A 72089-nucleotide genomic window follows, 5' to 3' on the forward strand; every position below is an offset into this window, starting at 1 on the left:
TTGGCGCTGGTCCAGCAAGCGATGCTGATAAGGCTGTTTCTGGTGGTGATGGTGACCACAACTCTTCCTCTTCATGCTCATCTATGGCCTGATCCAGCACTCTTGGCAGGGCACACTCCAGGAAGAAAACAAATGGTACTCGTTAACGGCTTTTTCTTGTTGGAGCAGGCAGTCGAACATTAGGAGTGTTGAATTCTAACGTGTCTGGCTGTCGCAAATCAAGCGCCTCACTAGCAGGTTGTTTCGCCGCTGGATATCTGACAAGTGCGCCATGGCCGTGTAGGAACGCCTGAAATGGCCACACACCTTCCTGGCCTGCTTCAGGACGTCCTGTAAGCCTGGGTACTTATGCACAAAGCGTTGTACAATCAGATTACACACATGTGCCATGCCACCAAATTACTTCCGTTGTCAGAAACCACTTTGCCAATCTCCAGTTGGTGCGGAGTCAGCCACTGATCCACCTGTGCGTTCAGGGTGGACAGGAGTGCTGCTGCGGTGTGACTCTCTGCTTTCAGGCAAGTCAACCCCAAGACGGCATGACACTGCCGTATCCGGGATGTGGAATAGTACCTGGGGAGCTGGGGGGGGGTGCCGTTGATGTGGAGCAAGACGCAGCAGCAGAAGAGGACTCAGCCAAGGAGGTTATGGTAGAGGATGGAGTAGGAGGAGTAGAGGAGGTGGCAGCAGGCCTGCCTGCAAGTAGTGGCGGTGTCACCAACTCCTCTGCAGAGCCAGGCATTCCATGCTTGGCAGCCGTCAGCAGGTTTACCCAATGCGCAGTGTAGGTGATATACCTGCCCTGACCATGCTTTGCAGACCAGCTATCAGTGGTCAGATGGACCCTTGCCCCAACACTGTGTGCCAGACATGCCATTACTTCCTTTCGCACAATCGTGTACAGGTTGGGGATTGCCTTTTGTGCAAAGAAATTTCGGCCGGGTACCTTCCACTGCGGTGTCCCAATAGCTACAAATTTTTTGAACGCCTCAGACTCCACCAGCTTGTATGGTAAAAGCTGGTGGGCTAAGAGTTCAGACAAGCCAGCTGTCAGACGGCAGGCAAGGGGGTGACTTGGTGACATTGGCTTCTTACGCTCAAACATGTCCTTGACAGACAACTGACTGTGGGCAGATGAGCAGGAACTGCTCCGGAAGAGAGACGGATTGGCGGATGGTTGAGAGGGGGCAAGGAGCACAGCAGTGGTTGACGTGGCTGAAGATGCTGGACCAGGAGGAGGATGGCAGCTTTGAGTTTGTGTGCTGCTTGTTCTCATGTGTTCATCCCATAGGCGTTTGAGATGTGAGATCATGTGCCTTCGCAAAGCAGTTGTACCTAGGTGGGTGTTGGACTTCCCACGACTCAGTTTCTTTTGGCACAGGTTGCAAATGGCATTGCAGTTGTCAGAGGCAGACACATAAAAAAAATGCCACACTGCTGAGCTCTGCGATGGCATTTTGGTGGTTGCAACAGCATGCGTTGATTGGCGTGCTGTCTGGCTGACCCCGGGTGCCGATGCATGCTGTCTGACTGTGCCACTAGCTCCATGCGACGACCTCCCCCTGCTTCCAACTCGTCACCTCCTCCTCTCTATCTCCCCATCTGAACTTTCCCGCTTTTCTTCTTCTCTTCCACCGAGCGCCCACGTGACATCCACGGACGCATCGTCATCATCAACCCCTTCACTTGTATCTGACAACTCAACAACGGAAGCTACGGCGGGTACAACATCATCATCATCACACCGTGCGTCGTCCATGTCTGTAATGCTGCCTGACTGAGACATATCACAGTTATCTACATCCTCTGTCAATGATGGTTGCGCATCACTCATTTCTTCACACTGAGGTGTACATAACTCCTCTGACAGATCAAGTGAGGCGGCTGTGGTGCTAGTGTCGGTGGTGGCGGCAGGCGGGCGAGTGGTAAGTTGAGAGGTGCCCGAAGCTAAGCTAGAGGAGGAGGATGGTGCGTCAAGGTTATGAGCGGAAGCTGTAGAAGATTGGGTGTCCTGTGTTATAAAGTCAACTATTTCATCAGAACTTTTCATGTTCATGGTACGTGGCCTAACACTGGGCATTATTCTATGGTCAAAGGGAATCACAGCACTATGACCACGATGGCCCCTGCGGGTTGGCCTGCCTCTGCCTGTCATTTTTTTTTCAATTAGTGCTACTATGCGTGCAAGCTACTGTGAGTGGGCACAGTATATGATGTGAGCCTGACACAAAAAAGCAGACTGATGTTTCAAAGTCAAAATAGTTTTTTTATTTTTAAAATGTACACTTACACTACTATTAAACAAGATAATATGAGTGGTGGTGGCACTGGACAAGTGGGCACAGTATACGCTGTGAGCCTGACATAAAAAAGCAGACTGATGTATCACAGTCAAAATTGTTTTTTTATTTTTAAATGTACACTTACACTACTATTAAACAAGATATGAGTGGTGGCACTGGGCAAGTGGGCAAAGTATACGCTGTGAGCCTGACACACACATTGGCAGTGGCAGGCTGGCCTGGCAACTGCAATTAGATTACACTAGCAGACTGATGTAAAAGTTTTTTTTAAAAAATTTACACTAATATTACACCAGATATGAGTGGTGGCACTGAGCAAGTAGGCTGTAATAATCCAAGTAGATTGTTTTCTGAAAAAAGGAGATGCAGACAACTCAGCTGCTGAACAAACTCAGGCTGAAGTAAAAAAGGTGAGTAACAGCAGCTTTTAACCATTAACCACAACTTAGGTCATAGTATTTAAGCACTGTGTTTATTTTAATAAAGGATTTGCTAAACAAATGAGTAAAAGTCTTAATTCTCAATGCAATTGTTTAAACCCTTTATATAACATAACAAAACTGAGTACCCTGATATAGTAAAAATAAATATGCATAATAGAAAAAATAAGAACTCTAATGTGATGCAAAATAATCCTTAATAGAATAAACAAAGTTATGCACAAAAACTACCTTTGAGTAGAATATCACTGAGATTACAGGTCCGTTATCACAGCAAGTAGAATTTAAGAAAAAATGAGAGAGCAGGGATTACTCTCAAAGTTTGCAAGGCAGGAGTGAGCAGGAAGTGTGTTCACAGAGCTGAGGGAGAGAAGCCACACTCGGCTGCAGCTGATGATGTCAGAAGTGTCTCAGTAGAAGGCCTGTCAGATTTCACAGCACATCAGAGCAATGGAAGACTGAGGAATTCAAAATAACAAGCAATGACAGGAAGACACAGGTCAGTATTTATAGGGTGTCAGAATGAGCAGCCATAAGGGGTGGTAATATGACATACCCCCCCCTCAAGGAACAACCTCCGGTTGAGAAGAAGAAGGTCGATCCGGGTGACGGCGGTGAAAAAGAGACACCAACCGAGGAGCATGCAAGTTCGTGGCAGGCTCCCAAGAGTCATCAGCAGGGGTAAACCCCTTCCATCTTATGAGATATTGCAAAACCCCACCTACTCTTCTAGAGTCCAAAACAGTTTGAATCTCATACTCAACCTCAGGTTGTACAATGGTCGAAGTCGATGCAGGAGAAGACGTGTCCAAATGTAATGTGGCAGGTTTCACCAATGACACGTGAAAGGTGGGATGAATTTTAAAATGTGCAGGCAAGTCCAAAGTAACTGTATTCGGGTTCTTTAATGCTGTAATAGCGTATGGACCTATAAACAGTGGACTTAGTTTTCTCGAAGGAGCGGATAAGCGTAAGTGTTTGGTGGACAACCAGACCTTTTGTCCAACCTTATACACAGGTGAAGGCCTTTTTCTTAAATCATAATAACGTTTATGAGAATTTTGAGCTACTTCAATATTATCCTTGATAATAGCAAACTTCTCCGAAATAGAATTGAGAGTATCATTCACCGCTGGACAGGTGCTAGTCATATCAGAGAATACATGAAATGAAGGATGAATGCCATAGTTAATAAAGAATGGTGTTTGTTGGGTGGAGGTATTCATAGTGTTATTGTATGAAAATTCTGCAAGAGGTAAATAAGTTGACCAATCTTGCTGTTGGGAAGAACAGAAACACCGGAGGTGTTCGAGCCACTGGTTAGTGCGCTTCGTCTGTCCATTTGTTTGTGGGTGGTAAGAAGTACTGAGCCTCTGTTGAATATGAAGAGTAGAACATAATTCCCTCCAAAATCTGGAAGTAAATTGTGATCCCCTGTCTGAAACAATAGATGTTGGTAAATCATGCAACTTGATCACTTCTTTTATCAAAAGATCACTAGTTTGTTTTGCTGTGGGTAAAGAGATGCAAGGAATGAAATGAGCCATCTTGGAAAATTGATCCACTACTACTAAAATGGTAGTGTAATTGGAAGATTTGGGTAAATCCACAATATAGTCCATTGAAATGTTTGACCATGATTTACTGGGCACAGGGAGAGATAACAGCAATCCATAAGGTTTGCCTCTTGAGTATTTTGATGTTGCACAGGTGGTACAAGTAGAGACGTAAGTTTTAACATCCTTATTACAAGTAGGCCACCAAAAAGATCTCTTTAGTAGAGATACTGTCTTAGTCACTCCTAAATGACCTGCTAAAGTGGTATCATGTACCATCTGGAGAACAGTGGGTCTACAAGATTTTGGAATATATATCTGGTTGTTATATAGAAGAATACCATTAGAATCTTGATGCAACAGATGCATTGGTTTCTCTGTGTCACTACGTTGTAACTGTTTTAAAGAAGTAGGTGTAAGTTGTAGAATACCTAAGAAACAATCTTCTGGAATAATATGTTGATGTGGTTGTGCATAGCTGGGTTTATCAGGCAACCTGGATAGGGCATCTGCTTTACCATTATTTCTTCCCGGTCTATAGCAAATAACAAAGTTAAACCGTGAGAAGAAAATTATCCACCTCACCTGACGGGCAGACAGTGTTTTACAAGTTTGCAAATATTGCAAATTTCTATGATCAGAATAGATTAAAACTGGTTCAGTAGTACCCTCTAGTAAATGCCTCCATTGTTCAAAGGAGGCTTTTATAGATAGTTCTTTTTCACCTACTGAATAATTCATCTCCGCAGCTGAAAGAACTCTAGAAAAAAATGCCACAGGATGAAGTACTTGGGTAGTGGAATTTTTTTGTGACAATACAGCTCCTAATGCATATTCTGATGCATCTACCTCCAAAGTAAATTGCAACAATGGGTCTGGGTATTGCAAAATAGGGCCAGAAGTGAAGCTAGATTTTAGGAATTCAAAAGCGCTTTGAGCTTCTGAATGCCATTTGAAAGTGTTTTGTACTTTAGTGAGATTAGTCAAAGGTTTTGCAATGTCAGCAAATGTATTAATAAACTTGCGGTAGTAATTAGCAAAACCTAGGAAACATTGTAATTGTTTCCTAGTCCGAGGTTGTGGCCAATCTTGAATAATTTTCACCTTATTCTGATCCATCTTAATACCAGATGGTGAAATTTGATAGCGTAGGAAAGTAATCTCTGATGAGTTAAAAATACATTTTTCTAATTTGGCAAACAAATGATGAGCTCTTAAATGGGATAAAACTGAACGAACATGTTTTATGTGTTCATCCAAGTTCTTAGAAAAGATCAGAATATCATCCAAATATATGATGATGTAAGTGTCTAATATATCTCTAAAAATATCATTTATGAAATTTTGAAATGTGGCTGGGGCGTTACATAGCCCGAATGGCATGACTTGATATTCAAAGAGACCGTAACGGGTCCTAAAAGCTGTCAGCCATTCATCTCCCTCTTTCATTCTGATCAGGTTATATGCACCACATAAATCAAGCTTTGTATATATGGTGGCGCCTTGCAATCGTTCTATAATCTCTGGAATGAGAGGTAATGGGTAACGATTCTTTTTGGTACATTTATTCAGTTGACGATAATCAATTATTGGACGTAATTAATTATCCTTATTACGTACAAAAAACATTCCAGCACCTGCTGGTGAGGTAGATGGCCTAATAAAACCTTTTTTTAAGTTATAATCGATATACTCTTTAAGATGGTTTAATTCAGATTTAGATAAAGGATAAATTCTCCCTATAGGTACTGTGCTACCAGGTAATAACTCAATTGGACAGTCATACTGTCTATGCGGAGGTAATACCTGACTTTCTTTTACATCAAAAACATCACTAAAATCCGAATAGTGAGATGGTAATGAGAGTGAGGATGTATGTAGTATGTGATGATTTTGTAAACAGGTATTTTTACAATAACCAGAATCAAGTTTTAAAGATAATGTTTGCCAATCAAAGATAGGGTTATGTTTTACTAACCAGTTCATACCTATGACAACTGGAAACAGAGGTGAGGGTATTATGTTAAAAGACATGTATTCAATATGTGTCTGATTGCAAGTCACCAGTAGAGGTATAGTCTCATGTGTAACTGGACCAGTACTAATTGTGTTACCATCTATGACACGTATAGAAACAAGTTTTTCTTTTGCTATATGTAGTATTTTATTTTTTTCAATTAAACTTATGTCTATATAACAACCAGTTGCCCCAGTATCCACGATGGCCTCAATATTCAGTCGTCTTTGATCCCACTGCAGAGATAGAGGTAGTTTTATAAACATCTGATCTGAAAGAGAAGAACAGACAGTAGAGTTAGTAGTGATGGTTTTACCTGACTTCTGTTTTAGAAGATTAGGGCAGTCTCTCAGAATATGTTCTTTAGAACCACAATACATGCAGAGATGATTCAATCTCCTATTCTTCTCCTCTTGAGTTAGGGGTCCACGTAATACTCCTAAATCCATAGGTGTTTCAGTAGATGTGGCTGGAGCAGGCTTAGGAATACTGTTGTATCTTTTGCTAGATGACTCATAAGAAAGTTTCTCAACCCTTCTTTCCCTATATCTCCTATCTAATTTTATTGCTAAATCATATAGGGCATCTAAGGATACAGGTAAGTCTAATCTAGCAAGTTCATCTTTTAGGGATTCATTTAAGCCCAAACGAAATTGATTTCTTTAAGAAACTTTGTTCCATTCGGAATCCCTGGCATACTGTTTGAACTCAGTAATAAAGTCCTCCACAGGTCTTTTAGCTTGTTTTAAATTTCTTAGGGCTTTTTCAGCTATTGCCTGTCTATAAGGATCCTCATACAATGCTGACAATGCATAAAAAAAGACCTGAAAATTATTTAGTATTGGATCTTGTGATTCAAAATAACTATCAGCCCACGCACGGGGTTCTCCCCTTAAATAAGTTATGATAGTTAAAACCTTCTGTTTGTCAGTACTATATGTTTTTGGTTTTAGGGAAAAAAGGAGTAGACAGGCGTTTTTAAACTCCCTATACTTTGATCTATCACCAGTGAAAATTTCAGGGTGTAACACCTGTGGTTCAGGTGTAGTAGCTGACATTTTAACTGCAATTTCCTGAGAAATAAAGTCTCTTAGATTTTGTATATCTAATTGAGTCTCTCTGAGACCTTGGCTTATATTATCAACTCTTTGGGATAATGTATAAACTGCTTGAGCGAGTTCAGCTGGGTCCACTTGCATTTTTTAGGCTTGTTATTATGTAATAATCCAAGTAGATTATTTTCTGAAAAAAGGAGATGCAGACAACTCAGCTGCTGAACAAACTCAGGCTGAAGTAAAAAAGGTGTGTAACAGCAGCTTTTAACCATTAACCACAATTTAGGTCATAGTATTTAAGCACTGTGTTTATTTTAATAAAGGATTTGCTAAACAAATGAGTAAAAGTCTTAATTCTCAATGCAATTGTTTAAACCCTTTATATAACATAACAAAACTGAGTACCCTGATATAGTAAAAATAAATATGCATAATATAAAAAAATAAGAACTCTAATGTGATGCAAAATAATCCTTAATAGAATAAACAAAGTTATGCACAAAAAATACCTTTGAGTAGAATATCACTGAGATTACAGGTCTGTTATCACAGCAAGTAGAATTTAAGAAAAAATGAGAGAGCAGGGATTACTCTTAAAGTTTGCAAGGCAGGAGTGAGCAGGAAGTGTGTTCACAGAGCTGAGGGAGAGAAGCCACACTCGGCTGCAGCTGATGATGTCAGAAGTGTCTCAATAGAAGGCCTGTCAGATTTCACAGCACATCAGAGCAATAGAAGACTGGGGAATTCAAAATAACAAGCAATGACAGGAAGACACAGGTCAGTATTTATAGGGTGTCAGAATGAGCAGCCATAAGTGGTGGTAATATGACATAGGCACAGTATATGCTGTGAGCCTGACACACAGGCTGGCAGTGGCAGGCAGGTAACTGCTATTAGATTACACTAGCAGACTGATGTAAAAGTTTTTTTTAAAAAATTTTACACTACTGTTACACTAGATATGAGTGGTGGCACGGAGCAAGTAGGCACAGTATATGCTGTGAGACTGACACACAGGCTGGCAGTGGCAGGCAGGCAACTGCTATTAGATTACACTAGCAGACTGATGTAAAAGTTTTTTTAAATTTTTTTTACACTACTGTTACACTAGATATGAGTGGTGGCACGGAGCAAGTAGGCACAGTATATGCTGTGAGCCTGACACACAGGCTGGCAGTGGCAGGCTGGCCTGGCAACTGAAATTAGATTACACTAGCAGACTGATGTAAACGTTTTTTTTTTAATTTACACTAATGTTACACCAGATATGAGTGGTGGCACTGAGCAAGAAGGCACAGTATATGCTGTGAGCCAGACACACAGGCTGGCAGTGGCAGGCAGGCAACTGCTATTAGATTACACTAGCAGACTGATGTAAAAGTTTTTTTTTTTTAAATTTACACTACTGTTACACCAGATATGACTGGTGGTGGCACTGAGCAAGTAGGCACAGTATATGCTGTGAGCCTGACACACAGGCTGGCAGTGGCAGGCTGTCCTGGCAACTGAAATTAGATTACACTAGCAGACTGATGTAAAAGTTTTTTAAAAAATGTTTTACACTACTGTTACACCAGATATGACTGGTGGTGGCACTGAGCAAGTAGGCACAGTATATGCTGTGAGCCAGACACACAGGCTGGCAGTGGCAGGCAGGCAACTGCTATTAGATTACACTAGCAGACTGATGTAAAAGTTTTTTTAAAAAAAATTTACACTACTGTTACACCAGATATGACTGGTGGTGGCACTGAGCAAGTAGGCACAGTATATGCTGTGAGCCTGACACACAGGCTGGCAGTGGCAGGCTGGCCTGGCAACTGAAATTAGATTACACTAGCAGACTGATGTAAAAGTTTTTTTTTTTTTAATTTACACTGATGTTACACCAGATATGAGTGGTGGCACTGAGCAAGTAGGCACAGTATATGCTGTGAGCCTGACACACAGGCTGGCAGTGGCAGGCAGGCAACTGCTATTAGATTACACTAGCAGACTGATGTAAAAGGTTTTTTTTAAAAAAAATTACACTACTGTTACACCAGATATGACTGGTGGTGGCACTGAGCAAGTAGGCACAGTATATGCTGTAAGACTGACACACAGGCTGGCCTGGCAACTGAAATTACATTACACTAGCAGACTGATGTAAACGTTTTTTTTTTTTAATTTACACTAATGTTAGACAAGATATGAGTGGTGGCACTGAGCAAGTAGGCACAGTATATGCTGTGAGCCTGACACACAGGCTGGCAGTGGCAGGCAGGCAACTGCTATTAGATTACACTAGCAGACTGATGTAAAAGTTTTTTTTAAAAAAAAAATTACACTACTGTTACACCAGATATGACTGGTGGTGGCACTGAGCAAGTAGGCACTGTGAGACTGTGAGATACAGGGTCAAAGTTTTCTCAATGATGACGAATAGCGGGCGGATCGAACATCGCATATGTTCGCCCTCTGCGGCGAACGCGAACAAGCTATGTTCGCCGGGAACTGTTCTCCGGCGAACTGTTCGCGACATCACTATAAATAAACTGGGAACAAGTCAGGGTTCACAGACTTATGTAATCACTCCTGGCGTAAGCAAAGTTTAGGAGTGGACCAGTACATCCAGACCAGACTGGGTACACATCCCATGACCCACAAACAGGCTCAGCTTTGGTTGCTATCACACTCACATAAAGCTACATCCACTTGCAGAGTCACAGGCAGTTAACCCTGTGCCTGCCTGGGTGCAGGTCCACAGGGTGAATTACAGAAACAAACACTGTCACACACATAAAAAAGTCCAGCACTCGCTCATAAGCACACAGCTAAAAATAAAAGCAAAACTGGAAAATTTAGTTACCGCATTTGGACAAATGGGACAAACTCAGGCACCACGTCAAGGTCTCTTCCTAGTGCCTGAGTCCCTATTGCAGCCACACAACAGCAGCCACACACACAAATACAGGCTAATAAATAAGCTGGGAACAAGTCAGGGTTCACAGACTTATGTAATCACTCCGTGCGTAAGCAAAGTTTAGGAGTGGACCAGCACATCCAGACCGGACCGGGTACACATCCCATGACCCACAAACAGGCTCAGATTTGGTTGCTATCACACTCACATAAAGCTACATCCACTTGCAGAGTCACAGGCAGTTAACCCCGTGCCTGCCTGGGTGCAGGTCCACAGGGTGAATTACAGAAACAAACACTGTCACACACATAAAAAAGTACAGCACTCGCTCACAAGCTCACAGCTAAAAAAATAAAAGCAAAACTGGAAGAGTTAGTTACAGCATTTGGCCAAATGGGACAAGCTCAGGAACCACATCAAAGTCTCTTCCTAGTGCCTGAGTCCCTATTGCAGCCACACACAAAAATGGGCGGAGTGATTACATAAGTCTGTGAACCCTGACATGTTCCCAGTTTATTTATTAGCCTGCATTTGTGTGTGTAGACCAGTGTGCTTTTCACATCCATGGGGTTATCCCACACAAATGCAGAGGTAAGGTGGCCGAGGTCATTCCCTAACAAGACCTCAGCAGGTAGCTGGCTCATGATGCCCACCTCCACAGCACAGGAGCCAGCACCCCAATTCAGGTGCACTTGTGCTGGGGGGACCTTGAGTATGGCATCCCCAGCCACCCAAACAGCAAGGGACCTCCTGGTTTGGTTGGAGGCGGGAGTCAGGTGGGGTTAGATCAGGGTGACTGTGGCTCCAGTGTCCCTTAGTCCCTGGGCCGACTGCCTGTTAACCCAGATGTCCTAGCGGTGATGCCGGCAGTTGTCCCCAGTCACAGGGTCCACCTCATGCAGGACCCCGACTTCTTCATCTGCCCAATTGGCATAATTAGTAGTGCCCGCTGCATACAGGCAGTGGGCAGCAGCTTGATAGCTCCCAACAGGAGCTCTTGCCCACTAAGACGGAGGGAGGTTCCTTGGAGTCTGTGCCAGACAGTCCTTTAGGTAGTGGCCCACCTGCCCACACCTGTAGCAGCTTTGGGGGCCACTGGGCCCGGCAGGGTGGACAGGGGCTGGTCAAGGAGCCGCCGGAAGATGGGAAGAGGCTGGAGCAGAGCGAGGAGTTGGTTGAGGTTCAGGGCAGACCTGCCATCGGGCATCCAAGTATTGGTCAGCCAGGATGGCCGCCTGGTCTGCTGTTGTGGGCCCTTGTCTTTGACCTAGTCCCGTAACTCTGGAGGGGAGTGGTCATATATATGCTCCAACAAGATGAGCTGGGTAGCTCCTTTTAGGGTAGAGATGTGGCAACCGGAGAACCAGGAGTCTAAGGACAGGGTGAGCCGATGGGTCCACTCTTTGTAGGGCTGTCCCTCTTGTCTTTGGAGTTCCTGGAACTTCAGCCTGTAAGCCTCCGGCATGAGGCCAGCAGGCAAGGATGCACTCTTTCACTCAGTCATAATGCTTTTGGTCTTCTGGGGGCATAGTGTTGAAAGCCTCCATAGCCATCCGGATAGCTTTCTGAGCAATATGGTAACTTGGTCGGCAGAGGCGACACCCTTTAATTCGCACTGGGTTTTGAAGATTTGGAGGTAGCTGTCAATGTCCTCCTCCATGTCTTTTCTTCGGCCGGGGAGGTGGGTCCAGGGGATCTGGCATGGCTCCACCCATAGATTTTTGGAGCTCCAGCATGTGCACCTTGGTGGCGTCTGAGATTACCCGAGTGATAACCTCTCTCTCTTTGTAGGTTGGACATTGTGACACCCTAGGTTGAGTCCTCACTTGGCAGCTAACTGGCCCGGCTGCTGCCGGGCTCGCTAGCCTGATCGCCCTCCATCAGTTCCTCATTGATGGCAGCCTTAGAGTTGTGACTGGCAGTTTTCCCTCAGGCTTCCAGCAAGTCCTTCAGTGTTTCCGTTCAGAGCCCAGAATACTGCTCCATCCAAAGAAGTCTTCAGTTGGTGGTTTGGACGTTCCAGGTAGATGGAAGCATCCAACCACTGCCAACCAATGTGATGGACTCCGGCTACCCTGACTGAATAACTCCACCAAAAGATCCTTCCTGTACCTGAACACAGCTGCTATGTAGCGGAGAAAGTGATTTTAGGCAATCCCACCCAAATAACTAGACAGACTAGCATTCAAGTGAAACAAGAAGTACACTTTATTGGTAAAAACACACAACATTTATACAAAATCTCATCTTGATAAGATAAAAAGAAATTCCTGAGGAGGAAAAACCTAAGAGGATGCGCTTGGAACACAGGTTATCAAAGTAGGACCTAACACTTTATGATTGGGTTTGTACCCGTATGCATAAATAAATATAAACAGCACAGTGTTTGGTATGTGTGAAAAATTAATAATAATAACGAAAATAAATTGTGAGTAAAACAAGTGCTCAGGACAATTTGTGTATAATATTAGTGATACATTGAAATCATCAGATATCACAGATAAACAATGATATTTGTGGCGATGAGTAAAATATATAAAAATTACTTATCAATGTCCCAAAAAATGCTGTGATGTAAAAAATAAGTGTCCAATCCTAATATGTGAATGGTGATGTGTTCAGGTGTTTGGTGTGCTCCTCTTGTGTCCCGCGGTGCGATGGGTCAGGGTGTCTAGAATGGAAGATAAACAAGGGGCGCCAACATAGTGTGAATCGTTCAAACAACAAATATAAAAGTGATGTGCAAAAAAACTACTCACAAGGAAAGTGGCACCTTAAATGAATAAGGTGCGATAAAGCAGGCTGACATTCAAATTCCAGCAGTCAGTACGCTGGAGGTCTCACCCAGAGGACCTGTGGAATCCAGATAGGCATCTAGAAAGTAGCACCCACGTTTTTTAGGGCCAATGGCCGGACCAGGTGAGCTGCAAGCTGATAGGTGTACTCCTGCTGCACTCACGTCACCAAGACTTTTCTCCAAAACTGACAGTGTCAGTGTATGAAAGGTTCCGTGGTAAAAGTCAGTGTAAAATGGTGCTCTAGTCAAGTTACTGAAACTTGACTAGAGCACCATTTTACACTGACTTTTACCACGGAACCTTTCATACACTGGCACTGTCAGTTTTGGAGAAAAGTCTCGGTGACGTGAGTGCAGCAGGTGTACACCTATCAGCTTGCAGCTCACCTGGTCCGGCCATTGACCCTAAAAAACGTGGGTGCTACTTTCTAGACGCCTATCTGGATTCCACAGGTCGTCTGGGTGAGACCTCCAGCGTACTGACTGCTGGAATTTGAATGTCAGCCTGCTTTATCGCACCTTATTCATTTAAGGTGCCACTTTCCTTGTGAGTAGTATTTTGCACATCACTTTTATATTTGTTGTTTGAACGATTCACACTATGTTGGCGCCCCTTGTTTATCTTCCATTCATCTTGATAAGAGCCTTATCGGTCCCTCAACTATCCCGCCATTCCCGCCCCTCCAGACAGACTTGCGCCTCCATAGAGTCCCATGTTCCCTAGTGTCCAGCGCTACAAGGATGGTGCATTCGAGGTGATCCCAGGGGAGCGGCAGCACCTCCAGGGTGTCGTTGGAAAGCCCTTGGTCCCCAGCTGCTACAGTATAAAAAGCACCTTGTTCCATGGGTGGGGGCCAGATGTATGGGCGACCAACCATACACCAGGAAGACCACTGGGAGATAGGTGTTGAAGTGGAGGTCTGAAACCCCCCCGGTTCCTATGGGAGCTCACCCTTGGTAATCACCCTACCTCTCGTCCTCCCCAAGAGGTATGAATTCGTAAAAGCGCAGAGCTCTGGGACAAAGGGCCACTGGAGCGACCTGTGGTAAAGGACACCGGGAATCTGAGCTGATGTAGCCGGCAGTTCCATGGGCCCGGCCAGCCGAAGGGGGTTCAGGTGAGTAGGGCTCGGAATCCCCAGGTTCCGAAGGGAGCTAATCTCTGGCAATTGGCCCACATCTTGCCCTCCCCAAGGAGTATCAGTCCCCTGGGGCAAGGAGCCGCTGGACTTCCCCAGAAATGCTGGGTGAGGCAGCCGACCGGTAGTTCCAGGAGCCTGGACGGTTGGAGAGGGATGTGACGGTCAGAGACCAGCTCTTTCAAGATGAGGTTCAAACATAAAAATAAAGGAAACCACAGGTCTGGGAAATTGTGGTTGCTCACAAAAAGGCCAAATCCACTGAGAAACAGGAGGGGTTAAGGTAGTAGGGGGTAAGGTATTAGGGGGTAGAGGTTTAACCCTTTCAGTCTGGTATCCGTGACATATTTTTATATATATATATTGCAAACAGATAGCACTCCAGACCCTCACACAGCAATAACTCAGGGTGCTGAAAAAAGTATTGACAGCAAACAAAGAAGCGCACACCAATGGGGATTAATTTCCAAATTTGTCACTTTAATGTGAACGTTTTCTGGTGAAAAAAATCTTTGAGCTATTATGTTTTTGTGCAATATTTCTGTAGAATATTTTTTTATAAGATAGTGTCATTATGAGTGTAATTGTACTGTATTCTTTGTGTTTTGTGACACTTATGATTTGTGAAAAGTTAACCAGAGCTTTGAGTATGCGACATCTGGATATGCATTCATTTCAATTGTGCTCAAGGGTCGAATTTACCTTCAACTTGTAATACAAGCAATACACACAATGCACACACTCTCCTGCGGTAATTCCCGTTCCGCCACTTGTAATCTGGCCTTATAGGCTTTGTTTAAGAATATTCTATGGCTGTAAACGTATCTTACTGTACAACCCAGAATCAGCACTTGTTAAATAAAAACCCATTATTGAAACTAATTTCTCACTAAAAAAAATTAAAAAAAACTGCACAAAAATCACCAGATTCATAAAGATTTTCAGCCGCCTCTTATCTGAGAGTAGTGAGATCAGCTTTATTGTAATTAATGCAGCTGTTTGTATCTCACAACTGTTTACTCCTCACTGCATAGAACCAATTTTACTGTGGAGGATTTCAGCATCACAAAAAAATCTACTGAAAACTAAAAAACATCTGCAGAGGCAAATATGGTTCTATCCAGCAAAAATACTTTAAAGCTTAGGAGCCTGAAGTTATGTTTAGCAATCAGGTATCAGAGTATTCAATAACATTTATAGCAATGTCATACATAGTTGCAAACACTGCTGCACAGAGTGCTAAAGACATGTGCACGCTCCTAAGCTTATATCAGCCTACCTAGGTTTACTCTTCAACAAAGGATACCAAGAGAACAAAAAATAAATTAGAAAGTTAGGTAAAATTGTTGCTCTAACTGAATTAACTGAACCTTGAGTGTCAGGTTTGCCTTCTGTCTTTAATGATGTATTCCTAAATATTCTGTGATATTGTATTTCTAATTAAACAAAAAAAACACGAAATGCTGGTCTGGATTCCAATATTCTTTTATTTTATTGTAAAAATGTTGTATATCGTTATATAGTCAAAAGGAGCATTACTTAATAAATGCAAACAATGTGTAACATATGCTGTATACAAACTACACTATTCCACCATTAACTTATACAGATCCACCTTCTAAGTGACATCTTCATCTTATTTAAAGGGACAGTCAAGTCCAAAAAAACTTTCATGTTTCAAATAGGGCATGTCATTTTAAACAACTTTCCAATTTACTTTTATCACCAATTTTGCTTTGTTCACTTGGTATTCTTAGTTGAAAGCTAAACCTAAGAGGTTCATATGCTAATTTCTTAGACCTTGAAGGTCGCCTCTAATCTAAATGCATTTTGATCGTTTTTCACCACTAGCGGGCATTAGTTCACGTGTTTCATATAGATAACATTATGCTCATGCACATGAATTTACCATGGAGACAGCTCTGATTGGCTAAAATGCAAGTCTGTCAAAAGTCCTGAAATAAGTGGGCAGTCTGTTGAGGCTTAGATACAAGGTAATTACAGAGGTAAAACGTGTATAATTATAACTGTGTTGGTTATGCAAAACTGGGGAATTGGTAATTAAGGGATTATCTATCTTATAAAACAACAACAATTCTGGTGTTGACTGTCCCTTTAAACCTGCTCTCATTTCATTACATTGCTTGATCAATCAATTTGTGTTACTGATATTGTGTCTCATTAATTAAATCAGTTTCCCCTCAGTAATTCCTCTGGTATATAACATGTACAATGCTAAGTATCTATTGCTATAAGTAAAGGTTTATCCACATGATGTGCACATTAAATATCTCTCAGATGTCAATCATTTGAGACTGATATTCTTGTTTATATAATTCTTTAACATTCTATTCATATAAAGACTCCTTTATTCTGTAAATGTAATTATTTCCTCCCCTATGTAAAACAAACGTACAACTCCTAACACTGGCATATTAATAAACAACACTGGGGGTGCTTTGGGGTGAATGATCACGTATGTACCGGTTACTGATATTGTGTCTCATGAAATAAAATCAGTTTCCCCTCAGTAATTCCTCTTGTATATAACGTGAACAATGCTAAGCATCTATTGCTATAAGAAAAGGTTTATCCACATGATGTGCACATTAAATATATCTCCCAGATGTCAATCATTGTAGTGGCTTTTGTAACTGGGAATTAGAAACTATTATTTACAATAGGATCCTTTCTTGACTCTTCTATTTTAAGAGTTTATACTCTTTAGGATACTCAGAAAATGTTTCTACACTGTTTATAAAGTTTCTTTTGTGTGTAAATAGTTTGTGTTTTGTGATACCTGACCTGCATAGAAACTTTTTTCCAGCTTCTAAATATGTGAAAGGTTTCTTCCTTTGTGAATCCTTTCATGAGTTTTCAGAATATCCATTCGTGAATAACTTTTTCCACACTCTTTACATGTGAACGGCTTTTCCCCTGTGTGAATAAGTTGGTGTCTTCGGAAAGTTGTCTTGTCTGAAAACATTTTCCCACATTCTGCACAAATGAAAGGTTTTTCTCCTGTGTGAATCCTTTTGTGGGTTAAGAGATTACACTTTTGTGAAAACTGTACTCCACACTCTGTACATGTGAAAGGTTTTTCTCCTGTGTGAATCCTTTTGTGGGTTAAGAGATTACACTTTTGTGAAAACTGTACTCCACACTCTGTACACATGAACGGCTTTTCTCCAGTGTGACTCCTTTCATGCTCTTTCAGATGACTCTTTATTGTAAAACTTTTTCCACACTCTGTACACGTGAACGGCTTTTCTCCTGTGTGACTCCTTTCATGAATTTTCAGATCACCAATTCGTGAATAACTTTTTCCACACTCTGTACATGTGAACGTTTTTTCCCCTGTGTGAATAAGTTGGTGTCTTCGGAAAGTTGTCTTGTCTGCAAACATTTTCCCACATTCTGCACAAATGAAAGGTTTTTCTCCTGTGTGAATCCTTTTGTGGGTTATGAGATTACACTTTTGTGAAAACTGTACTCCACACTCTGTACATGTGAACGGCTTTTCTCCTGTGTGACTCCTTTCATGCTCTTTCAGATGACTCTTTATTGTAAAACTTTTTCCGCACTCTGTACATGTGAACGTTTTTTCCCCTGTGTGAATAAGTTGGTGTCTTTGGAAAGTTGTCTTGTCTGCAAACATTTTCCCACATTCTGCACAAATGAAAGGTTTTTCTCCTGTGTGACTCCTTTCATGAATTTTCAGACTAATTATTTGTGTAAAACATTTCCCACACTTTGTACATGTGAACGGCTTTTCTCCTGTGTGAATCCTTTTATGAGTTTTCAGACTATTTATTTGTGTAAAACATTTCCCACACTCTTTACACGTGAAAGGCTTTTCTCCTGTGTGAATCCTTTCATGCTTTTTCAGATTACTCTTTATTGTAAAACATTTCCCACACTCTGTACATGTGAAAGGCTTTTCTCCTGTGTGAATCCTTTCATGATTTTTCAGACTACCCTTTTCTGTAAAACTTTTTCCACACTCTGTACATGTGAAAGGCTTTTCTCCTGTGTGAATCCTTTCATGCTTTTTCAGATCACTCTTTATTGTAAAACTTTTTCCACACTCTGTACATGTGAAAGGCTTTTCTCCTGTGTGAATCCGTTCATGCTTTTTCAGATCACTCTTATGTGTAAAACTTTTTCTACACTCTGTGCATGTGAAAGGCTTTTCTCCTGTGTGAATCATTTCATGCTTTTTCAGATCACTCTTTATTGTAAAACTTTTTTCACACTCTGTACATGTGAAAGGCTTTTCTCCTGTGTGAATCCTTTCATGCTTTTTCAGACCACTCTTATGTGTAAAACTTTTTCTACACTCTATACATGTGAACGTTTTTTCCCCTGTGTGGGTCGTCTCATGACCTATACGTTTTGTCATTTGTATAAAACATTTGACAAACTCTGCACATGTGTGAGGCTTCTCAACAGTGTGAATTTTCTGGTGTTTTAAAAGATTTGACTTCAATTTGAAGATTTTCTCACATTCTGTACATGTGATATATTTCTCCTTTGTATGAATCATTTGGTTAGACTGTAGACTTTTCCCTTCTTTAATATGTTTTGAAAACTCAGTAAATGTGTGTGGTTTATCTTCTGGGATATCAATTTCACTAGATAAGGCATAAATGTTGTCCTCTTGTTTGATGACTAAATTACTCTCTGTACATAATGATTGCTGCCCAGTTCCTGCCAATTCAACATCGTCTTTAACTATTTGCTGTGATATCCCCAATGTTTGTGAATAGTTATTGGTGTCTAAGACTTTAGGAGTTTGTGGTATTATTCTGATGCTTCCTGTAGTGAAGGATGGATAAGAACTATTCAGGTGTTTGTCTACATAAAAAGAAATGGAATAAAGAAAAATAAATACATTTTATTCTTTATAATACAATCCATCTTATTAAAAAAGTATTTTTATTCATTCATACTCAATAAAATGTCTTCTGTTTTTTGTTTATTTTTCAATGTATTTACCTGTAAAGCACAAATTCAAATAAAAAGGCAAACAATACAAATATTTCTATTTCATAATAAACTAGGTCATTGATGATAAAAAGTTAAAGGGCCACATTAAATAAGGTGCAAGTGGATAATGTTCTCAGCCAGAGAACAAATACATCTGTTTTCTGGGCAACATAGGTGTCAACTTCCAACCTCATTTAACATTGCATAAGCAAGTGCACAGAAAAGTCTGCCCGCTCATGCTTAAAGGACCAGTAAACACAGTGGATTTGCATAATCTACAAATACAACTTAACAATACAATACAATAGCATTTACTCTGACTTTCAAATGAGTAGATTTTTTTCTAGCAAATTTCAAAGTTATGTATATTTCCACTCCCCCTGTACCATGTGATAGCAATCAGCCAATCACAAATGCATATACGTATAGTCTGTCAATTCTTGCACATGCTCATTAGGAGCTGGTGACTCAAAAAGTGTAAATATAAAAGACTGTGCACATTTTTTTTAATGGAAGTAAACTGGAAAGTTGTTTAAAATGGCATGCTGTATCTGAATAATGAAAATTTAACTTGACCTGAGTGTCCCTTTAACCAGCTGGGTGAGAATATGATGTCTTAATCCTCACAGACTAATCATCAGTGTGAGATATTTTGAGATGCTAAGGAGCAATGATCTTATGCTACTTCTTAGCTTGTGATTGTGGTTGTTTGATTTATATAAACAACTAAAAACTGTATTACATTTAATAATACTCACTGTAAAATTAAGCACATAAATCAGTGGTGATTCTGGGCTGGGGAGCACTGGGGGAGTTGTGGGTGTCTCACACATGGGAACAATGTAGGCATAAGTGTAGTTATGGGTGTTCCATGAGCTGGGTCAGGGCAGGGGAAGGTGGAGTTGCCAGTGTTCTGAGTACAGAGCCAGGTCTGGGGGTGAGATTAGGCAGTTGTTGGACATGATCTGTCTAAAAGGACAGAGGGGGGAGTAGTATTTTTTACCCTCCTCCTCAGCCCAATGGGAGTTGCTCCTTCTTTATAACATCACTGACACAAATGTACTTAAATACGCAGATATAAATATAATAGTTTATATTTGTTTAATGAGTGATCTATTCTATTTTCCCAGTAATTAAAGTCAGTTTAATATCTATTTTACTCACCTAACACATATGAGTTCATGCTGATAACAGGCTCCAATATCTTTGGTCTGCAAGAAGGTTCCCTTATTCACTCCAGTTACAGAAATACCTGATATCTCTCAGTGCTCTGGCTGTGTCTGTAAAAAGTATATTAAATGGTTTAGACAGATAATAATAAATAATGGTTCAGATTAACTGTACTATGGTATAATTAAAGGCACACATAACAATTCATGTGATACAGATCAGCTGTTTAGGTTATTACATATGTGCTATTGAATCAGCACAAGCATTTAGTACAGTTAGCTCTGTGGGTGTTATAATTAGTACTCTGTGGGTGCTATAATTGGTCCATAAGTATTGATCTTTCCAGAACTTTACAATATAAGCTCAGGATTAGACAATCTATTTATGAGTGGGACATAGCACAACCTTACAAATATATTATATCAGTTATATGAAAGAGCAGCAAATAGTTTCAGTATATTTATAAGAATTTCAGTAGTGCTCTCCCAATAATATATGAGTATATGGCAGGGTTATAACTTAATATATTTTTAACAATCTTTCTTTAAACTAAACCCACAATCAATTATGCATCTACTAGAAACCAATAATATTAATATAAATACCTGAATTCTTTTTATTAGTTAATATCTATGAACACATTGGAATATATTTGTAATACCAGAATATGAGTCAATATTATATGCGTTAAAAAAACAATTTAAAATATACTATGCAGAGTTCATACAAGTTTACCTTTAAAACCAGCCTTTCATTCAGAGCTGCATTTAAAATATTACAATGAGACTTAAAGGGACAGTATACACTCATTTTCATATAACTGCATGTAATAGACACTACTATAAAGAATAAGATGCACAGATACTGATATAAAAATCCAGTATAAAACTGTTTTAAAACTTGCTGTCAGTTTGGCTCTGTTGAAAAGGTAGCTGGAAAGCCCACTGCAAGTGGCAAATAAGACACTTCCCCCCTCCCCCTTCTTTTGCATATGAAAAGACCCTTTACACAAACAGCAGCAAGCTGGAGAAGGTAGCTGACGGTATTCACATAAAACTTTGGGCTTGGTTAGGAGTCTGAAAATCAGAGCAATGTTATTTAAAAATAAGCAAAACTATACATTTATTTAAATAAAAAAAACTTCATGGGCTATATAAATAGATCATCTACAAAACATTTATGCAAAGAAAAAATGAGTGTATAATGTCCCTTTAAGGTAGCAGCTACAAACATTCAGCAATACGATTTACAGTGCTAATTTAAACAATAGTACAATATACACTTCTATTAAAACATCAGAAATTGTATATATTATTTGTGCCAACAATCATACTCTGAATTATAACTCTATATCTGTACAGATAAAACAATTTAGCATCAAGGATTTGTTTAATAATACATAGGCTATAAAATACTACTAAAAATACAGACTGCTCTCTTTAAATCTATTTACTATAAATTGACTATGTTTCTACCAATAACCTTTTATATATAAAAATTAGGAAAAACAGAATTTATATTTACCTGATAAATTACTTTCTCCAACGGTGTGTCCGGTCCACGGCGTCATCCTTACTTGTGGGATATTCTCTTCCCCAACAGGAAATGGCAAAGAGCCCAGCAAAGCTGGTCACATGATCCCTCCTAGGCTCCGCCTTCCCCAGTCATTCGACCGACGTAAAGGAGGAATATTTGCATAGGAGAAATCATATGATACCGTGGTGACTGTAGTTAAAGAAAATAAATTATCAGACCTGATTAAAAAACCAGGGCGGGCCGTGGACCGGACACACCGCTGGAGAAAGTAATTTATCAGGTAAACATAAATTCTGTTTTCTCCAACATAGGTGTGTCCGGTCCACGGCGTCATCCTTACTTGTGGGAACCAATACCAAAGCTTTAGGACACGGATGAAGGGAGGGAGCAAATCAGGTCACCTAAATGGAAGGCACCACGGCTTGCAAAACCTTTCTCCCAAAAATAGCCTCAGAAGAAGCAAAAGTATCAAACTTGTAAAATTTGGTAAAAGTGTGCAGTGAAGACCAAGTCGCTGCCTTACATATCTGATCAACAGAAGCCTCGTTCTTGAAGGCCCATGTGGAAGCCACAGCCCTAGTGGAATGAGCTGTGATTCTTTCAGGAGGCTGCCGTCCGGCAGTCTCATAAGCCAATCTGATGATGCTTTTAATCCAAAAAGAGAGAGAGGTAGAAGTTGCTTTTTGACCTCTCCTTTTACCAGAATAAACAACAAACAAGGAAGATGTTTGTCTAAAATCCTTTGTAGCATCTAAATAGAATTTTAGAGCGCGAACAACATCCAAATTGTGCAACAAACGTTCCTTCTTTGAAACTGGATTCGGACACAAAGAAGGCACGACTATCTCCTGGTTAATGTTTTTGTTAGAAACAACTTTCGGAAGAAAACCAGGTTTAGTACGTAAAACCACCTTATCTGCATGGAACACCAGATAAGGAGGAGAACACTGCAGAGCAGATAATTCTGAAACTCTTCTAGCAGAAGAAATTGCAACCAAAAACAAAACTTTCCAAGATAATAACTTAATATCAACGGAATGTAAGGGTTCAAACGGAACCCCCTGAAGAACTGAAAGAACTAAATTGAGACTCCAAGGAGGAGTCAAAGGTTTGTAAACAGGCTTGATTCTAACCAGAGCCTGAACAAAGGCTTGAACATCTGGCACAGCTGCCAGCTTTTTGTGAAGTAACACAGACAAGGCAGAAATCTGTCCCTTCAAGGAACTTGCAGATAATCCTTTCTCCAATCCTTCTTGAAGAAAGGATAGAATCTTAGGAATTTTTACCTTGTCCCAAGGGAATCCTTTAGATTCACACCAACAGATATATTTTTTCCATATTTTGTGGTAAATTTTTCTAGTTACAGGCTTTCTGGCCTGAACAAGAGTATCAATAACAGAATCTGAGAACCCTCGCTTTGATAAGATCAAGCGTTCAATCTCCAAGCAGTCAGTTGGAGTGAGACCAGATTCGGATGTTCGAACGGACCTTGAACAAGAAGGTCTCGTCTCAAAGGTAGCTTCCATGGTGGAGCCGATGACATATTCACCAGGTCTGCATACCAAGTCCTGCGTGGCCACGCAGGAGCTATCAAGATCACCGATGCCCTCTCCTGATTGATCCTGGCTACCAGCCTGGGGATGAGAGGAAACGGCGGGAATACATAAGCTAGTTTGAAGGTCCAAGGTGCTACTAGTGCATCTACTAGAGTCGCCTTGGGATCCCTGGATCTGGACCCGTAGCAAGGAACCTTGAAGTTCTGACGAGAGGCCATCAGATCCATGTCTGGAATGCCCCACAGTTGAGTAATGTGGGCAAAGATTTCCGGATGGAGTTCCCACTCCCCCGGATGTAATGTCTGACGACTCAGAAAATCCGCTTCCCAATTTTCCACTCCTGGGATGTGGATTGCAGACAAGTGGCAGGAGTGAGTCTCCGCCCATTGAATGATTTTGGTCACTTCTTCCATCGCCAGGGAACTCCTTGTTCCCCCCTGATGGTTGATGTACGCAACAGTCGTCATGTTGTCTGATTGAAACCGTATGAACTTGGCCTTTGCTAGCTGAGGCCAAGCCTTGAGAGCATTGAGTATCGCTCTAAGTTCCAGAATATTTATCGGTAGAAGAGATTCTTCCCGAGACCAAAGACCCTGAGCTTTCAGGGGTCCCCAGACCGCGCCCCAGCCCATCAGACTGGCGTCGGTCGTGACAATGACCCACTCTGGTCTGCGGAAGCTCATCCCCTGTGACAGGTTGTCCAGGGACAGCCACCAACGGAGTGAATCTCTGGTCCTCTGATTCACTTGTATCGTCGGAGACAAGTCTGTATAGTCCCCATTCCACTGACTGAGCATGCACAGTTGTAATGGTCTTAGATGAATGCGCGCAAAAGGAACTATGTCCATTGCCGCTACCATCAAACCTATTACTTCCATGCACTGCGCTATGGAAGGAAGAGGAACGGAATGAAGTATTTGACAAGAGTTTAGAAGTTTTGTTTTTCTGGCCTCTGTCAGAAAAATCCTCATTTCTAAGGAGTCTATTATTGTTCCCAAGAAGGGAACCCTCGTTGACGGAGATAGAGAACTCTTTTCTACGTTCACTTTCCATCCGTGAGATCTGAGAAAGGCCAGGACAATGTCCGTGTGAGCCTTTGCTAGAGGAAGGGACGACGCTTGAATCAGAATGTCGTCCAAGTAAGGTACTACTGCAATGCCCCTTGGTCTTAGCACCGCTAGAAGGGACCCTAGTACCTTTGTGAAAATCCTTGGAGCAGTGGCTAATCCGAACGGAAGTGCCACGAACTGGTAATGCTTGTCCAGGAATGCGAACCTTAGGAACCGATGATGTTCCTTGTGGATAGGAATATGTAGATACGCATCCTTTAAATCCACCGTGGTCATGAATTGACCTTCCTGGATGGAAGGAAGAATTGTTCGAATGGTTTCCATTTTGAACGATGGAACCTTGAGAAACTTGTTTAGGATCTTGAGATCTAAGATTGGTCTGAACGTTCCCTCTTTTTTGGGAACTACGAACAGATTGGAGTAGAACCCCATCCCTTGTTCTCCTAATGGAACAGGATGAATCACTCCCATTTTTAACAGGTCTTCTACACAATGTAAGAATGCCTGTTTTTTTATGTGGTCTGAAGACAATTGAGACCTGTGGAACCTCCCCCTTGGGGGAAGCCCTTTGAATTCCAGAAGATAACCTTGGGAGACTATTTCTAGCGCCCAAGGATCCAGAACATCTCTTGCCCAAGCCTGAGCGAAGAGAGAGAGTCTGCCCCCCACCAGATCCGGTCCCGGATCGGGGGCCAACATCTCATGCTGTCTTGGTAGCAGTGGCAGGTTTCTTGGCCTGCTTTCCCTTGTTCCAGCCTTGCATTGGTCTCCAGGCTGGCTTGGCTTGAGAAGTATTACCCTCTTGCTTAGAGGACGTAGCACTTGGGGCTGGTCCGTTTCTACGAAAGGGATGAAAATTAGGTTTATTTTTGGCCTTGAAAGACCTATCCTGAGGAAGGGCGTGGCCCTTGCCCCCAGTGATATCAGAGATAATCTCTTTCAAGTCAGGGCCAAACAGCGTTTTCCCCTTGAAAGGAATGTTAAGCAATTTGTTCTTGGAAGACGCATCCGCTGACCAAGATTTTAACCAAAGCGCTCTGCGCGCCACAATAGCAAACCCAGAATTTTTCGCCGCTAACCTAGCCAATTGCAAAGTGGCGTCTAGGGTGAAAGAATTAGCCAATTTGAGAGCACGGATTCTGTCCATAATCTCCTCATAAGAAGGAGAATTACTAGTGATCGCCTTTTCTAGCTCATCGAACCAGAAACACGCGGCTGTAGTGACAGGGACAATGCATGAAATTGGTTGTAGAAGGTAACCTTGCTGAACAAACATCTTTTTAAGCAAACCTTCTAATTTTTTATCCATAGGATCTTTGAAAGCACAACTATCTTCTATGGGTATAGTGGTGCGCTTGTTTAGAGTAGAAACCGCCCCCTCGACCTTGGGGACTGTCTGCCATAAGTCCTTTCTGGGGTCGACCATAGGAAACAATTTTTTAAATATGGGGGGAGGGACGAAAGGTATACCGGGCCTTTCCCATTCTTTATTTACAATGTCCGCCACCCGCTTGGGTATAGGAAAAGCTTCGGGGGGCCCCGGGACCTCTAGGAACTTGTCCATTTTACATAGTTTCTCTGGGATGACCAAATTCTCACAATCATCCAGAGTGGATAACACCTCCTTAAGCAGAGCGCGGAGATGTTCCAACTTAAATTTAAATGTAATCACATCAGGTTCAGCTTGTTGAGAAATTTTCCCTGAATCTGAAATTTCTCCCTCAGACAAAACCTCCCTGGCCCCCTCAGACTGGTGTAGGGGCCCTTCAGAAACAATATCATCAGCGTCCTCATGCTCTTCAGTATTTTCTAAAACAGAGCAGTCGCGCTTTCGCTGATAAGTGGGCATTTTGGCTAAAATGTTTTTGATAGAATTATCCATTACAGCCGTTAATTGTTGCATAGTAAGGAGTATTGGCGCGCTAGATGTACTAGGGGCCTCTTGTGTGGGCAAGACTGGTGTAGACGAAGGAGGGGATGATGCAGTACCATGCTTACTCCCCTCACTTGAGGAATCATCTTGGGCATCATTTTCTCTAAATTTTGTGTCACATAAATCACATCTATTTAAATGAGAAGGGACCTTGGCTTCCCCACATTCAGAACACAGTCTATCTGGCAGTTCAGACATGTTAAACAGGCATAAACTTGATAACAAAGTACAAAAAACGTTTTAAAATAAAACCGTTACTGTCACTTTAAATTTTAAACTGAACACACTTTATTACTGCAATTGCGAAAAAGTATGAAGGAATTGTTCAAAATTCACCAAAATTTCACCACAGTGTCTTAAAGCCTTAAAAGTATTGCACACCAAATTTGGAAGCTTTAACCCTTAACGTTTTTATATTTAGCCCCTTTACAGTCCCTGGTATCTGCTTTGCTGAGACCCAACCAAGCCCAAAGGGGAATACGATACCAAATGACGCCTTCAGAAAGTCTTTTCTATGTATCAGAGCTCCTCACACATGCATCTGCATGTCATGCTTCTCAAAAACAAGTGCGCAATACAGGCGCGAAAATGAGACTCTGCCTATGATTAGGGAAAGCCCCTAGAGAATAAGGTGTCCAATACAGTGCCTGCCGGTTATTTTACAAAATTCCCAAGATTAAAATAATTCCTCAAGGCTATGGAGTATAAAATATGTTTATATATAAATCGATTTAGCCCAGAAAATGTCTACAGTCTTAAAAAGCCCTTGTGAAGCCCTTATTTACTGTCTGTAATAAAATGGCTTACCGGATCCCATAGGGAAAATGACAGCTTCCAGCATTACATCGTCTTGTTAGAATGTGTCATACCTCAAGCAGCAAAAGTCTGCTCACTGTTCCCCCAACTGAAGTTAATTCCTCTCAACAGTCCTGTGTGGAACAGCCATCGATTTTAGTAACGGTTGCTAAAATCATTTTCCTCTTACAAACAGAAATCTTCATCTCTTTTCTGTTTCAGAGTAAATAGTACATACCAGCACTATTTTAAAATAACAAACTCTTGATTGAATAATAAAAACTACAGTTAAACACTAAAAAACTCTAAGCCATCTCCGTGGAGATGTTGCCTGTACAACGGCAAAGAGAATGACTGGGGAAGGCGGAGCCTAGGAGGGATCATGTGACCAGCTTTGCTGGGCTCTTTGCCATTTCCTGTTGGGGAAGAGAATATCCCACAAGTAAGGATGACGCCGTGGACCGGACACACCTATGTTGGAGAAATTATACTTCACCAGTTTGAACCAAATTGTATTTCAGTCTTTTAAAAATATCTTTAGATCTCCTCATTTGAAGGAAAGTTATTTTGCATAGATCAAGGTTAGTTTTAGCACCTTGCTTTAAGTGACTGTGTTCCAAGTATGGCTGCCAGTTATCAATCACCAGTCTCTGCAAATCACAAAAAACTGTCCTCCTTACATTTAACTTTCCTGTTATATAATCATTGGAAATCTTGTTTGGTTACGCCCACGTGCTTGTCCCTTCTGATTGGTTCACCCTGTGAATGTATGTTGCCAAGGAGATGCATTCTTTAACAGCCAATCATCTCCTGGCTGTAATACCTGTATCGCAACACCGGACCTTGTCCATCAGGGGGCAGCAGACAACACAAAACAGACACAGCAATACATTTAATCATTTCTAAACAGTTATCCCATACAATGATTAGTTTAAACAATACTATAACATTGCATCAATAAATTAAAATATTAATTTTAGAAGGGGTAGTATCATATCAATTTTCTAAATATTTTGATATGAAACATCATGTGTCTCCAAAATCATACTATATTAAAGCAAATTAATACTGCTAATTATTCCAGATTGATAACATTTAAAATCCTGACATTGCATTCATGCAAATACAGCATGTTTCCATTTCTAACAAATTCTGAATATATGAATTGATGCCTGCAATAGAAATAATTGTTAGAAATTATTTATGCATTCATATGTCTATTTGCAATATTATAAATGTAGTTATTATTCAATACAGCAATTATTTATTTAATATAATATGTTGTCTAAATATATGTACATGTATATATACACACAATGTATTCATTTCTATGCTGTCTGTTAACAATGGGTTTATTGCATTGCCTTTTAATCTATTACAGGTTTGACTTTATTTTTCATATATATTCAATACAGCAATTACCCCATTAATATAATATGTCCCGGCTCAATATATACATATATGGGTTATTTGAATTATTTCAAACAAACACACATGAAAAATTGGCATCATTCCTTTGCAAGATATATTTATTTTTATTTGTGCCATACAAAGACTGTAAATGCTAATTTGCTTGTTCTCTGTACAAGGAAACACTCCACAGGGGACAATTTACACATGACTGCTAAACCACAGTTCCCTTGGAAAATGTTTGTATCTTCAAATATCTTCCCAGACGGATCGGCATTTCCGTTGGAGGAAACCCATATATGGGCATGTATCTTGATCTAGGCACCATGTGTATCTTTGTTTGAAAAAAATCTAATCTCATCAAGTGGTGAGAGAAAAAAAACAACAATGTTTTAGTGTTAAATTTTCTGGAGATATCCTGTCTGCAATTTAAATATTGAGATGTGTATTCCAATCGTGGTTTTTTTTCAGTTAAATCCTGACATCAGAATTTCAATCCTACTTTAATAACACCTGATAAAAATGTGGTTTCATACATAAACACACTCCCCTGTCCTATCAACACATATCCATGCCAGTACATATATATATATATATATATATATATATATATATATTATATAAATGTTATTTACCTGTACCCTGACATAATAGATACAATCAATATTTTCTCCAGAAAAGAAATGTTGAATAAGAGTTGTTTAAATGTAAGTTAAATCTAATACTGCAGTATTGGTATTGTACTTCCTACTAATCTCACTGTCAGACATTTTGTAATTGTCATGTGCTCCACCCCCAGTCCTTTAACTTCTCTTGGTCTGTACTGCGTTATCTTAAAGGGACACTGAACCCAATTTTTTTTCTTTCGTGATTCAGATAGCGCATGAAATTTTAAGCAACTTTCTAATTTACTCCTATTATCAAATTTTCTTCATTCTCTTGGTATTTTTATTTGAAATGCAAGAATGTAAGTTTAGATCCCGGCCCATTTTTGGTGAATAACCTGGGTTGTTCTTGCTGATTGGTGGATACATTTTTCCACCAATAAAAAAGTGTAGTCCAGAGATCTGAACCAAAAAAAAAACAACCTAGATGCTTTCTTTTTCAAATAAACATAGCAAGAGAACGAATAAAAATTTATAATAGGAGTAAATTAGAAATTTGCTTAAAATTGCATGCTATATCTGAATCATGAAATAACAAATTTGGGTTCACTGTCCCTTTAAATCACACAACTAAAGGGTATGTGAGAGATAGGCACTAAAATGTTTATTTTCAATTGTTATCTATGACGGAGAAACCCTTGTGTTTACATAGAGTGATAACATAATTAGATATGTTCTCTTGCAAGCTAAACCAATTTAAAAGGATCATAAAATATACAGTAACAAAATGAACAGATGCATACTAACAATACAATAAACATGCTATGAATTTCTAAAGAGCAGTAGACAGTGATCAGCCAATAACAGACTTATATTTTTATATAACGTGAACTCCTGCATATGCTAAGTAGGAGCTGGTGCCACATAAGCTGTACTTTAAAAGAATTTGATAATGGAAATAAATTAGAAAGAACCAGCTATTTCAGATATAAAAATAAACCAAAATGTGAATTTTTCCATACGTTTTATATTTGATATAATTGTATAAGAAGTCTTTGAAACACATTAAAAGGGACAACAAAGTTACATTCAAACTTTTATTATTTAAATCTAAAAAACTATTTACTTCAATTATTAAATCTGTTAATGTTTTATTTTAATAATGAAAAACACTGAGTTTCATGTCCCTTTAAGTAGAAAAACATAATTTATGTAAGAACTTACCAGATAAACTCATTTCTTTCATATTGGCAAGAGTCCATGAGCTAGTGACGTATGGGATATACATTCCTACCAGGAGGGGCAAAGTTTCCCAAACCTCAAAATGCCTATAAATACACCCCTCACCACACCCACAATTCAGTTTAACGAATAGCCAAGAAGTGGGGTGATAAGAAAGGAGCGAAAGCATCAAACAAGGAATTGGAATAATTGTGCTTTATACAAAAAAATCATAACCACCACAAAAAGGGTGGGCCTCATGGACTCTTGCCAATATGAAAGAAAAGAATTTATCAGGTAAGTTCTTACATAAATTATGTTTTCTTTCATGTAATTGGCAAGAGTCCATGAGCTAGTGACGTATGGGATAGCAGATACCCAAGATGTGGAACTTCCACGCAAGAGTCACTAGAGAGGGAGGGATAAAATAAAGACAGCCAATTCCGCTGAAAAAATAATCCACAACCCAAATCAAAAAGTTTTAATCTTATAATGAAAAAAAAATGAAATTATAAGCAGAAGAATCAAACTGAAACAGCTGCCTGAAGTACTTTTCTACCAAAAACTGCTTCAGAAGAAGAAAAAACATCAAAATGGTAGAATTTAGTAAAAGTATGCAAAGAAGACCAAGTTGCTGCTTTGCAAATCTGATCAACAGAAGCTTCATTCCTAAACGCCCAGGAAGTAGAAACTGGCCTAGTAGAATGAGCCGTAATCCTTTGAGGCGGGGATTTACCCGACTCAACATAAGCATGATGAATCAAAGACTTTAACCAAGACGCCAAAGAAATGGCAGAAGCCTTCTGACCTTTCCTAGAACCAGAAAAGATAACAAATAGACTAGAAGTCTTTCTGAAATCTTTAGTAGCTTCAACATAATAATTCAAAGCTCTTACTACATCCAAAGAATGTAAAGATCTCTCCAGAGAATTCTTAGGATTAGGACACAATGAAGGGACAACAATTTCTCTACTAATGTTGTTAGAATTCACAACTTTAGGTAAAAAATTAAATGAAGTCCGCAACACCGCCTTATCCTGATGAAAAATCAGAAAAGGAGATTCACAAGAAAGATCAGATAACTCAGAAACTCTTCTAGCAGAAGAGATGGCCAAAAGGAACAAAACGTTCCAAAAAGTAATTTAATATCCAGAGAATGCATAGGTTCAAATGGAGGAGCCTGTAAAGCCCTCAGAACCAAATTAAGACTCCAAGGAGGAGAGATTGACTTAATGACAGGCTTAATACGAACCAAAGCCTGTACAAAACAATGAATATCAGGATGATTAGCAATCTTTCTGTGACAAAGAACAGAAAGAGCAGAGATTTGTCCTTTCAAGGAACTTGCAGACAAACCTTTTTCCAAACCATACTGAAGAAACTGTAAAATTCTAGGAATTCTAAAAGAATGCCAAGAGAATTTATGAGAAGAACACCAAGAAATGTAAGACTTACAAACTCAGTAATAAATCTTTCTAGACACAGATTTACGAGCCTGTAACATAGTATTAATCACTGAATCAGGCAAACCTCTATGACTAAGTATTAAGCGTTCAATCTCCATACATTCAAATTTAATGATTTGAGATCCTGATGGAAAAATGGGCCTTGAGATAGAAGGTCTAGCCTTAATGGAAGTGTCCAAGGTTGGCAACTGGCCATCCGAACGAGATCCGCATACCAAAACCTGTGTGGCCATGCTGGAGCCACCAGCAGTACAAACGAACGCTCCATTAGGATTTTAGAAATCACTTTTGGAAGAAGAACTAGAGGCGGAAAGATATAAGCAGGTTGATAATTCCAAGGAAGTGACAACGCGTCCACCGCTTCTGCCTGAGGATCCCTGGATCTGGACAGATACCTGGGAAGTTTCTTGTTTAGATGAGAAGCCATCAGATCTATTTCTGGAAGTCCCCAGATTTGAACAATCTGAAGAAATACCTCTGGGTGAAGAGACCATTCGCCCGGATGTAACGTCTGGTGACTGAGATAATCCGCTTCCCAATTGTCTATACCTGGGATGTGAACCGCAGAGATTAAACAGGAGCTGGATTCCGCCCATAGTATTCGATATACTTCTTTCATAGCCTGAGGACTGTGAGTCCCACCTTGATGATTGACATACGCCACAGTTGTGACATTGTCTGTCTGAAAACAAATAAACGATTCTCTCTTCAGAAGAGGCCAGAACTGAAGAGCTCTGAAAATCGCACAGAGTTCCAAAATGTTGATTGGTAATCTCGCCTCCTGAGATTCCCAAACCCCCTGCGCAGTCAGAGATCCGCATACAGCTCCCCAACCTGAAAGACTTGCATCTGTTGAGATCAGAGTCCAGGTTGGACGAACAAAAGAGGCCCCTTGAATTAAACGATGGTGATCCAACCACCAAGTCAGAGAAGTTCGAACATTGGGATTTAAGGATATTAATTGTGATATCTTGTATAATCCCTGCACCATTGGTTCAGCATACAAAGCTGGAGAGGTCTCATGTGAAAACGAGCAAAAGGGATCGTGTCCGATGCAGCAGTCATGAGACCTAGAATTTCCATGCACAAAGCTACCGAAGGGAATGATTGAGACTGAAGGTTTCGACAAGCTGAAACCAATTTCAGACGTCTCTTTTCTGTTAGAGACAACGTCATGGACACTGAATCTATTTGGAAACCCAAAAAGGTTACCCTTGTCTGAGGAATCAAGGAACTCTTTGGTAAATTGATCCTCCAATCATGTCTTTGAAGAAACAACACAAGTTGATTCGTATGAGATTCTGCAGAATGTAAAGACTGAGCAAGTACCAAGATATCGTCCAAATAAGAAAATACCGCAATACCCTGTTCTCTGATTACAGAGAGAAGGGCACCGAGAACCTTTGAAAAGATCCTTGGAGCTGTTGCTAGGCCAAAAGGAAGAGCAACAAACTGGTAATGCTTGTCTAGAAAAGAGAATCTCAGGAACTGATAGTGGTCTGGATGAATTGGAATATGAAGATATGCATCCTGTAAGTCTATTGTAGACATATAATGCCCTTGCTGAACAAAAGGCAGAATAGTCCTTATAGTCACCATTTTGAATGTTGGTATCCTTACATAATGATTCAATATTTTTAGATCCAGAACTGGTCTGAAAGAATTCTCCTTCTTTGGTACAATGAACAGATTTGAGTAAAACCCCAGACCCCGTTCCAGATCTTGAACTGGCACAATTACCCCAGCCGACTCCAGGTCTGAAACACATTTCAGAAATGCCTGAGCCTCTACTGGGTTTACTGGAATGCGTGAGATGAAAAATCTTCTCACAGGCGGTCTTACCTTGAAACCTATTCTGTACCCTTGAGAAACAATGTTCTGAATCCAAAGACTTTGAATCGAATTGGTCCAAACATCTTTGAAAAATCGTAACCTGCCCTCTACCAAGCTGTGCTGGAATGAGGGCCGCACCTTCATGCGGATTTGGGAGCTGGTTTTGACTTTCTAAAAGGCTTGGATTTATTCCAGACTGGAGAAGGTTTCCAAACGGAAACTGTTCCTTTAGGGGAAGGGTCAGGCTTCTGTTCCTTATTCTGACGAAAGGAACGAAAACGATTAGCAGCCCTGAGGCAAAAAGGCTCCCTTCCCCCCAGTAACAGTTGAAATTATTGAATCCAACTGAGAACCAAATAATTTATTACCTTGGAAAGAAAGAGAAAGCAACGTTGACTTAGAAGTCATATCTGCATTCCAAGACTTAAGCCATAAAGCTCTTCTAGCTAAAATAGCAAAAGACATATACCTGACATCAATCCTAATGATATCAAAAATGGCATCACAAAGTTATTAGCATGTTGAAGAAGTTTAACAATGTTATAAGCATTATGGTCTGACACTTGTTTCGCTAAAGCCTCCAACCAGAAGGTAGAAGCTGCAGCAACATCAGCCAAAGAAATAGCAGGTCTAAGAAGATTACCTGAACATAAATAAGCCTTCTTTAGAAAGGATTCAAGCTTCCTATCTAAAGGATCCTTAAAAGAAGTACTATCTGCCGTAGGAATAGTAGTACGTGTCACACTCAGCCGCTGGGAAGCTCCAGCTGTCCTCTCTGTGTGCTTGATTGACAGGTAGTCTGAGCCGCCCCTTCCTGATGATGTCACTACCAGGCTTTTTATTCCGGGCTTCCTGTTTCCTCAGTGCCCGTTTGTTTGTTTCTCTTTGTGGCTCCTGTGAGGACTTCTCTGTGGAATCTCTCTAACTGCCAAACTCTGCAAAGACTGACTATCCTGGGTTAATCCTCTAACTTCCTGATAACCTGTTGCCGAACATTGCAAGTACTATTTATTCTGCGAATCTCTCTATCTGCATGTTTACCTGTTGCCAAAACTCTGCAAATACTGGTAATTCAGTGTAAACCTTCAAACTGCTTGATATCCTGTTGCCAAACATTGCAAAGACTGTCTATTCTGTGAAACTCTCACACTGCATGTTTACCTGTTGCCAAAACTCTGCAAATACTTGTAATTCAGTGTAAACCTTCAAACTGCTTGATATCCTGTTGCCAAACATTGCAAAGACTGTCTATTCTGTGAAACTCTCAAACTGAATGACAACCTGTTGCCAATCCCTGCAAGTACTGATTAATCTGTATTTACCCTCAAACTACCTGTTATCCTGTTATCTAACTCTGCATGTACTGCCTATTCAGTATAAACCTACAAACTGCCTGATAACCTGTTGCCAAACTCTTCAAGGACTGACTACACAGTATTAACCCTCAAACTGCCTGATAACAAGTTACCTACTCCTGCATTATTAACTGTTTCTTGTTTACCCTTCCTCTGTCTGAGTATAAGTGACTATCCCTGCTCTCCTGATTCTGTGGAAGACTTTTCCTGTAACCAGTTCCTTACTCAGAAGTCTATTTGGCTGATATCTTGAATTACTTTGGACGCAGGCTAACCCTGCTCCATATTGTGAGTACATTGTTTTTTAGAGGTTGTCGTGGGATCACGTCCTAGATTAAACTCAGAGTGCAAGGATGTTGTTTAAGTTCGCCGTAGCATTTGGGTCTTCTTCTGGACTTTTCCTAACTTGACAGTACAAACGGGCCATAATATGGACCCTGATGAGTTATCCAGGGCTGTGGCTCTACAAGGGCAACTTCTGGGAAATCATTCTGCTCATTTGCAATCTTTGGATTCCAAGCTTAACCAGATTACTGCTCTGCTACATAACCTCTCCGCTCCTTCTCTAGCTTCTGTGACTCCTTGTAATGTCAAAGATACTATGTTGTAGTATGAAAAAATATAAATGAATCACAACTGCTGAGTTAATAGGATTTGTAGCAAGGTTTAAACTAGATAATAACATGGATTACTAAAATAAGTAATGTCAGAATCCGAGTGTAAACTTTGCAATTTGTTATATGGATAAATAGCATTAGATATTTCTATAGCTGTATCGAGTAAATGATTACTGGAGGAACAACAGAAAAACCATGACTATAACCAAAGGAAAAATGAAACAGTGTTAACACGAAAAATAGCTACTATGAAAATATAAAGCTTTACCACAATATATCAGGAATTATGGGCAAGTATGCGTAGCAGTTATTGCATAAAAGATAGTAGCATGAAAAATAAGTAAGAGGTTACAGACTGTACCTGGAGGGTAAACAAAGTATTTAGAAAGTTTAAGGAAAAATCTCACAGCTTGAATTGGGGAAGCGGTTGCAGCGCTGATGCCGAAGATGTTGGCGTGTGACGTCACAGCTCCACGATGCAGGGCGGAGGATTAGGCTGAATGAAGTAGGCTGACAGCAACGGCTTGGGAAAAAATGTCAATCCGGTAACAAAAGATGTAGGCTGGTTTCAGCAAGATAAGTTTGGTGAATCCGAAAAGATGTAATTTAGGATGAAATCCAAAGAGGTAAATTAGTGCTCAGTTTGAATCACACTATGGTTAGTGGAAAACAATAACAAGCAAAGTGGAGAGGGGGGAGGAGGCTTAAATAGCATAGCAGGTAAATTGATCAGAGAATTAAAGGGATATTCTCAGTACAAGTAACAGGTTGTTATTAAACAATATGTAAACGTGACAGGATGCTCCCCTAAATGATCCACTCCGTGGATCAGGGATGAGGACGATCCGGATTCTGTTGATGGAATTGCGAGATGAGTCTGGGGGCAGATATATTGACAGCTGGCTCCCAAGAGTCATGTTCCGAAGTGTAGCCTTTCCATCTTATCAGATACTGTAAGTTACCCCTATACATTCTAGAGTCAAGTATGGATTTAACCTCATATTCAATGTTGGGATCAATGGAGATAGGAGGTATACTTTGGCGTGAAGTGGCATCACGTACAGAACGGTAGGGTTTTAGTAGGGAAACATGGAAGGTAGGGTGTATTTTCAGAGTGCTAGGTAATTGTAACCGAACTGCATTCTCATTTATGTTATCTGAAAAGGACCAATGAATAATGGTGAAAGTTTCTTGCTAGGAGTATTAAGATGTAAGTTTTTGGTTGACAGCCAAACTAGATCTCCAAGGGAGTACCGTGGTGGAGCCATCCTTCTTAAGTCGTAATAAAGTTTCTGTTTGGTTTTAGCTTGTTCAATAGCGGTCCTGACTTTTGCAAAATTAGAAGTGATGGAATTTGTTAAATCAGAGATATATGGTAGTGAACTGATTTGGGGTAGTAGTTGAAATGTTGGATGGAATCCATAGTTAATGAAGAATGGAGTCTGGTTTGTTGTGGAATGTACTGTGTTGTTGAAGGTAAATTCAGCATAGGGCAGATGTTGAGACCAAGAGTGTTGGTCGAAATGACAATAAGACCTTAGGAATTGTTCAATGCTTTGGTTAGACCTTTCAGTCTGACCATTAGTCTGAGGATGATAAGAGGTTGAAAGTCTTTTGTCAATATTGAAAATCTTGCAAAATTCAGTCCAGAGAGAACTAGTAAACTGGGAGCCACGGTCTGTTAAAATGCGTTGAGGGAGACCGTGAAGTCTGAAGACGTGTAGTAAGAGCAAATGTATAGTTTCGGCAGCGGTAGGTAGCTTGTGGTACGGTATAAGATGTATCATCTTACTGAATAAGTCCACCACGACAAGGATAGTAGTATTATTGGAGGATCTGGGGAGATCAACGACATAATCCAAGGCTATGTCGGCCCAAGGTCGTGATGGAGTAGGTAAAGGCATGAGTAACCCATAGGGCCTATGTTTTGATCTTTTAGTGGTAGCACAAACTGAACAGGTGTTAATGTACTTCATTATGTCGGTATTCATATCAGGCCACCAGTAACTCCTTTTAATAAGCTCTTGTGTCTTGTGGATTCCGGTGTGTCCCACAAATAAGGATTCATGAGCTGAATGTAATATCAAATCTCTGATAGAAGGGGGTACATATAACTTCTCATCAAAATAATAAAGGGAAATCTGTTTCATTTGTAACTGTTGAAGAGGCTTAGTTTGATCTTTATGTTGTTCTTCTCTTAGGAATGGAATAGAATCAATGAGAAACAACAGGTATTTATTCTCTGGGATTACAGATTCTTTTGGAAGACAGAGATCGGAGGGAGTAGGCAGTCGTGAGAGAGCGTCTGCCTTCTTGTTCTTACTAGCCGGTCTGTAAGTGATAAGGAAATCAAATCTGGAGAAATACAGATTCCAACGAACATGTCGTGCAGTGAGGGTTTTCGTACTTTTAAGGTACTGTAAATTCCTATGATCAGTATACACTATGGTTGGGTATGTCACACCTTCAAGGAGATGACGCCACTGTTCAAAAGCAACCTTGATAGCCAGTAACTCTTTGTCACCCACGGGGTAATGCAAGTCAGGAGCCGTCAAACATCTTGAATAAAAAGCTACGGGATGTAGAGGTTTCTTTAGGTGTTCTCTTTGTGAAAGAACAGCTCCAATAGCATAATCGGAGGCATCAACCTCTAATACATATTGGAGTTGGTTGTTAGGGTAACGTAATATAGGTGCAGAGGTAAATTTTTGTTTTAGGAGATCAAAAGCCTTTTGGGATTCAGCAGTCCAGATGAACTTAGTATTTGATTTTGTGAGGTTGGTAAGTGTTTTGGCAATTGCTGCAAAATTGTTTATAAATTTTCGGTAAAAATTTGCAAAGCCAAGGAAGCTTTGTACCTGTTTCTTATGACTTGGCTCTGGCCACTGTCTTATGGTGGTGATTTTTGAGTCATCCATCTGTATGCCAAATTCAGAAATCTGATAACCAAGAAAGGTGATCTGGTTTGTATGAAATATACATTTCTCGGCTTTAGCATATAAAGAATGTGAGCGTAAGCGTGATAATACCTGTCTGACGTGTTTTATGTGTTCTTCTAATGTTTTTGAATAGATCAAAATATCATCAAGATAGATTACAATATAGGTGTCAAGAATATCTTTGAAAATATCGTTAATAAAGTGTTGGAAGGTTGCCGGGGCGTTGCAGAGACCGAATGGCATGACGGTGTATTCGTACAAGCCATAACGAGTACGGAACGCCGTCAGCCATTCGTCTCCTGCCCTCATACGAACGAGATTATATGCACCTCGAAGGTCAAGTTTAGTGAAGACCTTGGCACCTTCCAAACGCTCAATTAGCTCTGGAATAAGGGGCAAAGGATACCGATTTTTGACAGTAACCTTGTTCAGCTGCCGGTAGTCCACTATGGGTCTTAAACTGCCATCTTTATTTTTTACAAAAAACATACCGGCCGCAGCGGGGGAAGTAGATGGTCTGATGAAACCCTTCTGTAGATTTTCCTCAATATATGATTTTAAGTGTTCCAGTTCAGGTTTGGACAACGGGAACACATGACCGCAAGGTATGACTGCACCTGGTAATAAATCAATAGGGCAGTCATAAATACGATGCGGCGGTAGATTTTGAGATTCTTTTTTACTGAAAACATCAATAAAGTCAGCATAAACATCAGGTATCTCTAGATCAGTGGAGATTTGAGGTGGTTGTAAAAGCAGAGTAGGGTAGCAAGTGGATAAGCAGTAATCAGAATTAAGCTTTACAGTTAGATCTGACCATGAAATCAGAGGGTTATGTAATTTTAACCATTGTAGGCCTAAAATGAGAGGGAAGACGGGGGATGTAATGACATCAAAGGAAATGTACTCCCTATGGTGGTCTGGTGTGGATAGGAGCAATGGTATTGTTTCATAAATTACCGGTCCAGAGGACAAATCCTCCCCATCAATTCCCCTTAAAGGTACAGGAGCCTTTTTTTTTATAAGTGGAATTTTATTTTTTGTGGCAAAAGACACATCAATGTAAGAGGCAGAAGCACCAGAGTTAATTATCCCTGAAACGTTCACTCGAAGTTGATCCCACTGCAAGAGAAGGCATAGGTTACAGTAGCTTGCAGAGTGTGACACAGCATTTAAGGAATAAAAAGGATGGGAGTTCTTACCCTTATTCTGTTTCTGGAGAATGGGACAGGCCTTGACAGTATGCTCTTCTGATGCACAGTACATGCATAAATTCTGGGAGCGCCTTCTTAACTTTTCTTGATTCTGTAATGTCAAAGATACTATGTTGTAGTATGAAAAAATATAAATGAATCACAACTGCTGAGTTAATAGGATTTGTAGCAAGGTTTAAACTAGATAATAACATGGATTACTAAAATAAGTAATGTCAGAATCCGAGTGTAAACTTTGCAATTTGTTATATGGATAAATAGCATTAGATATTTCTATAGCTGTATCGAGTAAATGATTACTGGAGGAACAACAGAAAAACCATGACTATAACCAAAGGAAAAATGAAACAGTGTTAACACGAAAAATAGCTACTATGAAAATATAAAGCTTTACCACAATATATCAGGAATTATGGGCAAGTATGCGTAGCAGTTATTGCATAAAAGATAGTAGCATGAAAAATAAGTAAGAGGTTACAGACTGTACCTGGAGGGTAAACAAAGTATTTAGAAAGTTTAAGGAAAAATCTCACAGCTTGAATTGGGGAAGCGGTTGCAGCGCTGATGCCGAAGATGTTGGCGTGTGACGTCACAGCTCCACGATGCAGGGCGGAGGATTAGGCTGAATGAAGTAGGCTGACAGCAACGGCTTGGGAAAAAATGTCAATCCGGTAACAAAAGATGTAGGCTGGTTTCAGCAAGATAAGTTTGGTGAATCCGAAAAGATGTAATTTAGGATGAAATCCAAAGAGGTAAATTAGTGCTCAGTTTGAATCACACTATGGTTAGTGGAAAACAATAACAAGCAAAGTGGAGAGGGGGGAGGAGGCTTAAATAGCATAGCAGGTAAATTGATCAGAGAATTAAAGGGATATTCTCAGTACAAGTAACAGGTTGTTATTAAACAATATGTAAACGTGACACTCCTACTGCAGCTGCTACTAGCTCCAATGCTGTCTTTAACCCTCAACCTGTTGGACAGTATATACCACGAATCCTACTTCCAGATAAATATGACGGTAATCCTGAAGAATGCTGTGGATTCCTTAAACAATGTCGTTTACACTTCAGAAACAATCCTCAAGTTTTTTCCAATTCTACTTCCAAGATCACCTTTATTATTTCCCTCATGAAGGGTAAGACTCTAGCCTGGGTGTCTCCTCTTTTAGAGAAGAATGATCCTTTACTACAGGATGTGGAATTATTTGTGTCCATTTTTTCTTCTGTTTTTGACAAGCATGGGAGGCCTGCAGCTGCAGAGGCAGGATTGTTGGATCTGAGACAGGGATCCCTTTCGGTAGCTCAATATGCTATTGAATTCAGGACTTTAGCCGCAGAAACTGATTGGAACCATGGAGCCTTACAGGCAGCCTTTCGCAAGGGACTTTGCGAACGCTTTAAGGATGAACTTGTATTTCGGGAACTCCCCGATTCATTGGAGGGTCTTATCAATTTGTGTATTACTCTTGACGCCCGGCATTCTGAACGTCTTCAGGAGAGAGATAGGAATCAGAGTTTCTTTGTTAAATCTTCTTTTCGTCCTCCTATTCGAACCTCAAGTCTGTCTCATAATAATTCCCAATCTCCTGAGTCTGTGGAACCCATGGAAGTAGGAGCTATTAAATTGTCGGAAGCTGAATACCATAGAAGGCGTACTCTTGGATTATGTCTGTATTGTGGTACCAAAGGACATTTACTGAAGGACTGTCCTATCCGGCCAGTAAAAGCCAAGGCTGAACGTTTGATAGAGGGACAGAGTTAAGCCAGAATCCCATGTCTTCCCTCAATTCTAAACTTTTTGTTCCTGTAACTATCTCTTTTGGAGACACCAAGTTTCGAGCTCAAGCCCTCATTGACTCTGGAGCTGCTGGAGTTTTCATTGATTCAAACTTTGCTGACTCTCTCAGGATTCCTCTTCAAGCCAAGAAACAGTTAATTAAGGTAACCACTATTAGTGGACAGCCTTTAGGTTCTGGTATCATACAAAATTCTACCATTCCTCTTCTTTTGTCTGTGGGCATACTCCATTCTGAAGTTATTCGTTTTGACGTCATCAGTTCTCCCCACATACCGTTGATTCTGGGGTTACCTTGGTTGCAGCTTCATGATCCAGTCTTCTCATGGTCTAAAGGAGAACTTATTTCCTGGGGAACTACCTGTTTCAAACATTGCCTGCAAAATCCCTCAAAACCATCTGGTCCTGTCGTAGCTATGGTGGAAGTTCCTGATTCATTGCCTAATTACTATCATGCCTTTAGTGATGTGTTTTCTAAGAAGGAGGCTGAGACATTACCTCCACACCGGATATTTGACTGTCCTATCAAATTGTTTTCAGGGGCTCCTCTACCCAAGGGAAGGACCTATCCCCTCTCTCATCAAGAAAATGTCTCTCTTGAGGAATACATAAAGGACAACTTAGCCAGAGGATTTATTTGTCCTTCCTCATCACCTGTGGGTGCAGGTTTTTTCTTCACTATGAAAAAAGATGGAGGTCTCCGTCCCTGTATCGATTATCGGGCTTGAATCAGATTACTGTCAAAAACAGCTATCCTCTGCCGCTCATTCCTGAGTTATTTGATCGTCTTCAAGGTGCTTCTATTTTTTCCAAGTTAGATCTCCGTGGGGCCTACAATTTGGTCAGAATCCGTAAAGGAGACGAATGGAAGACGGCATTTAACACTAGATTTGGTCACTACGAGTATCTAGTAATGCCATTCGGATTGTGCAATGCACCAGCAGTAATTCAGCACTTTGTTAACGAAATCTTCAGAGACTATCTAAATCAATTTGTTATCATTTATCTCGACGAAATTCTGATCTATTCCAAAACATTACAGGAACATGTACATCATGTAAGAATGGTACTTCAGAGGTTACGAGACAATTCTCTGTTTGCTAAATTGGAGAAATGCTCATTTCATCAGAGTTCCATTCCCTTTTTGGGTTATATCATTTCAGAAACAGGTTTTGAGATGGATCCTGCTAAACTTTCAAGGACTGGCCCAGACCAACTACTCTCAAATCCCTGCAGAGGTTTCTTAGCTTTGCCAATTACTATAGAAAGTTTATAAAGAACTTTGCTGACATCACGTTTCCGCTCACTTCTCTTACTAAGAAAGGGCAAAATTGTAAGAACTGGTCCACTTCGGCAGTACAGGCTTTTGAAACGCTAAAATGAGCATTTTCTTCAGCACCTCTTCTCAGTCATCCAATTCCTGATCTCCAGTTTATTTTGGAGGTTGACGCTTCTTCTATAGCAGCTGGAGCTGTTCTCTGCCAACGTGATCCGACTACCAGCAAGATACATCCTGTGGCGTTCTTTTCGAAAAAATTCAATCCTGCCGAGTTAAATTATGATGTGGGCAATAAGGAGCTTTTGGCTATAAAATTAGCTTTGGAGGAATTGAGGCATTGGTTAGAGGGTACCAGTCAACCTTTTTTCATTCTGACAGATCATAAGAATCTTTTATACCTCCATACAGCTACTCGTCTCAATCCTCGTCAGGCTCGGTGGGTATGTACCCAAAGGATTACGTCTTAAGCTTCTACGTTGGGCTTACGACAACATTTCAGCAGGTCATCCTGGAGTAACCAATACTTTGTGGAAACTGAAGCAGCATGTTTGGTGGTCCACTATGAGGAGGGATGTTAAGGATTATATTGCTGCTTGTGGTTCTTGTGCTTCGAACAAACAATCTTCTCATCGACCGTTTGGTCTATTACACCCTCTTCCTATTCCTCATTACCCTTGGTCTCACTTATCCATGGACTTCGTTACAGATCTTCCTGTTTCTGCTGGAAATACGACCATTTGGGTAGTGGTGGATCGGTTCTCCAAGTCTGCTCACTTCATACCTCTTCCAGGCTTGCCTTCAGCTCAAAGACTTTCTCAACTCTTTGTTCTACATATATCTCGTTTACATGGTTTTCCCACTGACATAGTCTCAGATCGCGGAGTTCAATTTGTTTCCAAGTTTTGGAGGTCTTTTTGTAAGCACTTCGGAATCAACATATCTCTTTCTACTGCACATCATCCTCAATACAACGGACAGACTGAGCGTGTAAATCAAGACTTAGAATCTTTTCTTAGACATTATGTAGACCATCACCACTCCAACTGGTCTCAGTTATTGCCTTTGGTGGAATTAGCTCACAACTCACGCTATAACGCCTCATTACAGACCTCTCCCTTTAAGGCAGCTTATGGTTTTGAACCTAGAACCTTTCCTATGATTACCAGTTCTACTGAAGTCCCTGGAGCAGATTGTATTGTGAACAATCTCAGTAACCACTGGCAACTCATTCGTCAAAATCTAATTTCCTCTTCCTTAAGACACAAGAGATATGCTGATCGCAGAAGGTGTAAGTCCTTTACTTCGTACTGGAGACAGAGTATTTTTATCCACCAGATTCATATGTCTAAAACAACCTTGTACTAAGTTGTGTCCTAAGTACATTGGACCTTTTCAAATTGTTTCTAAAGTTTGTTCTTCTGCATACCGCCTGGCTTTACCCAAGACTCTCAAGAGCCATCCAGTGTTTCATGTCTCCTTACTCAAGTCAGTCATCTACAACGGGTACTCTATCAAGAGTAGACAACCTCCTCCACTTTCCGTAGAGGGAACTTCTGAGTTTGAAGTCAGCCAGATTTTGGATTTCAAGCTACGGGGCAATCGGCTGTACTACCTGGTCCATTGGAAAGACTATCCTATCTCTGAAAGATCTTGGGAACCAGCCTCTCATGTTCATGCTCCAGCTCTTGTCAAGTATTTTCACAAGAAATACCCTGCAAGGCCTGGTCGGGTCCCCGGGAGGGGTCCTTGAGGAGGGGGCACTGTCACGCTCGGCCGCTGGGAAGCTCCAGCTGTCCTTTCTGTGTGCTTAATTGACAGGTAGTCTGAGCCACCCCTTCCTGATGATGTCACCACCAGGCTTTTTATTCTGGGCTTCCTGTTTCCTCAGTGCCCGTTTGTTTCTCTTTGTGGCTCCTGTGAGGACTTTGCTGTGGAATCTCTCTAACTGCCAAACTCTGCAAAGACTGACTATCCTGGGTTAATCCTCTAACTTCCTGATAACCTGTTGCCGAACATTGCAAGTACTATTTATTCTGTGAATCTCTCTATCTGCATGTTTACCTGTTGCCAAAACTCTTCAAATACTGGTAATTCAGTGTAAACCTTCAAACTGCTTGATATCCTGTTGCCAAACATTGCAAAGACTGTCTATTCTGTGAAACTCTCAAACTGCATGACAACCTGTTGCCAATCCTTGCAAGTACTGATTAATCTGTATTAACCCTCAAACTACCTGTTATCCTGTTATCTAACTCTGCATGTACTGCCTATTCAGTATAAACCTACAAACTGCCTGATAACCTGTTGCCAAACTCTTCAAGGACTGACTACACAGTATTAACCCTCAAACTGCCTGATAACAAGTTACCTACTCCTGCATTATTAACTGTTTCTTGATTACCCTTCCTCTGTCTGAGTATAAGTGACTATCCCTGCTCTCCTGATTCTGTGGAAGACTTTTCCTGTAACCAGTTCCTTACTCAGAAGTCTATTTGGCTGATATCTTGAATTACTTTGGACTCAGGCTAACCCTGCTCCATATCGTGAGTACATTGTTTTTTTAGAGGTTGTCGTGGGGTCACGTCCTGGATTAAACTCAGAGTGCAAGGGTGTTGTTTAAGTTCACCCTAGCATTTGGGTCTTCTTCTGGACTTTTCCTAACCTGACAGTACGTTTAGCAAGAGTAGAGATAGCCCCATCAACTTTTGGGATTTTTTCCCAAAACTCTAATCTATCAGATGGCAAAGGGTACAATTTCTTAAGCCTTGGAGAAGGAGTAAATGAAGTACCCAGACTATTCCATTCCCTAGAAATTACTTCTGAAATAGCATCAGGAACTGGAAAAACTTCTGGAATAACTACATGAGGTTTAAAAACTGAATTTAAACGCTTATTAGTTTTTATATCAAGAGGACTAGACTCCTCCATATCTAATGCAATCAACACTTCTTTAAGTAAAGAACGAATAAACTCCATCTTAAACAAATATGAAGATTTATCAGTGTCAATATCTGAGGCAGAATCTTCTAAACCAGATAGATCCTAATCAGAGATAGATAAGTCAGAATGATGGCGGTCATTTAAAAATTCATCTGAAATATGAGAAGTTTTAAAAGACCTTTTACGTTTACTTGAAGGAGGAATAACAGACAGAGCCTTCCGAATAGAATTAGAAACAAATTCTCTTACATTAACAGGAACATCCTGAACATTAGATGTTGAAGGAACAACAACAGGTAATGGATTATTACTAATGGAAATATTATCCGCGTTAGATAGTTTATCATGACAACTAACACAAACTGCAGCCGGAGGAACAGTTACCAAAAGTTTACAACAAATGCACTTAGCTTTGGTAGAACCAACATCAGGCAGCGTCTTTCCAGAAGTAGATTCTGATCCAGGGTCAGGTAGTGACATCTTGCAATATGTAATAGAAAAAAACAACATATAAAGCAAAATTATCAAATTCCTTAAATGACAGTTTTAAGAATGGGAAAAAATGCAAAACAAAACAAAACAAGCCTCTAGCAACCAGAAGCAACTAAAAAGTGAGACTGAAATAATGTGAAAAAACTGGCGCCAAGTATGATGCCCACATTTTTTGGCGCCAAAAAACGTCTGCAACAACATGCATCAAAAATGACGCAACCTTCCGGCGTCAACTAGGACGCCGGAAATTACAATATTCTCGTGCCAAAAAAGTCTCGCGCCAAAAATGACGCAATAATTACATGAAAGAAACAAATTTACATTACACTGTCCCTTAAAGAAATAGGTAAGTCAAAATGTAAGTATTCAAATAGAACATGTCATTTTAAGACGCACTTAATTTCACTTCAATTTTTAAATGTACTTTGCTCTCTTGGTGTTTATTCTTGAAAAAGATTGTGTACATATCCTACACTAGTGGGCGCTAGCTGGTGATTGGTGCCTGCACACATTTGTCTCTTGTGATTGGCTGACTATATGTGTTCAACTCTCAGCAGTGCATTGATTGGATTTATTCTTAAAATTAGTTTGTATATAGCCCTCACACAATGTAACATACTACCCCTTTAAGGGGAGGTTCCTTCTTTCACCAGGCCTATAAATTACAATGGATACTTCATATTATTGCTTGGTATTGAAGTATCCAGCCGTAACTACCTTTGCTCCTTGTGTCCTAAACAGAATTGAACCATATTCTGTCTCCATTGCCTTAACCTTTTGAATTATTTATATTCATTCAAATCACCTTCTCACCTTGCTGGAATAATTTACTTTGTCTCCAGCTACTTTCAACTCAGAAGCCGTTACAGCTGATCTCTGACCTTTGCTGCAATCAGCTGTTCTCTCCCTGCATACAGGAATCCTTCCACGCTGCAGAGTGACGTCACTCCAACGAGCGGCTTCCTCTGTGTGTGTGTTCTGCACCAGATCATAGCCTGCTTCCCAGCGTTCACTTGCCTGTTTGAACTCCTCCTCACCTTCGAACCTAGAGACCCCAGGACTCTCTCTTCAAAGATTAGAACTGCTTAATCTTACACCGGTAAGCTGCCTAAACTAGTTCAGCTTGTATTTTATATATATATATATATATATATATATATATATATATATATATATATATATATATATATATATTGTCTCCTACCTAAATCTACTGCAGTTATACCCGTATTTTTGTAAAAAGTCTTTATTTGTTTTGAACTTCCTGTTAATTTTTATAACTAAATAGTTCAAGCTTCCATATTGACTTTAAACATTAAATTCATGAGAGGTTATAGGAATTGCTTAAGATATTTGCAACTGCCTATATCTCAATATGAAACATACTCCAAACTTATTTAAAGAGACATTCACATTAGACTTGCTTGTTGGTTTATTCAAGATTCACAGATTAATTAAACATAAGAAAATAACAAAAAGTAACCAACTGTTTTGCTGTTGGCAATTTGTGAAAAGGCACAAAGTGAGCCATTTTGGAAAAGAGATACACTATTACTACTATAGTGTTGTTTTCTCGGATAAAGGTAGATCCACTTTTTATTAGATAGGTCCATAAAATGAGCGTTTAAATCCCCTGGATTCATCATGTTGATTAAATCAGCTGAATATTTCTGCCTTGGTATTCTGTAACGTGGTTAAAAGTTGGTTACTTTTTGTTATTTTCTTATGTTTAATTAATCTGTGAATCTTGAATAAACCAACAAGCAAGTCTAATGTGAATGTCTCTTTAAATAAGTTTGGAGTATGTTTCATATTGAGATATAGGCAGTTGCAAATATCTTAAGCAATTCCTATAACCTCTCATGAATTTAATGTTTAAAGTCAATATGGAAGCTTGAACTATTTAGTTATAAAAATTAACAGGAAGTTCAAAACAAATAAAGACTTTTTACAAAAATACGGGTATAACTGCAGTAGATTTAGGTAGGAGACTATATATATATATATATATATATATATATATATATATATATATATATATATATATATATATATAAAAAATACAAGCTGAACTAGTAACAAGCTTCCATATTGACTTTAAACATTAAATTCATGAGAGGTTATAGGAATTGCTTAAGATATTTGCAACTGCTTATATCTCAATATGAAACATACTCCAAACTTATTTAAAGAGACATTCACATTAGACTTGCTTGTTGGTTTATTCAAGATTCACAGATTAATTAAACATAAGAAAATAACAAAAAGTAACCAACTTTTAACCACGTTACAGAATACCAAGGCAGAAATATTCAGCTGATTTAATCAACATGATGAATCCAGGGGATTTAAACGCTCATTTTATGGACCTATCTAATAAAAAGTGGATCTACCTTTATCCGAGAAAACAACACTATAGTAGTAATAGTGTATCTCTTTTCCAAAATGGCTCACTTTGTGCCTTTTCACAAATTGCCAACAGCTCTAGAAACTGTTTCATTACTGATACAACATGTCATACGACTCCATGGACTTCCAGCCACTATAACATCCGACAGAGGCTCTCAATTTACCTCAAGGGTATGGAAGCAATTATGTTTGTCACTCAAGATTGATCAAAGACTCTCTACTGCGTTCCATCCTCAGTCTAATGGACAAACTGAGCGCACCAACCATTGGTTGGAAGAATACAGAAGATGTTATACCACCCAACATCACGACAACTGGACTACTCTACTTCCTCTTGCTGAGTTTGCGCATAACAATACCTATCATTCAGCCATTAAAACCACCCCTTTCTTCGCTAATTATGGATACCATCCTACTTTTCATCTCCATCCAGAGGTTCATAGTGATTGTTCTGTCATAAATGACCTCACCAACACTATGTTGGAGACATTTTCTCTACTCTATGAAAACATCAAAATCGTTCAGCAAAGGCAAAAGAAATATTATGATCTCAGACATAGACCTTCACCTTCTTATGCTATTGGGGACCTTGTCTGGCTCTCAACAAAGAATTTGCGTCTTACTGTACCCAGCAAGAAATTCAATAAATTATTTATTGGACCATTTCCTATTACCAAATTAGTAAATGAGAACGCTGTGACCCTTGAATTGCCTACTCATTTTAAGATTCATCCCACATTCCACGTCTCCCTACTGAAACCCTATAAAGCACTTTGAAATCCTATTGATCCTTCTGTACAAACGATGCCTATTGCCCCAGATGGGGAATATGAGGTTGAGGCTATTCTTGATTCCAGGAAAGTCTCTGGTAATCTACAGTATTTGGTGCACTGGAAGGGCTACCCCTCTGAGGAAGACTCCTGGGAGCCATCTGCTAATCTCTCTGCTCCTAGATTGGTATCCCTTTTTCATAGAAGGTATCCGGATCGACCCAGGGGGGAGTCCTGTAACATACTACCCCTTTAAGGGGAGGTTCCTTCTTTCACCAGGCCTATAAATTACGCTGGATACTTCATATTATTGCTTGGTATTGAAGTATCCAGCCGTAACTACCTTTGCTCCTTGTGTCCTAAACAGAATTGAACCATATTCTGTCTCCATTGCCTTAACCTTTTGAATTATTTATATTCATTCAAATCACCTTCTCACCTTGCTGGAATAATTTACTTTGTCTCCAGCTACTTTCAACTCAGAAGCCGTTACAGCTGATCTCTGACCTTTGCTGCAATCAGCTGTTCTCTCCCTGCATACAGGAATCCTTCCACGCTGCAGAGTGACGTCACTCCAACGAGCTGCTTCCTCTGTGTGTGTGTTCTGCACCAGATCATAGCCTGCTTCCCAGCGTTCACTTGCCTGTTTGAACTCCTCCTCACCTTCGAACCTAGAGACCCCAGGACTCTCTCTTCAAAGATTAGAACTGCTTAATCTTACACCGGTAAGCTGCCTAAACTAGTTCAGCTTGTATTTTATATATATATATATATATATATATATATATATATATATATATATATATATATATATATATATATATATATATATATATATATATATATATATATATTGTCTCCTACCTAAATCTACTGCAGTTATACCCGTATTTTTGTAAAAAGTCTTTATTTGTTTTGAACTTCCTGTTAATTTTTATAACTAAATAGTTCAAGCTTCCATATTGACTTTAAACATTAAATTCATGAGAGGTTATAGGAATTGCTTAAGATATTTGCAACTGCCTATATCTCAATATGAAACATACTCCAAACTTATTTAAAGAGACATTCACATTAGACTTGCTTGTTGGTTTATTCAAGATTCACAGATTAATTAAACATAAGAAAATAACAAAAAGTAACCAACTGTTTTGCTGTTGGCAATTTGTGAAAAGGCACAAAGTGAGCCATTTTGGAAAAGAGATACACTATTACTACTATAGTGTTGTTTTCTCGGATAAAGGTAGATCCACTTTTTATTAGATAGGTCCATAAAATGAGCGTTTAAATCCCCTGGATTCATCATGTTGATTAAATCAGCTGAATATTTCTGCCTTGGTATTCTGTAACGTGGTTAAAAGTTGGTTACTTTTTGTTATTTTCTTATGTTTAATTAATCTGTGAATCTTGAATAAACCAACAAGCAAGTCTAATGTGAATGTCTCTTTAAATAAGTTTGGAGTATGTTTCATATTGAGATATAGGCAGTTGCAAATATCTTAAGCAATTCCTATAACCTCTCATGAATTTAATGTTTAAAGTCAATATGGAAGCTTGAACTATTTAGTTATAAAAATTAACAGGAAGTTCAAAACAAATAAAGACTTTTTACAAAAATACGGGTATAACTGCAGTAGATTTAGGTAGGAGACTATATATATATATATATATATATATATATATATATAATACAAGCTGAACTAGTAACAAGCTTCCATATTGACTTTAAACATTAAATTCATGAGAGGTTATAGGAATTGCTTAAGATATTTGCAACTGCTTATATCTCAATATGAAACATACTCCAAACTTATTTAAAGAGACATTCACATTAGACTTGCTTGTTGGTTTATTCAAGATTCACAGATTAATTAAACATAAGAAAATAACAAAAAGTAACCAACTTTTAACCACGTTACAGAATACCAAGGCAGAAATATTCAGCTGATTTAATCAACATGATGAATCCAGGGGATTTAAACGCTCATTTTATGGACCTATCTAATAAAAAGTGGATCTACCTTTATCCGAGAAAACAACACTATAGTAGTAATAGTGTATCTCTTTTCCAAAATGGCTCACTTTGTGCCTTTTCACAAATTGCCAACAGCAAAACAGTTGGTTACTTTTTGTTATTTTCTTATGTTTAATTAATCTGTGAATCTTGAATAAACCAACAAGCAAGTCTAATGTGAATGTCTCTTTAAATAAGTTTGGAGTATGTTTCATATTGAGATATAGGCAGTTGCAAATATCTTAAGCAATTCCTATAACCTCTCATGAATTTAATGTTTAAAGTCAATATGGAAGCTTGAACTATTTAGTTATAAAAATTAACAGGAAGTTCAAAACAAATAAAGACTTTTTACAAAAATACGGGTATAACTGCAGTAGATTTAGGTAGGAGACAATATATATATATATATATATATATATATATATATATATATATATATATATATATATATATATATATATATATATAAAATACAAGCTGAACTAGTTTAGGCAGCTTACCGGTGTAAGATTAAGCAGTTCTAATCTTTGAAGAGAGAGTCCTGGGGTCTTGCTGAGTTTGCGCATAACAATACCTATCATTCAGCCATTAAAACCACCCCTTTCTTCGCTAATTATGGATACCATCCTACTTTTCATCTCCATCCAGAGGTTCATAGTGATTGTTCTGTCATAAATGACCTCACCAACACTATGTTGGAGACATTTTCTCTACTCTATGAAAACATCAAAATCGTTCAGCAAAGGCAAAAGAAATATTATGATCTCAGACATAGACCTTCACCTTCTTATGCTATTGGGGACCTTGTCTGGCTCTCAACAAAGAATTTGCGTCTTACTGTACCCAGCAAGAAATTCAATAAATTATTTATTGGACCATTTCCTATTACCAAATTAGTAAATGAGAACGCTGTGACCCTTGAATTGCCTACTCATTTTAAGATTCATCCCACATTCCACGTCTCCCTACTGAAACCCTATAAAGCACTTTGAAATCCTATTGATCCTTCTGTTCAAACGATGCCTATTGCCCCAGATGGGGAATATGAGGTTGAGGCTATTCTTGATTCCAGGAAAGTCTCTGGTAATCTACAGTATTTGGTGCACTGGAAGGGCTACCCCTCTGAGGAAGACTCCTGGGAGCCATCTGCTAATCTCTCTGCTCCTAGATTGGTATCCCTTTTTCATAGAAGGTATCCGGATCGACCCAGGGGGGAGTCCTGTAACATACTACCCCTTTAAGGGGAGGTTCCTTCTTTCACCAGGCCTATAAATTACGCTGGATACTTCATATTATTGCTTGGTATTGAAGTATCCAGCCGTAACTACCTTTGCTCCTTGTGTCCTAAACAGAATTGAACCATATTCTGTCTCCATTGCCTTAACCTTTTGAATTATTTATATTCATTCAAATCACCTTCTCACCTTGCTGGAATAATTTACTTTGTCTCCAGCTACTTTCAACTCAGAAGCCGTTACAGCTGATCTCTGACCTTTGCTGCAATCAGCTGTTCTCTCCCTGCATACAGGAATCCTTCCACGCTGCAGAGTGACGTCACTCCAACGAGCTGCTTCCTCTGTGTGTGTGTTCTGCACCAGATCATAGCCTGCTTCCCAGCGTTCACTTGCCTGTTTGAACTCCTCCTCACCTTCGAACCTAGAGACCCCAGGACTCTCTCTTCAAAGATTAGAACTGCTTAATCTTACACCGGTAAGCTGCCTAAACTAGTTCAGCTTGTATTTTATATATATATATATATATATATATATATATATATATATATATATATATATTGTCTCCTACCTAAATCTACTGCAGTTATACCCGTATTTTTGTAAAAAGTCTTTATTTGTTTTGAACTTCCTGTTAATTTTTATAACTAAATAGTTCAAGCTTCCATATTGACTTTAAACATTAAATTCATGAGAGGTTATAGGAATTGCTTAAGATATTTGCAACTGCCTATATCTCAATATGAAACATACTCCAAACTTATTTAAAGAGACATCACATTAGACTTGCTTGTTGGTTTATTCAAGATTCACAGATTAATTAAACATAAGAAAATAACAAAAAGTAACCAACTTTTAACCACATGTTACACACAATTGTTTAACTAACAAATCAGGTTCATATACTGCAAACTGAGAATCTACAAGTCTTGTATCCATGAGATTAGTTAATAGCGGAAAACCAGCATCATTTTTAATTTTTTTCTCTGCAAAGTATTTCTGCATGGATAATTTCTGTGTGAAACGGTTTAAATCTACAAATAGAGAAAACACATTGTGTTTATTCGTGGGGCTAAAGGATAGTCCCCTTTCCAAAATTCTCACCTCATCATCTGTTAACACATGTGATGAAAGGTTATAGATCCCCTTATTAAGTGCCTGTAGTTTTGCCTTTTTGACACCTGTTCCTTGTCCTCTACATCCCTGTGGCTGTGAGGTCTTTTCCCTTTTTGGTTGGGTTGTAAGGGAAACTACAGGCTCTAGATAACTGGATATGCTTTTCTGTTTACAAAAGGGTGGGGGTGGGCCCTGCTCTAAAAAAGATTGGTTAGGGTTGGAGTTGACAATAGGGGACTCTGCAATGGAATTGCAGGATGCACCCTGATTGTGATATTGATTATTAGAGTCATTGTAACTATTACGAGCCCCATAGTTTGATTCATGGTTTATGTTGATTGTTAGGATCATTAGCTCTGTTGGATGCCCCATGATTAAATTTGTGGTTTCTACCATGTTGTTGATAGGTTCTATGATGACCACCACTAGATTTTGGGGATCCCTAATAAACAGGGTTACCTCCTGGTGTTCTATAGGTTACTTGCTCATAGTCACTCTTAGTAGATTGTATAAATTGTTTATGATTGGAATTCCTATGGGGGTAATGATCTCTATAGGGCTTATGTCTCTCAGAGTTATCATTCCAATTTGAGTATCTGGGAGAGTACCCACCAGACTGTAGGAGCTTATCATTGGCAAAAATCTCATTGTTAGACACCACTCATGTTTGTTGATAACTCCAATTGTTATTTTGCTGATTTTGATTAGTCCTTCTGTAATAATCAAAATTAGTATCTGGGTTTCTATTTTTATGATGTGTGACTGTTATCCAATTGTCAGAGGAATTCTTAGGTAGCACCTGGTCACTGTAATACTCACCCTGGGATACTGGAGGGGTTATCTGAATCATTTTCTTTATATTATATATAAAAACTTCTCCTTTAATATAATCTTCCTCATCCCTAATGATCTTATGGTTTTTGACATTTATAAGATCTTTTTGATATGTGTCCGTTTTCGGTAGGACCATACTATTAAAATCTTCATACAATTTCAATGTTTTATATTTGTCTAGACTAGCCTGTATGGTATCAATCTCTTTAGAGGTCTGTTCTACTAATGGCTTTCAATGGGCAATCAAAATTCTCATTAAAGTATGGGAGCACTCACTAAGAGCCTCCTCCCATTTAGACATCACAACAGAATCCTCTTTAAAAGAACAGCTTTTAGATAACCTAAGTCCCCGTGGGACCTGTTTTTTGTCTAAATATTTTTGTAACATTTCTGAATCGAGCCAGTGTCTGCATTCAGTATTGATCGACTCTTCTAATCTTGCAAAAAGGCATGTATAGATAAATTATCTATCGAGTTAACCTCACTAGACGCAATATTAGATGAGGCTGTATGTGATACCAGTAGTAGCCTCTTGTTAGTTCTTTCACCTACTGACAACATTTTAGTAAACTATTTCCCTAAAAACTGAGTAAATAATATGTATACACTCACCCCTATCCTCAAAAAACCTTCTCTCAATCCAACCTCCCCATCCAACTACCCCCTATTTCCCTACTACCTCTTGCCTCAAAGCTTCTTGAAAAGCTAGTATATGCACGTCTATCCCATTTCCTTACATTAAACTCCCTCCTTGACCCGCTGCAATCTGAATTTCCCCCCATTCACTCAACAGAGACAGCAATTGTTAAGGTTACCAATGACCTGCTTACAGCAAAATCAAAAGGCCACTTCTCTCTACTTATCCTCCTTGATCTGTCTGACCCTTTGATACTGTTGTCCACCCTCTTTTGCTCCATACCCTCCAATTCTTCGGCATCTGTGACACAGCTCTCTCTTGGTTCTCTTCCTATATGTCTAACCTTACCTTTAGTGTAGCCTTCTCTGGGGCATCCTCTGCCCCGTTATCTTTTTCTGTTGGGGTACCGCAAGGCTCTGTCCTTGGTACCATTCTCTTCTCAATCTACACGTCCTCCCTAGGTTCCTTAATAAAGTCCCACGGGTTTCATTATTATTTGTATGCCGACAATACCCAAATCTACCTCTCTGCACCAGAACTATCTCCTTCCTTGCTAACCTGTGTCAATAACTGTCTCTCTCATATCTCATCTTGGATGTCCTCTCACTACCTCAAGCTAAATCTCTCCAAAACGGAGCTCCTTATTTTCCCCCTTCTTCTAAAATCTCCACCCCCCATGTCTCTATAATTGTTGATAACTCCATCATTACCCCAACCTCACTTGCCCAATGTATTGGGGTCACACTTGACTCTGATCTTTCTTTTACTCCTCACATTCAGTCCTTGGCTAAAGCCTGCCGCTTCTCCTTAAAAACATCGCTAAAATTAGACATTTACTTACACAAGACACAACTAAGATTTTAATACACTCTCTCATCTCAACTACTGCAACTCTATCCTTTCTGGTCTCCCTAGCTGCCGCCTAGCTCCTTTACAATCCATAATGAATGCCTCTGCCAGGCTCATCTTCCTTGCACGTCACTCTTCATCTGCCGCACCTCTCTGCCAATCCATTCACTGGCTTCCTTTTGCCTCCAGGATAAAACACAAAATTCTCACTCTGACACACAAAGCCCTCAATTGTAGTGTTCCCCCCTACATCTCAGGCCTTGTCTCAAGATACTCTCCCTCCCGTCCCCTTCGCTCCACTCATGATGTACTACTCTCCTCCTCTCTGGTTACCTCCTCACATTCCCGTCTACAAGATTTCTCCAGACTGGCTCCCATCTTATGGAACTCTCTGCCTCGCTCCACAAGAATATCCCCTAGTTTTAAAAGCTTCAAGTGCTCCCTGAAGACTCTACTATTCAGGGACGCTTACAACCTACACTAACCTTCCTATTTCCCCTGCTATCCCCTAAAACCCCATAGCATGTAAGCCTATGAGCCCAGCTGTTTGTAGTTCACCTTCATAAGAGCCGACTACAACAGTGCAACTCTCGGCGGGACCCTCTCTCCCAATTTGATCCCTGTAATCATTTTTTTTATATACCACCCATGTTCATAGCTCTGCGGAACCTGTTGGTGCTCTACAAATACCTGATAATAATTAATAAATTATATATATATATATATATATATATATATATATATATATATATATATATATATATATGCAGCCATCAATGGGCAGCTAGAACCTAGATTCATTGCTGCACCTGAGCTTACCTAGATAAACCTTTCAGCAAAGTATAACAAAAGAAGGAAGCAAATTAATAGAAGTAAATTCAATAGTTATTTAAAATTGTGTGTTCTATCTAAATCATGAATGTCTAATTATGACTTTACTGTCCCTTTAAGCATCTGTTGCTCATTGGATAACAAGAACAACCCCGCCAATGTATTATTGGTCAGACCTCCTCAAGTTTGAAAATATGGTTTGGTTCTGCTACAAACATTCATTTTACTAAATACTATAAATTGCTATGTATTAAATTAACCTCATATTTACTTTTTTTAATATAAACTCAGTTTCTTATATGAAGTGAATTATTTTATGTTTATCATAATAAAATACAGAACAATATTTTCTGATCATTATATAAAACACAACAGTGTGAGGCTGTTAATAAAGATTTATGTCAGGGTTTACATATTACCGTTTAGCAGAAGCTCTGTAAGTATGAAGTCTCTCTGGTTCCTCCTGTGATATGTGTTTCTGAGGCACTTGACCGGTATCCTTATCCTCCCCCTAGAGAGTTTCTCATAGAGCTGTTGGATTTGAGTTTGCGACTGAATTACTTCAGATTTGAGAATTCATTCTACCAGCAAATAGCTGGAACCGCCATGGGATCAAATGTGGCTCCATCCCTGGCCAATTTATTCAAGGATAATTATGAAACAACGATCATGGGAATCTATGATAAATCTGAGGTGAAATATTATCGTTGTTACATAGACGACCTCTTTATCATCTGGAGTGGTACATCTGAGAGCCTACAAGGTAAGTTTGACCAGCTTAACAAACTCGACAACCCAGTGAAGTTCAAACTTAACATACAGGAAACATCAATTGAATTTCTGGATTTGAGGATTTTTAAGAAAGGCCAACGACATCTGGGCACGGCATTATTCTGTAAAACCCACAGACCGGAACTCACTGCTCCATGCGAGCAGCAGCCACCCGAACAGTCTGCTGAGGGCGATTCCTAAAGCCCAACTTTTAAGGGTAGTAAGGAATAACAGCGAACCCAATTTGATGTCATCACAACTCACAACAATGGCTGAGAAATTCAAACAGAGGGGTTACAATCCTCACCTCATCAACAAGAACATGGATGAAGTCACTAATGTGGAACCAGGGAGGCACATGACACCTCAAAGTGACATAAGAAGACTTACCTTTACTACTACATATAGTCCATCCATGAGGGAGATAGGTACAAGCCTTAACCAACACTGGCATGTCATCAAGAGTGATCCTTCCCTCCCATTTGATGAGTGGGACCATCCTAGAGTGGGATTCAAGCGTAAAAGGAATCTGAAAGATGCTCTTATGATCATGGATCCAGCACATTGCTACACACCATCTAACTGGCTACAGCGGAAGAAGAAAAATGGATAATATAGGTGTACTGGTTGCAAAACGTGCAGCTCCATGCTGACGGGTCCAACATTTGCCCATCCTCATACCAACAAGAGATTCAAGATTAGACATTTCATCACGTGTACAACCACACACGTGGTGTATCTTCTGAACTGTTGCTGTGGGCGTTTGTACATCGGTAAAACGACTGACGATGCCAGGACAAGGTTTGCTAAACACAGGTCGGCCATCAGGATAGCATTGAAAAATAAGAAAAGTGACCAACGGGTGGCCAGACACTTTGTTGAAGCTGGACATACAGTGAATGACTTGCGTTTCATTCAGATTGATCACATCCCTCCATTGAAACGTGGAGGTGACCGCAATACGATTCTATTGCAAACTGAAGCGAGATGGATCCATCGCCTGAAGACATCACAACCAAATGGACTCAACACTGTGGTAGATAGGCACTGCTTTTTGTAATTTGTAATTTCTACATCAGAAGAATTATCTATGGACCTATTCTTTGAGGGTCTGATCCCTGAGAGCCCTGTTCCATTGTTTACAAAAGTGTGAGTCCATCCACTTTTCACAAAAGTGAGAGTCCATCCATTTTTTCTAAACTGACAGTCCAGACCTATTTTGTAATCAGGTTGTGCTTTGTTGATGTGTGTGAGGGCTATCTGTTTATACTATGGTGTCTCTGTTTGTGGAAGTGGGGACTGGATATTCACCACTTTATTTGCTTGTAGACCCCCCCTATGTTCAGCACTCACAAATTGTTCTCCATCTAGACTTGATGCATGCCAACAGATGGTTTATGTGTTCCCCTTTTTCATTATTTGTGTCCCTTATGTATGTTTATTTATTACCTACCTCACTTATTCCTTTTATGTTGTAGAACTTAGTCGGTCCAATTTTTAGGTTGTGTTCTACCACTTTGGCGACAATTGTATTATATGGCCCTCTTTTTTCACCGTGACAATTGTCTTATGGGGATGGGTGGCATGGCATGCGCCATATATTGCCCTCATTAGGTAATTGAACACATTGATGCTCATTTTATATTTAATTAATTTTGCAGTTATTTTGAATCCACAATTAATTCAAGGCACATTTTAACCATATAGTATTGGAATTTTTTTGCACATATTATTTGTGCTATGTTGAGAGCTAGTTGTTTATTTCAATTTTAATTATAATGTTAAGCTCTATTTTCACTATTGTCCCAACGGTTCATGTAGTTTTACTTATATTTGTTACTCAGGAACACTTGTTTCCCCCCCCCCTTGTATAGTGGCCCTGCTTTGTATACTGTTGTGGGATTGTTGCTCACTAGTTATGCTGGGTGTGAGCCGTGGTACAGCTTGTGTGTTTGGGAGTTTAGCCCACATAGGTTTGTTTTACCTTTTGGCCCTTTGTGTATTATTTTGACTTTTATTTTTGGTTTGCGGCCCGAGTATGCGCAGTGTGCGCACAACGCTTTTGCCATTGCCTTGGCAACATGACGTCACTGCATGCCCCTGTCCTTCCGGTATGCGGCATTACCGGACTTGGATGATTGTTCCAGCGTTAGCAACCCGTGTTTGTTTACAAAGTAAGTGTACATTAGAGCATTGGAAAAAGGCGGTATGTTTAATGGAAGTACTAAACCCATCATGTTGTGCATGCACACAGTCCCTGATATGTGAACGATGTAACAGTGAGATATGCATGTTTGTTTGTTTGTGTGTATGGGCTTCCCATGTATTTACCACGCTGTTTTCTCACCAAACTATTATTATTCTATATGTTGGATATATGTATATAGATTTATTCTAATTTTGGTTTCACATTTATAGAGTGCTTCACTTTTGAATCTTTACCACTTGATCATTGAATCTTTATCACTTGATCATTGTATGTTGCAAACTAGTTGTTTAAAGCAATAATGACACTGTGTTTGGAGTGGTTGTCATGACTACCATTTTGGCGGGTTTTTTTTTCTTAATTGGGGGGAGGGGTTATCACTTGGTTTGTCTTTTTATACTGCTTGTTTTGCCATTTCACCTTTGTCTGAGGAAGGGGATACTTTGTCTCCGAAACATCACATTAACATTTTTTTGGTGTTTGAAAAAGTCCAGTGAGTGCAAGTTCTGGTTACCATTATATATATATATATATATATGCAGCCATCAATGGGCAGCTAGAACCTAGATTCATTGCTGCACCTGAGCTTACCTAGATAAACCTTTCAGCAAAGTATAACAAAAGAAGGAAGCAAATTAATAGAAGTAAATTCAATAGTTATTTAAAATTGTGTGGACCGGTTTGAGAGACGCACCATCACATTCTTGTTATAGAGGGTGTGGGGAAAGAGGCTCGTATACCCACATGTGGTGGGAGTGCGAGCGAATTAAAAAAATCTGGGACTACACCTCTCAACTGCTTAGTGCAATACTCCAAAAACAAATAACACTAACAATAGAGTAGGCTCTACTTCACTTCCCAATACCAGGCATACCAAAGACGCACCTTAAACTAGCTATGATGGTCTGCACTATAGTCAGACTTAGCATAGCTCAGTTCTGGAAATCCACCCCTCCTGACTTATCCTTTATTTATAATAAATTAGAATATCATTACAATATGGCAAGCGCAGCAGCTGAATCCCTCAATGATACAGAGAGATTTCTAGCAAGATGGGAACCTTTTATAATGTACCATGAGGCAAAGAGAAAAGCCAATCAGAATAATGCTTCTGCTTTAAATACAAAGACCTAATACTTGAGCCGGGACCCCCGCTGAGAATCGCTGAGATCCTTTGCAGCGATAGATACAAAAACATGACTGTCTATAATGATCCTGATATTAGATAAGTATCTGGATAATGCATATATAAAGTTTATTTTTGCTAAGTGTATAACTGATGATGGAAACTGTTTTCATATGAATCTGTAATTTGGAACACATAGAAAACGCGAAGAAAAATGAACGACACATGTACTTCATTTCATTTTATTTTATTTTGCTGTTTTTGTTATATGTCATAAAAACTAATAAAAACAATTTCAACATAAAATTGTGTGGACTATCTAAATCATGAATGTCTAATTATGACTTTACTGTCCCTTTAAGCATCTGTTGCTCATTGGATAACAAGAACAACCCCCGCCAATGTATTATTGGTCAGACCTCCTCAAGTTTGAAAATATGGTTTGGTTCCGCTACAAACATTCATTTTACAAAATACTATAAATTGCCCTTTTATTGTTTGTACACTTAGGGTCAGATTACACGTGGAACGCTAAATATCACTTTCATGAAAGCAAACCAAAATCTGCCTAGTGTCAACTGCCAAAAACTATAATGCACTCTATTTTGAGGGCATTTGAGGAACTTGTAGAAAATTAACCAAAGACCAGATATCTGATTAATTTTCTGAGCACTAATGGCTGGTTAATTATCATTTCTCTGTTTGCGGATGCAAGATAATTTAGTGCTCCACTTGTAATCTGGCACTAACTCTATTATCTAATGTTTTTTTTCTAATCTTTCTATCATAAATGATATTTCTTCTGACTATATTTTATTCTACACATATAAATTACTGAACTCTGCAACTAATTGTGCTTTTGTTATCTTTCATTGTATTACTTTTGTATTTAAAAGAAGCTCCCAGCAGATATGTAACATTTATTTCTATACATATGCAAATAATATATACTTACATACATATACACAAACCATATTGCCGTGTCATTTTTTAATATAAATCCATACCCTGTGTAAGCCTAATATCTATCAGATAGATTACGAGTTTTGCGTTATGAGTGAAAAGATTCATAACGCTGCTTTTTTCCTAGCGCTGCTATCCTTTTTGGCCGTCACACAACGTCAGTACCGCACTTTTAAAAAAGTCCTTTTACAATGGGACTCCCATAGTGCCGGTATTACGAGTTTTGCCTGGGAGGCCAAAAAGTGAGCGGTACAGTCTATACCGACACGATTTGTACCGCCATCTAAAGTCAGTAGTTATGCGTTTTACGCTACAAGCTGTAGCATAAAACTCATAACTAAACTGTCACAAAGTACACTAACACCCATAAACTACCTATTAACCCCTAAACCGAGGCCCTCCCGCATCGCAAATAATAAAATAAAATTATTAACCCCTAATCTGCTGCTCCGGACATAGCTGCCACTTAAAAAATGTATTAACGCCTATTCCGCCGCTCCCGGACATTGTCAACGCTATGATAAAATTATTAACCCCTAAACTGCCACCCTCCCGCATCAAAAACATTATTTAAATATTATTAACCCCCTAATGTGCCGTCCGCGCACTCCGCCACTATAATAAACCTATTAACCCCTAAACCTAACCCTAACCCCACCTAACTTAAATATAATTAAAATAAATCTAAATAAAACCTACTATTAATAACTAACTAATTCCTATTTAAAACTAAATACTTACCTGTAAAATAAACCCTAAGCTAGCTAGAATATAACTAATAGTTGCATTGTAGCTAGGTTAGGTGTTATTTTTATTTCAGAGCTAAGTTTATATTTATTTTCAAGGGACACTGAACCAACATTTTTTTTCTTTCATGATTCAGATAGAGTACGCCATTTTTAGCAACTTTCTAATTTACTCCTATTATCAAATTTTCTTCATTCTCTTGCTATCTTTATTTGAAAAAGAAGGCATCTAAGTTTTTTTTTTTGTTCAGTACCATGGACAGCACTTTTGTTTATTGATGGATTAATTTATCCACCAATCAGCAAGGACAACCCAGGTTGTTCACCAAAAATGGGCCGGAATCTAAACTTACATTCTTGCATTTCAAATAAAGATGCCAAGAGAATGAAGAAAATTTGATAATAGGAGAAAATTACGCCTAGATTACGAGTTCTGTGTTAGGGTTAAAAAGCAGCATTAAGGGGTCCTAATGCTGCTTTTTCACGCCCGCTGGTATTACGAGTCTGGCAGGTACAGGTGTACCGCTCACTTTTCTTCCGCGACTTTTCCATACCGCAAATCCTCTTACGTCAATTGCGTATCCTATCTTTTTTAATGGGATTTGCCTAACGCTGGTATTACAAGTCTTGGAAGAAGTGAGCGGTACAGCCTCTACCGCCAAGACTCCTACCGCATTTAAAAGTCAGTAGTTAAGAGCTTTATGGGCGAACGCTGGAACATAAAGCTCTTAACTAAAGTGCTACAAAGTACACTAACACCCATAAACTACCTATGAACCTCTAAACCGAGGCCCCCCCCACATCGCAAACACTAAAATAAAATTATTTAACCAATAATCTGCCGACCGGACATCAATGCCACCTACATTATACCTATGAACCCCTAATCTGCTGCCCCTAACATCGCCGACACCTACATTATAGTTATTAACCCCTAATCTGCCGCCACCCAACTACAATTATTAACCCCTAATCTGCCGACCTGACATCGCCGCCACTATAATAAATGTATTAACCCCTAAACCACCGCACTCCCGCCTCACAAACACTATAAAATTTGTTATTAACCCCTTATCAGCCGCCCCCAACGTCACCGCTACTATATTAAATGTATTAACCCCTAAACCTAAGTCTAACCCTAACCCTAACACCCCCTAACTTAAATCTAAATAAAATTACTATCATTAAATAAATTATTCCTATTTAAAACTAAATACTTACCTATAAAATAAACCCTAATATAGCTAAAATATAACTAATAGTTATATTATAGCTATTTTAGGATTTATTTTTATTTTACAGGCAACTTTGTATTTATTTTAACTAGGTACAATAGCTATTAAATAGTTAATAACTATTTAATAGCTACCTAGTTAAAATAATTACAAAATTACCTGTAAAATAAATCCTAACCTAAGTTACAAATACACCTAACACTACACTATCAATAAATTAATTACATAAATTAACTACAATTATATAAAATAAAATACAATTAAATAAACTAAACTATATTACAAAAAAACACAAACACTAAATTACAAAAAAATTAAAAATATTACAAGAAGTTTAATCTAATTACACCTAATCTAAGCCCCCTAATAAAAAAAAAAAAAAAATAATAAAATTCCCTATCCTAAACTAAATTACAAATAGCCCTTAAAAGGGCCTTTTGCGGGGCATTGCCCCAAAGTAATCACCTCTTTTGCCTGTAAAAAAAAAGAAATACAATACCCCCCCAACATTACAACCCACCACCCACACATCCCTACTCTAAAACCCACCCGATCCCCCCTTAAAAAACCTAACACTACCACATTGAAGATCACCCTACCTTGAGCCGTTTTCACCCAGCCGGGCACCAGTGGTCATCCGATGGGGCAGAAGAGTACATCCGGACCGGCAGAAGTCTTCATCCTATCCGGGCAGAAGAGGACATCCGGACCGGCAGACAACTTCATCCAAGTGGCATCTTCTATCTACATCCATCTGACGAGGAACGGCTCCATCTTGAAGACCTTCGGTGCGGAACATCCTTCTAGGCCGACGGACTAACGACGAATGAATATTCCTTTAAATGACGTCATTCAAGATGGCGTCCCTCGAATTCCGATTGGCTGATAGGATTCTATCAGCCAATCGGAATTAAGGTAGGAAAAATCTGATTGGTTGATTTAATCAGCCAATCGGATTGAAGTTCAATCCGATTGGCTGATTGGATCAGCCAATAGAATGCGAGGTCAATTCTATTGGCTGATCATTCGTCATTAGTCCGTCGGCCTAGAAGGATGTTCAGGGCCGGAGGTCTTCTATCAGCCAATAGGAATTAAGGGGGAAAAATCTTATTGGCTGTTGCAATCAGCCAATAGGATTGAGCTTGCATTCTATTGGCTAACTGGAATAGCTAATAGAATGCAAGCTCAATCCTACTGTCTAAATTATCATTATAGTTTTAAGCTAACTGCTAGGCTTAAATGTCAAAGTATATTGCTGGGAGACAGGTCTTAGAGCATGGTAAGCAACATAAAATAACGGAGAGACAGAGCTACTCCAAAGGACCCCTGACGTTTCACAAAAACACTTCTTCAGAGGGGGTGCGGGACGCCGCATTTGTAAATTATTTAACAATCCGTTAATCCCTCCTCATCATGTGATTGGGATAATTTTACAAGAGATCATATTTCAATTGGTCATTGGAGTATGTCACTCTTGGCGCAATGGCCAATTGGAGATGTCCTGTGAGCATCGATGCTACCATTAGCCCTTGTGTCATACAGGGGCGAAACCGAGTGAATCGGATCATTGTTGTCTGTGGGATGTACCACCAATCAATATTCTTTATACCTCATGATGACGAAAAACCCATCATAAAGGGATGTGTGTCAAACAGCTGTTTTACAAGTAGCTAAACACTATTTGATGATCATGTTTACTTCCAGACGCTGGTATATTAGGCAGATGACAGATGTAACATAAGTTACGGAAAATAATCAAAATGTAATGTGACGGTTACATATTTAACTAATATGGACAAAACGTCTGTTGTGGTAAATTCATATATCTGACATGGGTACATGTATTTAGAATATACTTGTTGGGTAACTAATTATATCTTCCGGACTTTCGTCTACGTTTACACATGATATTCAAACTTATTTCTAGGTGTAATTACAGGTATATCCTTTATTGTATAAAGAATTATACTATCATTTTGAGAGTAAATACAAGATAATATATATTAATGTTATTTCGGACATATAGAGGTGTGACTGCAGTCACTTAAATAGGTTGTATTGTCCAATATAGTCCCGTTATATAATTATTATCAATAAGCCTCAATTACATATGTCAAGATCATACGTTATAAATATATTTGTGAATTACTTATGACCTGCTATCGGTCCTTTTATAAATAAAAGCAATAGATGGAGGCGCCAATGGTGCAGATCAATGATGGTTCGGTAACAATAATAGCCAGTTATATACAGGGTACTCACATGTATTGAAGGCAATCACGTATGCCTATAGAGACAGGCTGGATTTTAACAGCAATCCAGCTGGCTGATCTAAGGTCCAATAGCAATGTGTGGGTGTCAAAACATTAACACTCTAAAAGTAGCATAGCAGAATACCATACACAGCACTCAGAGTGGATTTACATAAAACAGAATTTATGTTTACCTGATAAATTACTTTCTCCAACGGTGTGTCCGGTCCACGGCGTCATCCTTACTTGTGGGATATTCTCTTCCCCAACAGGAAATGGCAAAGAGCCCAGCAAAGCTGGTCACATGATCCCTCCTAGGCTCCGCCTACCCCAGTCATTCGACCGACGTTAAGGAGGAATATTTGCATAGGAGAAACCATATGATACCGTGGTGACTGTAGTTAAAGAAAATAAATTATCAGACCTGATTAAAAAACCAGGGCGGGCCGTGGACCGGACACACCGTTGGAGAAAGTAATTTATCAGGTAAACATAAATTCTGTTTTCTCCAACATAGGTGTGTCCGGTCCACGGCGTCATCCTTACTTGTGGGAACCAATACCAAAGCTTTAGGACACGGATGAAGGGAGGGAGCAAATCAGGTCACCTAAATGGAAGGCACCACGGCTTGCAAAACCTTTCTCCCAAAAAATAGCCTCAGAAGAAGCAAAAGTATCAAACTTGTAAAATTTGGTAAAAGTGTGCAGTGAAGACCAAGTCGCTGCCCTACATATCTGATCAACAGAAGCCTCGTTCTTGAAGGCCCATGTGGAAGCCACAGCCCTAGTGGAATGAGCTGTGATTCTTTCAGGAGGCTGCCGTCCGGCAGTCTCGTAAGCCAATCTGATGATGCTTTTAATCCAAAAAGAGAGAGAGGTAGAAGTTGCTTTTTGACCTCTCCTTTTACCAGAATAAACAACAAACAAGGAAGATGTTTGTCTAAAATCCTTTGTAGCATCTAAATAGAATTTTAGAGCGCGAACAACATCCAAATTGTGCAACAAACGTTCCTTCTTCGAAACTGGTTTCGGACACAAAGAAGGCACGACTATCTCCTGGTTAATGTTTTTGTTAGAAACAACTTTTGGAAGAAAACCAGGTTCAGTACGTAAAACCACCTTATCTGCATGGAACACCAGATAAGGAGGAGAACACTGCAGAGCAGATAATTCTGAAACTCTTCTAGCAGAAGAAATTGCAACCAAAAACAAAACTTTCCAAGATAATAACTTAATATCAACGGAATGTAAGGGTTCAAACGGAACCCCCTGAAGAACTGAAAGAACTAAGTTGAGACTCCAAGGAGGAGTCAAAGGTTTGTAAACAGGCTTGATTCTAACCAGAGCCTGAACAAAGGCTTGAACATCTGGCACAGCTGCCAGCTTTTTGTGAAGTAACACAGACAAGGCAGAAATCTGTCCCTTCAAGGAACTTGCAGATAATCCTTTCTCCAATCCTTCTTGAAGAAAGGATAGAATCCTAGGAATCTTTACCTTGTCCCAAGGGAATCCTTTAGATTCACACCAACAGATACATTTTTTCCATATTTTGTGGTAAATTTTTCTAGTTACAGGCTTTCTGGCCTGAACAAGAGTATCAATAACAGAATCTGAGAACCCTCGCTTTGATAAGATCAAGCGTTCAATCTCCAAGCAGTCAGCTGGAGTGGGACCAGATTCGGATGTTCGAACGGACCTTGAACAAGAAGGTCTCGTCTCAAAGGTAGCTTCCATGGTGGAGCCGATGACATATTCACCAGATCTGCATACCAAGTCCTGCGTGGCCACGCAGGAGCTATCAAGATCACCGACGCCCTCTCCTGATTGATCCTGGCTACCAGCCTGGGGATGAGAGGAAACGGCGGGAATACATAAGCTAGTTTGAAGGTCCAAGGTGCTACTAGTGCATCTACTAGAGTCGCCTTGGGATCCCTGGATCTGGACCCGTAGCAAGGAACCTTGAAGTTCTGACGAGAGGCCATCAGATCCATGTCTGGAATGCCCCACAGTTGAGTGATTTGGGCAAAGATTTCCGGATGGAGTTCCCACTCCCCCGGATGCAATGTCTGACGACTCAGAAAATCCGCTTCCCAATTTTCCACTCCTGGGATGTGGATTGCAGACAGGTGGCAGGAGCGAGTCTCCGCCCATTGAATGATTTTGGTCACTTCTTCCATCGCCAGGGAACTCCTTGTTCCCCCCTGATGGTTGATGTACGCAACAGTCGTCATGTTGTCTGATTGAAAACGTATGAACTTGGCCCTCGCTAGCTGAGGCCAAGCCTTGAGAGCATTGAATATCGCTCTCAGTTCCAGAATATTTATCGGTAGAAGAGATTCTTCCCGAGACCAAAGACCCTGAGCTTTCAGGGATCCCCAGACCGCGCCCCAGCCCATCAGACTGGCGTCGGTCGTGACAATGACCCACTCTGGTCTGCGGGAGGTCACCCCTTGTGACAGGTTGTCCAGGGACAGCCACCAACGGAGTGAGTCTCTGGTCCTCTGATTTACTTGTATCTTCGGAGACAAGTCTGTATAGTCCCCATTCCACTGACTGAGCATACACAGTTGTAATGGTCTTAGATGAATGCGCGCAAAAGGAACTATGTCCATTGCCGCTACCATCAAACCTATCACTTCCATGCACTGCGCTATGGAAGGAAGAGGAACGGAATGAAGTATCCGACAAGAGTTTAGAAGTTTTGTTTTTCTGGTCTCTGTCAGAAAAATCCTCATTTCTAAGGAGTCTATTATTGTTCCCAAGAAGGGAACTCTAGTCGACGGAGATAGAGAACTCTTTTCCACGTTCACTTTCCATCCGTGAGATCTGAGAAAGGCCAGGACTATGTCCGTGTGAGCCTTTGCTTGAGGAAGGGACGACGCTTGAATCAGAATGTCGTCCAAGTAAGGTACTACAGCAATGCCCCTTGGTCTTAGCACCGCCAGAAGGGACCCTAGTACCTTTGTGAAAATCCTTGGAGCAGTGGCTAATCCGAAAGGAAGCGCCACGAACTGGTAATGCTTGTCCAGGAATGCGAACCTTAGGAACCGATGATGTTCCTTGTGGACAGGAATATGTAGATACGCATCCTTTAAATCCACCGTGGTCAAGAATTGACCTTCCTGGATGGAAGGATAGTTCGAATGGTTTCCATTTTGGACGATGGAACCTTGAGAAACTTGTTTAGGATCTTGAGATCTAAGATTGGTCTGAACGTTCCCTCTTTTTTGGGAACTACGAACAGATTGGAGTAGAACCCCATCCCTCGTTCTTTTAATGGAACAGGATGAATCACTTCCAGAAGATAACCTTGGGAGACTATTTCTAGCGCCCAAGGATCCAGAACATCTCTTGCCCAAGCCTGAGTGAAGAGAGAGAGTCTGCCCCCCACCAAATCCGGTCCCGGATCGGGGGCCCGCATCTCATGCTGTCTTGGGAGCAGTGGCAGGTTTCTTGGCCTGCTTTCCTTTGTTCCAGCCTTGCATTGGTCTCCAGGCTGGATTGGCTTGAGAAGTATTACCCTCCTGCTTAGAGGACGTAGCACTTGGGGCTGGTCCGTTTCTGCGAAAGGGACGAAAATTAGGTTTATTTTTGGCCTTGAAAGACCTATTCTGAGGAAGGGCGTGGCCCTTGCCCCCAGTGATATCAGAGATAATCTCTTTCAAGTCAGGGCCAAACAGTGTTTTCCCCTTGAAAGGAATGTCAAACAATTTGTTCTTGGAAGACGCATCCGCTGACCAAGATTTTAACCAAAGCGCTCTGCGCGCCACAATAGCAAACCCAGAATTTTTCGCCGCTAACCTAGCCAATTGCAAGGTGGCGTCTAGGGTGAAAGAATTAGCCAATTTAAGAGCACGAATTCTGTCCATAATCTCCTCATAAGAAGAAGAATTACTAATAATCGCCTTTTCTAGCTCATCGAACCAGAAACACGCGGCTGTAGTGACAGGGACAATGCATGCAATTGGTTGTAGAAGGTAACCTTGCTGAACAAACATCTTTTTTAGCAAACCTTCTAATTTTTTATCCATAGGATCTTGGAAAGCACAACTATCTTCTATGGGTATAGTGGTGCGCTTGTTTAGAGTAGAAACCGCCCCCTCGACCTTGGGGACTGTCTGCCATAAGTCCTTTCTAGGGTCGACTATAGGAAACAATTTTTTAAATATGGGGGGAGGTACGAAAGGTATACCGGGCCTGTCCCATTCTTTATTAACAATGTACGCCACCCGCTTGGGTATAGGAAAAGCTTCGGGGGGCCCCGGGGCCTCTAGGAACTTGTCCATTTTACATAGTGTTTCTGGAATGACCAGATAATCACAATCATCCAAATTGGATAACACCTCCTTAAGCAGAGCGCGGAGATGTTCCAACTTAAATTTAAAAGTAATCACATCAGGTTCAGCTTGTTGAGAAATTTTTCCTGAATCTGAAATTTCTCCCTCAGACAAAACCTCCCTGGCCCCCTCAGACTGGTGTAGGGGCCCTTCAGAAACAATATCATCAGCGTCCTCATGCTCTTCAGTATTTTCTAAAAACAGAGCAGTCGCGCTTTCGCTGATAAGTGGGCATATTGGCTAAAATGTTTTTGATAGAATTATCCATTACAGCCGTTAATTGTTGCATAGTAAGGAGTATTGGCGCGCTAGATGTACTAGGGGCCTCCTGTATGGGCAAGACTGGTGTAGACGAAGGAGGGGATGATGCAGTACCATGCTTACTCCCCTCACTTGAGGAATCATCTTGGGCATCATTTTTACTAAATTTTTTATGACATAAATCACATCTATTTAAATGAGAAGGAACCTTGGCTTCCCCACAGTCAGAACACAATCTATCTGGTAGTTCAGACATGTTAAACAGGCATAAACTTGATAACAAAGCACAAAAAACGTTTTAAAATAAAACCGTTACTGTCACTTTAAATTTTAAACTGAACACACTTTATTACTGCAATTGCGAAAAAGTATGAAGGAATTGTTCAAAATTCACCAAAATTTCACCACAGTGTCTTAAAGCCTTAAAAGTATTGCACACCAAATTTGGAAGCTTTAACCCTTAAAATAACGGAACCGGAGCCGTTTTTATATTTAACCCCTTTACAGTCCCTGGAATCTGCTTTGCTGAGACCCAACCAAGCCCAAAGGGGAATACGATACCAAATGATGCCTTCAGAAAGACTTTTCTATGTATCAGAGCTCCACACACATGCAGCTGCATGTCATGCTGTTCTCAAAAACAAGTGCGCCATACCGGCGCGAAAATGAGGCTCTGACTATGATTAGGGAAAGCCCCTATAGAATAAGGTGTCTAAAACAGTGCCTGCCGATATTATTTTACAAAAAATACCCAGATTAAATGATTCCTCAAGGCTAAATATGTGTAAATATGATCGATTTAGCCCAGAAAATGTCTACAGTCTTAATAAGCCCTTGTGAAGCCCTTATTTACTGTCTGAATAAAAATGGCCGGATCCCATAGGGAAAATGACAGCTTCCAGCATTACATCGTCTTGTTAGAATGTGTCATACCTCAAGCAGCAAAAGACTGCTCACTGTTCCCCCAACTGAAGTTAATTCCTCTCAACAGTCCTGTGTGGAACAGCCATGGATTTTAGTAACGGTTGCTAAAATCATTTTCCTCATACAAACAGAAATCTTCATCTCTTT

The 72089-nt window shown here is 39.8% G+C and overlaps 1 protein-coding gene across 1 annotated transcript; it reads right to left on the bottom strand.

The window, feature by feature from the left end:
* Window positions 1–15681: 15681 nt before the first annotated feature.
* LOC128659845 (oocyte zinc finger protein XlCOF6-like) lies at window positions 15682–40212 on the bottom strand. Its single transcript, XM_053713422.1, has 3 exons — window positions 39910–40212; window positions 20366–20481; window positions 15682–19069 (listed from the first exon to the last, which is right to left on the bottom strand). The coding sequence occupies exons 2-3, from the start codon at window positions 20382–20384 to the stop codon at window positions 17043–17045; spliced, it is 2046 nt and encodes a 681-aa protein (XP_053569397.1). The 5' UTR covers window positions 20385–20481; window positions 39910–40212; the 3' UTR covers window positions 15682–17042.
* Window positions 40213–72089: the final 31877 nt, after the last annotated feature.

This window comes from Bombina bombina, chromosome 5 (assembly GCF_027579735.1).
Source record: "Bombina bombina isolate aBomBom1 chromosome 5, aBomBom1.pri, whole genome shotgun sequence".
In the NCBI taxonomy this organism is placed as follows: Eukaryota; Metazoa; Chordata; class Amphibia; order Anura; family Bombinatoridae; genus Bombina; species Bombina bombina.